At 33.8% G+C, this 62,097-nt stretch overlaps 8 protein-coding genes across 8 annotated transcripts in view; 5 read left to right on the top strand and 3 right to left on the bottom strand.

Annotated features, from left to right (window-relative positions):
• The window catches only part of LOC108779693 (THAP domain-containing protein 1), a 2,813-nt gene extending 1,589 nt beyond the window's left edge, over nt 1–1,224 (top strand). The window contains exon 5 of the mRNA XM_018547154.1: nt 613–1,224. Within this exon, the coding sequence (XP_018402656.1) occupies nt 613–893 (281 nt within the window). The 3' untranslated portion in view covers nt 894–1,224. The remainder of the gene's footprint in view (nt 1–612) is intronic.
• A 2,169-nt stretch (nt 1,225–3,393) lies between these two features.
• Nucleotides 3,394–5,289, top strand: nac (GDP-fucose transporter nac). Its single transcript, XM_018547153.1, has 4 exons — nt 3,394–3,458; nt 3,664–3,868; nt 4,486–4,624; nt 4,700–5,289. The coding sequence occupies exons 1-4, from the start codon at nt 3,394–3,396 to the stop codon at nt 5,287–5,289; spliced, it is 999 nt and encodes a 332-aa protein (XP_018402655.1).
• Nucleotides 5,290–5,639: 350 nt separating this feature from the next.
• On the bottom strand, nt 5,640–11,403 carry LOC108779690 (Dihydrouridine synthase 4). Its single transcript, XM_018547152.1, has 11 exons — nt 11,034–11,403; nt 10,477–10,674; nt 9,848–10,384; nt 8,204–8,312; nt 7,971–8,131; nt 7,832–7,911; nt 7,479–7,754; nt 7,063–7,350; nt 6,353–6,422; nt 6,039–6,272; nt 5,640–5,956 (listed from the first exon to the last, which is right to left on the bottom strand). Exons 1-11 carry the CDS (start codon nt 11,108–11,110, stop codon nt 5,746–5,748), a joined length of 2,241 nt encoding a protein of 746 aa, XP_018402654.1. The 5' UTR covers nt 11,111–11,403; the 3' UTR covers nt 5,640–5,745.
• A 1,139-nt stretch (nt 11,404–12,542) lies between these two features.
• LOC108779666 (U3 small nucleolar RNA-associated protein 14 homolog B) lies at nt 12,543–17,575 on the top strand. The gene is made up of 6 exons (XM_018547125.1): nt 12,543–13,009; nt 13,499–13,819; nt 13,923–14,174; nt 14,364–15,521; nt 15,736–16,207; nt 17,502–17,575. Exons 1-6 carry the CDS (start codon nt 12,854–12,856, stop codon nt 17,573–17,575), a joined length of 2,433 nt encoding a protein of 810 aa, XP_018402627.1. The 5' UTR covers nt 12,543–12,853.
• Nucleotides 17,576–17,898: 323 nt separating this feature from the next.
• RpII140 (RNA polymerase II subunit RpII140) lies at nt 17,899–23,888 on the top strand. The gene is made up of 7 exons (XM_018547136.1): nt 17,899–17,976; nt 19,364–21,299; nt 21,377–21,599; nt 21,694–22,155; nt 22,255–22,597; nt 22,667–22,925; nt 23,501–23,888. The coding sequence occupies exons 1-7, from the start codon at nt 17,949–17,951 to the stop codon at nt 23,784–23,786; spliced, it is 3,537 nt and encodes a 1,178-aa protein (XP_018402638.1). The 5' UTR covers nt 17,899–17,948; the 3' UTR covers nt 23,787–23,888.
• A 280-nt stretch (nt 23,889–24,168) lies between these two features.
• LOC108779701 (E3 ubiquitin-protein ligase TM129) lies at nt 24,169–26,152 on the bottom strand. The gene is made up of 7 exons (XM_018547164.1): nt 25,934–26,152; nt 25,597–25,852; nt 25,258–25,507; nt 24,967–25,156; nt 24,696–24,890; nt 24,461–24,606; nt 24,169–24,372 (listed from the first exon to the last, which is right to left on the bottom strand). The coding sequence occupies exons 2-7, from the start codon at nt 25,796–25,798 to the stop codon at nt 24,249–24,251; spliced, it is 1,107 nt and encodes a 368-aa protein (XP_018402666.1). The 5' UTR covers nt 25,799–25,852; nt 25,934–26,152; the 3' UTR covers nt 24,169–24,248.
• Nucleotides 26,153–30,818: 4,666 nt separating this feature from the next.
• On the top strand, nt 30,819–37,061 carry spz4 (Spaetzle domain-containing protein 4). The gene is made up of 6 exons (XM_018547126.1): nt 30,819–30,848; nt 32,096–32,289; nt 33,059–33,214; nt 35,292–36,197; nt 36,423–36,545; nt 36,759–37,061. The coding sequence occupies exons 1-6, from the start codon at nt 30,819–30,821 to the stop codon at nt 37,006–37,008; spliced, it is 1,659 nt and encodes a 552-aa protein (XP_018402628.1). The 3' UTR covers nt 37,009–37,061.
• Nucleotides 37,062–47,954: 10,893 nt separating this feature from the next.
• Nucleotides 47,955–57,858, bottom strand: Dlg5 (MAGUK family member discs large 5). Its single transcript, XM_018547150.1, has 12 exons — nt 57,816–57,858; nt 57,014–57,031; nt 56,533–56,680; nt 55,962–56,313; nt 55,443–55,862; nt 53,838–54,899; nt 51,620–53,690; nt 50,439–51,369; nt 50,085–50,335; nt 48,661–48,890; nt 48,281–48,500; nt 47,955–48,106 (listed from the first exon to the last, which is right to left on the bottom strand). The coding sequence occupies exons 1-12, from the start codon at nt 57,856–57,858 to the stop codon at nt 48,000–48,002; spliced, it is 5,853 nt and encodes a 1,950-aa protein (XP_018402652.1). The 3' UTR covers nt 47,955–47,999.
• Nucleotides 57,859–62,097: the final 4,239 nt, after the last annotated feature.

A 62,097-nucleotide genomic window follows, 5' to 3' on the forward strand; every position in this document is an offset into this window, starting at 1 on the left:
GTTGGAACTTAAAATGAGATGGTTTGTTTGATATTTAGCAAAAGCAAGAGAGTTGTGCATAAAAACCAGACCTTGTATCACTTTAGGTTTGTTTGTAGTGCATTTAAAGTAAATGAACTTTTTGTCTGAAATATTTTTTAGTGTATTTTTCTTCAAGTATTCAAAATAGGCAATTAAAATGCGTACTGTATGTATATGTGTGCATGCATATACATTTAGGAGAATCTATAAGGATAAATTATATACTATGTATTAATATAAATTATAAATTATAAGACTATGTGAAATCATTATCATAGGTGAAAAATTTGTTGTCTTACAAAAACTTTGTAGTTAACATGTTAAGTGTTGTGTCGGTCATTGGTCATCAACGACGACGACAAAGATACAAAATTTAATATTCTTATATTGAAAATTTTGAAAAGTTTTAGAATTAAAAAAATAAAAATATAATTGAATGGAATAAATAAAAAACTAATTCTTTCTCATTTTCGATAAGAATCAAATATAGAAAAACTTCGTCTATATTCAAAGTAATTAAAAAAAATTGTGTGAATTAGTGTAATTATTATAAAATAATCTTTTTCAATATCATTTCAATTTTTTTTACAGAAGAAAATGTAGACAAGTTATCAATGTCCAATAATACTGGATCATGGATTATAAGTTCAATAATTCATGATCATCATTATGATGCTTCTCCAGCATCTCCAGCAATACTACGTAGAAAGCTTATAAAAAATCAAGAAATGTTAAAGAATAAGAACCATATTATTAAACTTCAGAAACGACAGCTTCAACGCCTTCGAATACGCTTAATGGACTTGAAAGAAATAATAATGAGATTACGGCGTCAGCGCATGGTAAAGCCAATGCATCAGAAAATTATTTGAGCTGTAATGTAAAAGAATTTATAGAGTGTCTTAAAAAGATGATAAGTTGTTGACCAAACGCCAATGCCCACAAATTTTGCATTAACTACATTTTTATTCATCTCGTCTATATAATTGTGTGTGGAAAGATGAACAGCAAGGCTTTGCCTGCAGCAAGTGCATTAAAATCGTGATACTATTCTATAGAGAGCCAGAGTTTGTTTTGAAAAGTTTTATAACGTTAAAATGTAAATTGTTTGTAAAGTTATAAAATTAACAGAACAATCATTTATCATGCAATTACAATAAAGGTTTTTTGCTAACTGAATCTCGGTTTTAATCAATTGTGCAATCAACAACATGTACATATATACTTAGACTAAGCATTCGAGCTTGAAATTAAGTTAACAGAGGAATTGTATAATAAAGATGAGCCATTGTTATTTCTGTCTTATCGCGTAGAATATGTATATTATAAAAGTTAATTACTTCGGAGATAATATTGTTTTAAATAATTTAATATGTATTTACTGTATTATTTTATAGCAGAAAATATTTTATAGTGGAGAATTTATATTTTAAATTATAAAAGGGAAGAAAGTAAATCCCAAGTTATTAAAATGTACATTATATTGTTTGTTTAAGTTCAGTAAAAATAATTGCGTTTTTTATATATAGTAGCACTAAATATGTATTATTTCGATATTATATACAGTATAAGATTATAGATAAAATAAATATAGTTAAATGTTAAATTAATAAATATGTAATTAAAATGTAATGTATAACTTTTTGTATAAATAAAATGAAATAATAGTAAAAAGAGTAGAAAATTGTTTAAAAATAAAATTAACTTTTATAATTAATATTACCTATATTTTTATATTGCATTACATTTTACATTATAATATATTACATTATATTTAATAAATTTTAATACATAAATATATATAAATATTATTGATTGTTGAAAATAAGTTTACATTTCTAGAATAAATATATAAAAATACGGAAGAAAGGTAATAATTAAGAGAAAGTACAATATAATTAAAAAATGTTAATGGATTCCATTGACAAATTTAGTTTAGAATCTCTAAAATTGTCAATAGACATGCAATGTCTGTTAAACAAAAATATTACAAATTTCTGTAATATCTTCTAATTAATTTGTAATGATTAATTTGAAATTTAATTAACTTTTAAACTTACATCTAAAATATGATTATCTATTATGTTTATCGTCTTTATATGCAATTTGAATCTAATATTGGTCGTTATAAATACAAAATTGTATAATTTTTAATTTTACACTTTTTCTCTTTATCATAGCGCATGCTTCAGTTTTCATCCATGGTCGAAGAAATCCAGCAGGATTGCGCATGGTGTAATAAGTACTTATTACACCATGGGATTGCGTTCCAAAACTCGTCTCTGTTAACTTTAATGCGGGGTCTACCATAGAAGTCGTAAACCGACGGTTAATTCCAATGGAATTATCCAATCGCATTTGTCTTTGACCAGAATGAACCAATCACGGTTGATACTTTAATCGTCGGTTAGCTTAACCGACGTTGGTGAAATTGGTCCTTAAGTCGTAGAAAATTGATCAATCATAATCGAGTATTCTTTTCGTATTTGAATGTGATTGGTTAATTTCCTATGACTTAAGATCCTACGACCACTACGACTTCTATTGTAGACTCCGCATAACTGTTTATTTTATTCTATTGAGCATCAAATGTTGGACGAAGATAAAAGATATTCAGAGTTGACAGTCGAGTTTTGGCGCACATGACTCTTCTACCATGATTTCGGCCAAGAAGACTAGTTCTAGTCTTCTTGATTTCGACCATATGACACATTTCCTAACCTAATAATTAACTTTAACGAAAACAAAATTACCATTCGATGGCACATACCAAAACCCTCAATTTTTATTATTAATATTTCGTTTCGTGAAGTAATTACAGTGCATATTTTCAATTGTCAGATTCGTTGGTTTCACAAAAAATACACCGATTGATATATGTATATATATATGTTTTTATCAACACTGATGGGGCAAGCATAAATTCATACAAATAGCACAATTTTCCTATTAATAACAGAACACAAGCTTAATTTTATATAATTAATTAGTACACATGCTTATTGTATTTTAAGAAGTAGATATATATTTGAAATTTGTGGCGGAAGCAAAAAGGAAAATTCTTGTTTAGTTCAGCAAAAAAAAATAAACCTATTGATGTGGCAATTTAGAATACGCGTTTACATTTTATTAAATTATATCAAATTGCAGTCTCAAAACTATTTACCATCTGGTTGAAACATTGTGATTTTATGGAATTATTTATACTGTAAACAGCAATATGTAAGAGACATTATCTTGACATATCTGATTAATGTAGACTATCTATTTTACAACAGTCATAATAATTCGACTATCGTAGTAGATATTTGGCATAATTATTTCACATTTTTAGCTGAGATTAATTATTCTAAAAATTATACAAATCTCAAAATGCAATTAGAAAGAGGACTGACGTCAAAGTATACATACATCACATATGTGATTGTAGCTTATTGGTAAGTCTCAAAATGATATAAAATTATTCACATTGAGCAACTCATACATTGTTTTATCGATTATTAAATATATTTATGTGAGTTGAACTCTTAAGATACAAAGAACATACATCTATTCTTCATAAAATTATTCTTAAAATTCAAAATTATAAACAATTTTTTAGTCAAAGATATTCTTCTAAATACATTTTTTAATTCTTTTCAGGATAGTATCGATTTTGACTGTATTTATGAATAAAGCACTCCTGTCCAGTGACACTGTGAATTTGAATGCTCCTTTATTTGTAACTTGGTTTCAGTGTATAGTGAGTGTAGCTATCTGTATTACTTTACGCATAATATCTCAATGGTTTCCAGACTGCATTGAAATTGCAAATAGTAGCCCATTTAAAAAGGATACTTTGAAAAAGGTATACAATTTGATTTAAGAATATTACTGCATGATACTAATGTTCAGCCCGAGGCACAATTGAAAAGCACAAAAACCATGTACATATATGGATTTGATACATTGTTTCCAATAAATTGAATCTGTTATTCTCTGTTTTTATTTTCTGTGCTTTTCAATTGTGTCTTGGACTTTACTTTCATTATAAATAACTAGAAACAGATTATTTAAATTTGAGGGAAATCTTTGTATAAAGATTAATTGAGAAATATTTAATAAATTTAACTAAAAACATCAATTATGAATTAGAATATTTGAAAAATATACTACAGCTTTAAGTCTAGCTTTAGATACTACAACTTTAATTTCTTTCTGATAATTTTTATATGAAATTATATAAAATGTTCAATTATACCAGGTTTTGTGGGTTATTGCCTTGTTTTTCTTCATGATACTATATCAGAAGGATATATCAGTGCACTCCTCGCCCTAATGAATGGCATGGTTCACAAAACATCGGCATTAAGAATGAAGAAAAACACGGCGAAAACCCGCAAACTTCTGGAATAATTGAAGATAATACTCGTGAAAGCCTCAAATACATATATAAAATGTTTACATATTTTTTAAATTTTACAGATACTACCGTTATCAATTCTGTTTACTGCAATGATAGCAACTAATAACTTATGCTTAAAATACGTTGGTGTTGCATTTTACTATGTGGGTCGTTCGCTAACGACGGTATTCAATGTCATATTTACTTATACTTTACTGGGTGAGAATTCTACACATATCAACTAAATGCTAAAGAATATGAATTAACGGAAAAACTAATTAGTGAAAGTTGCAGGACAAACGACGTCTTTCAAATGCATAGCATGCTGCGCAGTAATTATTGTTGGGTTCTGGTTAGGGGTAGATCAGGAGCATGTAGCAGGTTCTCTATCTATTCTTGGGACACTTTTCGGCGTGCTTGGATCGTTGTCGTTATCCTTATATTCTATCCGTATGAAACAGACGCTCCCGATTGTAAATCAAGATATCTGGTTACTCTCATATTATAACAATGTGTATAGCATTGTCATCTTCATCCCGTTAATGATAATTAGCGGGGAACATACAACTGTATATAATTATGAGAAGCTTGGACATCCTCTTTTCTGGGGTGCCATGACAATAGGTGGTATATTTGGCTTTGCCATTGGATATTTCACTGCCCTTCAGATCAAAGTCACGTCTCCATTAACGCATAATGTTAGCGGTACCGCAAAAGCATGCGCTCAAACGGTTTTAGCGACTTATTGGTTTAACGAAGAGAAATCGTTTCTCTGGTGGATAAGCAATATCGTTGTCCTTACTGCCAGTGCGTTTTATGCGAGGATTAGGCAACTAGAATTGAATAAAGAGTACAGAATCGAAACGCGACAGTTTAAAGTATAACAACGGTAATAAGATTAACAATTTTATTCAAATTTTTATATTTAAAATGTTATTGTATACAAGCGTGTATATAGTTTTTTAAAAAATATTTTAAGAAAATGTGGAATATAATGTATGAAAGTGAGTTATTCTTTACATGTAAATTGATGCAAAATTTCATTCAACAATTTTGCGACATATGTATATGTATAAATATTTCTTGTGTGTCATATCAATGTAAAAGTATTATGATGTGTTAAATATTTTAAATATTAAAGCGTATGATATTCATAGTTTTTTTTTTCAACAAATTTTCTACATACAATATAAAAAAACTTCCATTAAGCATTCATATAATTCTTAAGGCTATGTCTCTAACATTATTTCCTAATATCACAGCATTATATAATCTACAAAATTCTTAGAGATTATTGATTTTTTGTATGTAGACGCTTTTAACAAGGCGTAAAACTTGGCTTAAAATCGTGATGCAATTCCATTTCCACGACTATCCGAGTGGCTTGATAGAGAATCTTTCCTTTTAACAATTGCATTCACACTTCTCATGGATGAGATATCGTCATGAGATAATGACGATATTATGGAATCTAGTTGAGCTTGCAATGCAGCCTCCATCGAATGTCTTTGATTATTTTCAATCACCATACCGTCGGAGGCAAAATAGTATCTATAAAAATAAATAAATTGATATGTTATCAATATATCTTATGCTTTTTATCTACTTATTTAAGATTAAATTTGTTATATACCTGGGATATTCTATTGCAGTAGAAACATTTAGTGCACGTACGATGAGATTGTAGAGAATTTGACCGTTAAGAAAAACATCATTCGAACCCAACACTCCACGTAATCCACATAATTTTTCATTATGATGAAAAATGATAGGAATGAACGTGGACAAGTCATCGTTATCAATATTATCTAAGAAAAAGGGGATCCCATCCATTCTATTTCCACGGCCGAAAGGTGAACTTAGACCACTGTATTATTTATAATACGTTAATGCAATGACAGTCATTATCTAATAGATGTGTAAGTATAATTGATTCCTGTTACTAACGATAAAATGCTAACGTAGTTATCTTGCCAATCCATTGCCATAACTCCGGTATATGTTTCTCTTTTTACTTCTAAAATTACGATTATGAAGTTAATAAAAAATTATACGTAGATCTGATAAAAGTTAAGCCCATTCTACAATTGCGTAAGCGTAATTGTAAATGGTTGTAGTTGTACGAATTAACTAATCATAGTCAAATACGAAAAAATGTTCGACTGTGATTTAACAACAGGGTTGTACGTTTTTACATGTAAAATTATAATAATCTATATCTCTCTACACAATATAAATACTATATAAACTGTTTCATGTGTGAATAATCTATAGATCATCTATGTTCTTTATTGTTGCACTAAACTGTGTTTAACTTTTATCTTGCTCTTATATATTTTTTATTCATCAATATTAAAGTCAGATATAAGAATAATAATAATTAAATAATAAAGGGCTCTAGATATTAAAAATTAACACAATATGTAATAATAGAGTATTTAAGAGCCAACTACTTAATAGCCTAATTATTTTCTTATAAAAAGAACTGAATTTCCTTTTTCCATATTGTAGTATTCAATTTACAATAATTTATATATTTTATATTGCTTATTGTTTACATGAAAAATTGTAAGCTTAACATAAACAATATATAAATATCTCATATAAACGTAAGCTGGAAATATACAGCATAACACCGGTTAAAAAAAATGTCTTACCATATTGCAAAGATTGAGAAGATTGCAAAGATAAATTCATCAATGTTTGAGCAACGAGAGCTTGAGATTCTATGGTAGATGCATTATCTACCAAAATTGGAAGGTTTTCCAATGCTTCAATCAGCTCTTGCATAAAAGATGCATGTAATGGATAATAAATTGTATGACGATGCAATGTTGAGCTTTTTGCCATCGTTACAATAGGTTCGTAACTTGCCAACTGTTGCAGCAATTTGTCATTGAGAGTAGTATTATATAGAATTTCATATTCAGTACCATTGTATAGTGCTAAAAAAAATGCTAAATATTAATATAATTTGATCATATAGATATAGTTCAACAAAATCAAAACGGGGTTGCATAAAAGTTATTGTCTACAATTGAAAAAGTTGCAAACACAGTGAAACAGATTATACCTTCTGCACCATAACGTGCTACAACGTCCAACATCTTTGTAAGTTCGTGCAATTGCAATTTATCACCTGGATTTAAAGGACCAGTGGAAAATATTTCATAATCTGTATTCTTTGACGCTTCATCTGCAAGATCCTTAGATATGACAAATCCTTCTCGAGCTAATTCAACAATAGGTTCGACAACATTGCGCCATGGTAAATTGCCATATGATCTTTGAGCAAACTCTAATCCTTTTAATACAGCTGGCAAACGTATTCCAGCTTCGGCAAAGAAACCTATTGTATAAGTAGAATATGACTTTCTTATTATTTACAATTATACATATTAAATCAATGAACAAAATTGTATTTACCTGTGGTTGTATTACTGGCAAAATCAATGACAATTGGATGAGTGTAATTTTTGTAATTATATATCATTATATAACCACCTCTAGAAACAAAATTAAAGTTAAAAGAATGACAAGAAAAATTAGTTAATTAATATCTTACCCTCCAAAACCAGTTTTATGAGGCGCTACTACAGCCATGCAAATAGTAGCTGCTACTGCAGCATCAATCGCATTGCCTAATCTTGTTAATATTTTTGTACCAATTTGAGAACAATTAGAATAATCTGTGGCAACTGCTCCATGAATGCTATGAAGATTACTCTAAAACAAGATAAGGGTTAAAATGTTAAAATATTTTATTACTACTTGTCTTTTTATATTTTTAATATTTACCTGTGGTATACTTTCTGTATAAAGAATTTGCAATATCAGCATAGTAGTAATGGCAAAAGTCAATGCTACAAAGCAGACGATAATAAATTTCAACCCATTGCCACAGAGTCTGTATTTGTAACTCCTCTCCTTTGTTAAAGGACATTCTTCAGTAAGACCTGTAAATATACTAAGCTAGTATTCTTTCTTCTTACTATACACACACACATATTGGATTTAGAATGACCAATTAAATTATATTTGTATTATTTTGTTTAAATGGATAAAATAACTTATCCATATTATTATTTGACACATAAAAGAGAAAGATTAAAGAGATTAAGAACCACAAATCATAAAGTTAGAAATTTTAAAACAAACAAATACATCAGTTAAATTAATTATTAATTAAGCAGTGCAAATGTAAGTAGTGAAAAATATTTAGGCCAATGCAAGACGGATGACTTACGTGTATTATAACTCATTTTCCACTGTTCGGCGTTTTGTAATAATTTTATACGATATTACAATAATTAATTTAAGTTTTTGTTAAAGGAAATATATTGAGAAAATTACAAACGTCAATAATAAAAATTAATACAATAATACATCGACAAACAGAGAAACAAACTAAAAAGAATGTTGATGAAAGAAAACTGGATCTTCTGTCCTTTTTCGAAAGTTTAATATATTCTACCGCCATCTATGTATATCCGAGGAACTAAATAATAACATGGCGGCGTAAAGCGGGCTTTTCAAAAGTTTATTATTTCATAAGACATAAACCATGTGCGAAACTTTACGTGGCTGAAGGCAGTATTCCTAATTTGTTTTAACTTTAAGACCCCATCTTAAGTAATGTCTTAAGATGCTACTGGACAGTATTTAATTCTTATTTCAAGACTGTCTTAAGCAATGCTTAAGATGTTAATATGATCCTCTGATTGGTTCGCGACATCTCTAGATTATACTTAAGACAGTCTTAAATATAAGAACTGACTTTGGTTGGTATTTGTAGTTGATTCTTATACTTGAGGTTGGCTTAAGTACAGTCTTAAAATGTCATAAGCCAATCAGAGGGTTAGCATCTTAAGAGATCATTTAAGGCTGCGGTCCACTTAGTACTTCAAATGCTACAGAGAATTTGTAGCACTAACTGATCCAATTGACGCTTCGGAACTCTTCCAGCAACTATGATACGTCATCGTTTTTGCTCCCGCTGCCTTTGGAAGGTGAATTGGCTGGAGCATTTACGTAGAGATTGTAGCATTCGGAATAATAATGGACCGTAGACTAAGACGATTTTAAAATAAGAACCAATTATGAATACCAGCCTTTGATATTGATTCACATTTTAAGACTGTAAGACGATTTTAAATATAAAATCCAATTATGAATATCGGCTTGACGTTTCCTTGAACTTTTCTTTATGAATCCGTATTAAAAATACATCCTAAAAAGTCAGTAGAATCATCCTCCCAACAATTTAAATATTTTTCTTTACGTTGCACGTGCGAAGTATTAAAATTACACCTAGTCAATTCTGTCGAATTAGATGCGTTTGGTTTTATGTTGTAATAATTCTCTAGAAACTCCAGAACAGATGATTTATTTTGCAAACTATTAAATAACACTCGATCTTTTCTTGGCAAGATCTTTTCTAGCATAAATACCAAATGATGATGAAAACATTGAAATTCAGTTGATATAGTTGACGTAATATCCAACCAATCTTGAACGCAAACGAGTGGAGTAGCAGAGTATCCCGAAAATAATGCTGGGTTAGTTAAAATACCCCTAGCAGACATTACACCCTCACATCTGGATTCTTTGAATAAGAATTCGGCACTTTCTAAGCTTTTTGCATCACCGTTTGCTATGAGAGGTAATTGTACATAATCTCTGAGAAGCTTAAGATTATCTAAATTAATTGGTTCATTACGCATCTCAGGCGTCCTTGCATGAATTGTTAAGAATGAGGCACCAGCCTTTTCCAAAGTTTGGCACAATGTTATTGTCTTATGTATATCTTTTAACAATCGTATCTTTGCAGAAACAGTGAATGGTTTTGGAATACAATTTCTAACTTGATACACTAAATCCTTAATAAGCTCTGGTTTTCTCAATAAATCAGCCCCATAACCTTCTTGCATGGCCCAACGCTGTGGACAACCACAGTTTAAATCTACGCCATTGCAATATCTGTTAATCAGAAGAATACAAAAATGTAAAAAAGACAAGAGCCATACTATCAAAATCACAGATGTATATAAACTAATTCATAATAAACTTACGGTGCAACCATCATTGAAGCATCAACAAAATCATTTACAGTTTTAGCTGCAAATTGAACAATTAGTGGCTGATCATTTTCATGCGTGATAAATTCATTATCTCTAGCCTTTGAAGATTGCACAAATGAGTCTGCTAAGATCATGGGTGTAAAGCATATGTCACATCCATATCGTCTCACAAGTGTTCTGAACTGTAACCTTACAAAAAACAAGAAGTCAATATAGTTCAACTTAGATGTTTTAGAATCGTTGGAATATTTGTGTAAGTATGTATCGTCTACAGGCATATCTATTTAACTAGATGGCATACAAATTGTAAACTAGAATCTCACTGAGTATAAAATCCAGCAGCGTAATTCTGATTGTGGATGTCTAATATTTGATGACATTTAATTGTATTGATATATATATTTTTTTAATTAAAAATATCTCCTATTTTTCGTTCACTATTTTGAAAATAAATTGTCTTCCACAAGTTGTTCGTAAATAAGAAGCGTTGACTATAGTAAGAAAAATACACTAATAATAAACTAACGAAAATATTGTTTTCTACTTACTTGCTATATCTGACCATTGGAGCACATACTTTTATCATTCTTGGCTCTTTTAATGTTGCCATTATGTCGGTAGTCATAATGGGGTAATATTTTCAGTAACCACTCAGATAAACAAATAACAGATTTATACAATTAGATATAAAAAAATAATAAGAGATTTTCTGGTAAAGATTAATGAGTATCCCGGTCACCACAAACTGCGATAAAAACACTTAATCGTGTAAGTAAAAATTTAACAAAAAAAAGCGTGGCTTTGCACTGTGAACTTCAGATATTATGATATTAATCGTTGAAGTTGATAATCATCCAGGAATCGGGTAAATTTATTAAGAATCTGTCATGCAACATTAGGTCTGTTCGCGTTGCTTGCACTTTTTGCACTTACCATCTTCGCTTTCTCTCTTTTTAACGCCGAATATATATCTATCTCATTTTAAGTGCAAAATTATTTGGAGATTTCATGCAACGCGAACAGACCTACTGACTATGTTTACACCGTCTTCTTCTTCTTGGCTCCTGTCATGTTTACACCATGATGTATATCTTACATCATGGTTTACACCAGTTTAGGGTGATTTTACATGCAGCGCGGTACGCGGTAGGCGGTAAAGTAACTAGGAACCGCGCGCGGTAAAGGTATATCCACACAAATTTGTGCATAGCCGCATAAGCATAAAAACGTGAACCAATCACAAGATTAATATAAGCGACGCCATATTGGCTCAAAGAATTTACATATGGCACGAGCATAATATTGAAATTTTTATGGTATATGAATAAAGCGGGGAGCACAGACTTTTGCATTAAGCCGCGCTAATTTTCTCCTACTTATTAATTATTTTTCCACAAGAAAATATTTAAAAATCATTAATGTATAATTTTCAATAAAAAATAAATAATAATTAATAAAAATAAATAACATTACGATTGCGTGCGTGCGTGCATGTGTGTGCGCGTGTGTCAGTTATGTTAGGTTGGGTACTAGAGATCCTATAATAAGAGTTTGGCCAAAGCGGACCAAAGATGGCGGATAAAAGGAGATGGCGGATAGAAGAACTGATCTGAACGCGCCTGTCGGAAAATACATCGAAACACATCAAACACATCGAAATGTAGTAGGTTAGAGAAAGCGAAATATATGTCACGTGACAGTCAATACTTCCAACTTTTCCCACGATGGCGCTAAAATCACATCTTGATTTTTCATGGGGTTTTCCGAAACCGTGTTTCGAGCCCATATTTAAGCGGGGAGCACAGACTTTTGCATAACGCATAAACCATATACATAAAGAATCTGATTGGTCCATTGACTCATGCATAAGAAAATGGGCCAATGAAATTCCTTATGCACATGCTTTATGCGTTATGCAAAAGTCTGTGCTCCCCGCTTTATTCTCGATCTCCTTCTTATTACTCCGTGGACCACATGGTCGGTGCTTTCCATTGTATATTTTTGAAAGTGTTGCCGACTTTGACTGTGCATTGCATCACACAGATGCGTGTCCGCGGATAAGCTCGTCTCGATTGTTCGTCATTTTGCACTTTTCGACGACTAGGGCTCTTATGACGCACGTTATTGCGTTATTGTGACGACGCCGTAGACACAGATGCCCGGAAACCGGTCGAGCAATGCCATTTTCGCGGGGATTGCATCACCCGTTCGTTTTCATATTTTTGTACGGTTCACTTTAAAGACGTGATCTGGCCGTATCGACGTCCTATTTCATTGCTTGGAGGCTTGAAGGCGAGAGCCATTATTTAAGGAAGAAGAAGAAGAGCTTTGCTTGTGTGTGCTACCAGTTGCGCCAGGCCGCCGACCGATGGCGCTACCGTCGAGTGCTGCAAGCACACTGGATGATCTGATCAAGTCATTGGAGCAAAAAGAGGATCAGAGCAACCTCATCAAGAAGCTTCGTTACATTCAGCAAAAGAACAAAGTTCTTTCTAAACCATTGGAGAAACCAGCAGCTGAAAGGGTAAATTAATCTCATTAATAAGGATTGATTGTTCCATTTTTTGGTAAAGTTTACCTGTTAGGTAAATAGCAAGATTACTCAAATCACGTGTACAGATTGTCAGATTTACCCAACAGATAAATTTTACCGAAAGATGGTACAGTCAGCCATAAATTAAAATTGATTGAACTTCTTTATGTTATTGTTATATAAAAATAATCTCAATAGATTAAAAACAATGAGGATCAATGATTCAATATAATTTTACATGATAGTTAATATATTTGTTTATAATTATACAATAATGATTCTGTGTTTTAATCCATTAATTTATTATCTGTCTTCTATAACAATTATCTCGTTTTACATTTAAAATTTTGAATTAATTGTCATCAATCTTTTTCAATATTATCTATTTTTATTCTTATTTTTTTCATGATTGGAAATTCTGCTAATGAAATTTATCCAGTCTTGAAATAAAAAGAATTACAAGAGTCCAAATCTTTATAGATAAAAAGGGCAGTTGGTTACGAGAAGGTTAAAGAAGAATTGCAAAAATGGGACAGTGTAGTAACCAGAAACAGGATAGCAGAACAATTATCTTTTCCATTGAAACGTGTAGCACCAGTAAAGGATTCTCACACTTCAAAAATTCCTAAATTTCTAAGTGGATTCAGTACAAAGTCTGATTTAATGAAGAAGTTTGAAGAGCTGGATTCAACATTGCTGTATCCTGATGACAAAGAAGAATTAAAGGACAATAAGTACAAAATGACACTGGAAGAAGTAACCTTGAAGAGAAAAGAAGCTGCCAAACTAAGGGCACAACAGGTATAAATATATTATGTAGTTATAATATTAAGTGATCTATTAGTATGACTAAAAAAGATAAACAGATTTAATAGAAATGCTTTTAATTCTTTTGCATTTTTAGTCATATAAAGAGGTGAAGGCGCATCGTCAGCGTAAGATAAAGAGCAAGAAGTTTCATCGCATTCAGCGGAAGGATAAAATCAAACAGCAGTTAAAGGATTTTGAAAAATTAAAAGATAGCAATCCAGAGGAAGCCTTGGCAAAGTTGGAACAGTTAGACAAAACTCGTGCTGAAGAGAGAATGTCATTAAGACATAAAAACACGGGTCAGTGGGCTAGGAATAAACAAATTAAAGCCAAGTATAATAAGGAAGTGAGTATTATTTTATTTTAAAACCTGAACAAAATTATAATATTTATTTTTAATAGAAATTATTTTAATAAAAATATATACTCAAATATATATATATTTTTTTAAAAATAATTATTTATCATAAACTCTTAAATGTTAGTAAAAATGTCTGATTAAGAACAAGAAAATAAAACTAATTTTTTTTGTTAGACACGACAAATACTTACTGAACAATTGGCCATTAGTAAAGAATTGACACAAAAAGTTAGGAGAACAGACAGTGATGAATCTGAGGAAGATGAAGAAAATATAGAAAATGTGGTGGATAAAGAATATGAAGAAGATAAAGAAGATGAGATATTAGTAAATGATAAGGAAAACAACATAAAAACTGAATCTGAAATTGAAGACTTTATTAAGCTTTGTCAGAAATACTATGATAAAAAGCAGCAGATGAAAGGAGGGAAAATAAAAAAAGATGAAACCATACCTTTGAATGAAATCATACTGGAAAAAGAAAAAGAGACGAGTCATATTGAAAAAAGTAGTACTTTACAAGTAAGCGATACAGAAAATGAACTTTGCGATAATCAGAAAAATAGTATTTTAAAAACTAATACATATAATACAAAGAGTGAGTTACACGGCAATGAGGAAAGCAGTTCTTTGCGAGAAAACAAACGTAATACAAAAAGCAAATTATGTGGCAATGAAAAAAGTGATACTTTAAATGCAAATATCAGTGATGTAAAAAACAAATTTTGTAGCAGTGAGAAAAGCAGTACTTCATTAGAAAATACAAATAACATCAAAGATAAAATTCATAAAAAAGAAAATAATAAAGGAAATTGCAAAAATAATAACAAATCTAAATCACACGATAAAAATAAAACAATCGAATCCAAGAAATTAGAGGAACATTTAAAACGTAAATTGAATCCAGAAAAGGAAGACGTGAAGAAGAAATTGAAGACAAGTGATAAGACAGAAAAGTATGAAGAGAAAGAGGAAGAAAATGAAGATTATTTGTCAAGTCTCGAATTTGAAGATCCCAAACGGAAACCTATTTTGGATTCTCCATTAGAGGAAACCACTTCCAGGGAAAATGTTCATGAGAACAGTAATTTGACGAAATTAAAGACAATAGCAAATACAATGCAGGAACCGGCTGGCATGAGTAACGAAATAGAGATAGATCCGAAAAAATACGTCAATATAAAACCTAAACACTTAAAGACGCAACTGCCAGATGTGGCTACAGCCGGGGATGAGGATAGCGAACAGGAAGAGGAAACGCACAGAATAATGAGCGAGGCATTTGTGGATGATGACGTTATCGAAGAATTTAGGAAGGAAAAGGAAGAGGAGGTATGTAATAATAAAATTGTATGTTTCTCTTTTGTATGTATGGTATATAGTTTGTATATGCTCATAAATTGTCATGATATTACATTCTGAAAAAAATCAATTCCCTTAAATTTGGTACATAGATATGCAATATAAGTATAATAAATATTGAATAATATTGTATTTTAAAGAACTATAAAACCTGTTATAATAATCATATCCAATAAAATTTTAGATGAAAAAGTTGCAGCCACAGAGTATTGATCTGAGTCTACCTGGATGGGGAAGCTGGGGAGGACCGAATATCAAAAAGAGTAAAGTGGCTCGTAAGAAGAGCCGATTTATACTGAATATTCCTAAACAAATGCCACGTAAGCCCGAAAATCAGGGTGATGTCATAGTATTCGAACATGAGAATGAGAAATTGAGGAAACATCTCGTCAAAGAGCTACCCTATCCGTTTACCAGAGTTAAGGACTTAGAAGCGATTATCAGAGCTCCCATCAGTAGGACCTTCGTCCCAATGAACGCTCATCTACGACTCATTCAGCCGTCAGTAAAGACCAAACTTGGACAAGTGATTGAACCAATGGATGAGAATGAATTGGTGAAAGAGCAACCAATGGTAAAAAAACCGTTAAAGCATATCAAGGCGAAGAATTATAAGAAGAAGAATATTATAAAGAACAATAGCAAAAAGAAATATAAACAGAATGTATGATACAAAAATTCTACATCTTATAATCATTTTGTGTATATAATACAAAATTATTTTAAAATTATTGATTAATAAACTAACTGTTAATAAAATTCAGTATTTAATATTTGTTTGTATTGCTGAAGTTATACCAAGAAAATTAATAAGCATCTAATATTTTCATTAAAAACATATTAATTGTTTCATTAAAAATGTCTTAATTGCGTTTCTCAAATTATGACTCTAGTGAAGAAGATTTCGTATATCTTAATTTTTAAAAATTATTACATTTTAAATTTTTTAAAATATTTGAAGAAAGCTTAAACTTTTTGCAGATTATATAAGTTTTTTTTTTTTTAGAAATTATAGAATGAGAAATTTTTAAAGTCTTAAAATATTTCAGATTTTACTTATATAAAGTACTTATTTTAGAAAAAAAATGTAGATTCGGTACTTTTTGAAGTGTCCCAATTTATGTAAAAAATTTGAAAGAAAAATTTTTTAAAAAATTATGTAATACAGAAATTCTAAACTTTTAAAATTTATATAAAATTGTAATTCTACGTGTATCGTAAAGTATACGATGGTTCGTAAATACTTACAATTTCTCGTAAATCTTAAGGTGCTTTTTCATGCGCAGCACGCTGCAGCAGCAATTCGTTACTATTGGTTAAGAATTTTATGTAAGCTAGACGACGCACTTCCGGCGCAAAATACATTTTGCCGCAGTTCGTTGAAGTTGAACCGAACGAACAGCAAACAGCAAGCGGCAAAATCGAGAAAGCGTACAATATGTCCGTCGTTTCATTATGAAAATATTATTTATTGCAATAAATATTAGGAAAATAAACGAAAAATGGCTTCGGATAAGGTACGAATGTTTGTAAATTAGATCATTTTATACTTTACACTTTACTTTTTCAAATTTGTGATAAAGTATAAAATGATCTAATTCGCGTCTGACCAATCGCGTCTGTCGTCAAAACTAAATGATAAATGCGATTGATCAATTCCAATGGACTAATCGTCGATAAAGTTAATCGGCGTTGGTGAAAGAGGCCCTTAAACACAATCGTTTTTCGTTAAAGATGGTACACTCCGAACTTCAGTGTAAATTCGACAGCTCTCGAACCATCAAGATAATGGTAGAGTGTAATAATTTTTAATAATATTAAATTATATACATGTAATCTTATTATTATAATTATATATATAATTAATATATATGTAATTTTACAATAATTTTTTTATATGCTTACTAAAAAAAGCAAATATTTTGCATTTGGAAATTGAAATCTGCGCAGAACCGTATGAGATTCGTCTCGAGATGTCTCGAGTGCTCGAGTCAGCTCGACTCCTCGAGAATGAGCTCACTTGAGGTTATGATCCGATCGCCCGAGGAAACATTTCGGTCGCTTGACCGGCTTAACGCTTGATTCACAATCAGTGAAATTACGAGCTACGGCACAACAGCGAGTCAGCGAGAAGGATTCTCTCTCTCAGATTCTCTCTCGCTGTCTCGTTCGCTCTCAGCGCGCCGAAGGTGAACAAGGAGGAACTATTAGAGAGATAAGGACAGCGCGATAATCGACGCGCTCCTGCTACAAAGTCACACGTACACGAGCTTTGCTTGTGGAATTGTGTGTGCTACCGGTTGCGCCAGGCCGCCAACCAATGACGCTACCATCGAGTGCTGCATGCTATGGCTGCAAGCGGATTGGAATTTTGGAAATCGCATCACTGCATTAAACATGAGTAATATTTTTGGTCTCGAAGATGGTAAGTAAACTGGTAATAGGATTAAATTAAGGTTATAGGATACAGAGTTTAAAGGGTGCTTTCCAGCTACGACACAAGTAGACACTGTAACACAGTGTCAAACGCGGTGCTTTCCACGACACGCCACGGCACAATTGAACACAGCAGAAAAGCATACTCTTGGTTATGGTTGCCAATTTTCGGTTGGTGTTTTGGAGTATTTACATTTTAATATATGTACGATATAAGAAATACGTTCATAATGCCTGTTTCCATCAATGCAGATTAACTTTAATCTCGGTTTAACTTACCGTTAATCTTTCTCTAATTTTTAAAATTAGAAAAAGATGAAAAACAAATTAAACCGAGATAAGTCATCTGGATCATTTTAATGTATAAAAAAATAATATCTACGCATAAAGATTATTATCCAACAAGAAACACAGAAGTGATACGGTGTGGTAATCGTTGCATCCTTGTCGTTCGCTAATGTTAAATAAAGATGAGGTGATTGCTGTGTCGTAGCTGAAAAGCACCCTATTGACTTTTCATGCATGAGAAATACAATTTTGAAATCGGGTCTGTTGTATTGCTTGCACTTTTTACATTTGGAATTTTCATTTTCTATTTTCAAAACATATATTTATTTTGTTTTAAATAAAAATATTTTGGAAGATTTCAAACAACGCGGTATAGCAAGCAACGCAAAAGGTACGATTGTCATTCTTAGTATTTGAAACACAAAATAGTTTTATACGCTTCTGTACGATATCAAATATTTTATATGCCTTGCTGAAATACAAAATACATTTGTCTTATAATGTTTTTCAAATAAAAGCATTTTAAATACTTGTCTAGACTTAGCAGGTATATAAGGAAAATAATATATAAATCTAAGACCAATTAGCAAAATGACATTATATTACATAAGGTCTATTCACTTTGCTTGTTTTTTTGCACTCGGCATCTTTTTTTTCTTTTGTTCTAACATCTGAATGAGTATTTATCTTCTTTTAAGTGCAAATATTTTTGGTGATTTCAAGCAATGCAAACAGATCTATAGGGTATATTTAATAATAATATAATCATTCACTAAGCAGTGACCTCTTATATGTTTGGTTTATATTTTTATTAGATTGATGCAAAAATAATGTCAGGTTTTTACTTATTTTATTCAATTAAAATGATAACTATTGATTAATGAAAAACTGTTACCTGATGAGTTTCTATACAATTTCTCGAGTGATTTTTAATGGATCAGCTTTAATAATTACCTTCAAGATTATTGTTAATGACTGTAGGCCATTCCTAATTTTTTTTCATTTTTAAGATTGTCATTTTAATTTCAAAATTTTTGAAACTATTATTATATTATCCGTTTGTTTGTAATTTTTTTTATCTATTCTAGATCAATATGATGAGGAAGAAGCAGACGAAATCTCGTCAAAACTTTGGCAAGAAGCCTGTTGGATCCTCATCAATGCATACTTTGATGAGAAAGGACTTGTACGACAGCAATTGGATAGTTTTGATGAATTTATTGAAATGTCTGTTCAGCGTATCGTGGAGGATTCGCCACAGATTGAACTGCAGGCGGAGGCGCAGCACACCACAGGCGAGATAGAAAAGCCTGTGAAGCACTTGTTGAAATTTGAACAGATTTATCTGTCAAAACCAACCCATTGGGAGAAAGATGGTGCACCGTCTCCTATGATGCCCAATGAAGCTAGATTGAGAAATTTAACATATTCTGCACCATTGTACGTGGATATCACTAAGACGATCGAGAAGGATGGTGAAGATCCGGTTGAGACACAACATCAAAAAACATTTATCGGTAAAATTCCGATTATGTTAAGATCAAAGTATTGTTTACTCGCCGGCTTATCAGATCGCGACTTGACGGAACTGAACGAATGTCCGTTGGATCCCGGCGGATATTTTATTATCAATGGCTCAGAGAAGGTCCTTATAGCTCAGGAAAAAATGGCGACAAATACCGTCTACGTATTCAGCATGAAAGATGGTAAATATGCTTACAAGGCAGAAATACGCTCATGCTTGGAACACAGTTCTCGTCCGACTTCGACTCTATGGATCAATATGATGGCCAAGAGTGGTGCCAGCATTAAAAAGTCTGCTATAGGCCAACGCATTATTGCCATTATTCCTTATATCAAGCAGGAAATCCCAATAATGGTGGTTTTTCGAGCACTCGGATTTGTGGCTGATCGCGATATTCTCGAACATATTATTTACGATTTTGATGACCCTGAGATGATGGAAATGGTGAAGCCATCTTTGGATGAAGCTTTCGTCATACAGGAACAGAACGTTGCTTTGAATTTTATTGGTACTAGAGGTGCCAAGCCTGGAGTAACAAAGGAGAAGCGCATTAAATACGCCCGAGAAATCTTGCAAAAGGAGATGCTGCCGCACGTCGGCATAAGCGATTTTTGTGAAACCAAGAAGGCTTATTTCCTCGGTTACATGGTTCATAGATTATTGTCGGCATCTCTAGGACGAAGGGAATTGGACGACCGTGATCATTACGGTAATAAGAGATTGGACTTGGCCGGGCCTCTGCTGGCATTTTTATTCCGAGGTTTGTTCAAGAACCTAATGAAGGAGGTACGTTTGTACGCACAGAAGTTTATAGATCGAGGGAAGGACTTTAATCTCGAGCTGGCTATCAAGACGAAAATTATAACGGACGGTTTGAGATACTCGCTTGCCACGGGTAACTGGGGCGATCAGAAGAAAGCGCATCAGGCAAGGGCAGGTGTGTCACAGGTATTGAATAGGTTGACCTTCGCGTCGACATTGTCGCATTTAAGACGAGTAAATTCGCCTATTGGAAGAGATGGTAAACTTGCCAAACCACGTCAATTGCACAACACATTATGGGGTATGCTCTGCCCTGCGGAGACTCCTGAAGGTGCCGCTGTAGGACTAGTGAAAAATCTGGCCCTGATGGCGTATATAAGCGTTGGATCGCAGCCATCTCCTATTCTGGAATTCTTGGAGGAATGGTCCATGGAGAATCTGGAAGAGATAGCACCGAGCGCAATTGCCGATGCTACAAAGATATTCGTGAACGGATGCTGGGTCGGTATCCATCGGGATCCAGATCAATTGATGGCCACTTTACGCAAATTGAGAAGGCAGATGGATATTATCGTGTCGGAGGTATCGATGGTCCGCGATATTAGAGACCGTGAGATAAGGATATACACGGACGCTGGTAGAATCAGCAGACCTTTGCTCATAGTGGAGGGTCAAAATTTATTACTGAAGAAGAGACATATTAACATGTTGAAGGAAAGAGATTACAACAATGACGGGTAAGCGCTCGACATACCTGCTTTTGAATCTTCTGTTTTTATAAATGTTACGACGTTCGATTTGTATAATATTACAGGTGGCAGGAATTGGTAGGTAGCGGAGTGGTGGAATATATAGATACCCTCGAGGAAGAAACTGTTATGATAGCTATGTCACCCGATGATCTTAGACAAGAGAAAGAATACGCATATTGTACAACGTACACACATTGCGAGATTCATCCAGCGATGATTTTGGGTGTGTGCGCTTCCATTATACCATTCCCCGATCATAATCAGAGTCCTAGGAACACCTATCAGGTATTATTGCAATAGACTTTAGTTGCTGCATTTTCTTTGAAAAACGTTTATGCTTTTTTACGAGCTGTAATACATAGAAGCTATTATTTTTCAGAGTGCTATGGGTAAACAAGCTATGGGTGTATACATTACAAACTTTCATGTGCGCATGGACACTTTGGCTCATGTACTATATTATCCTCACAAACCATTAGTTACAACGAGATCTATGGAGTACCTTAGATTTCGCGAATTACCGGCTGGCATTAACAGTATTGTTGCAATTCTGTGTTACACGGGATACAATCAAGAAGACAGCGTTATCCTGAATGCGAGTGCCGTTGAGAGGGGTTTCTTTAGATCGGTGTTTTATCGCTCTTACAAGGAATCCGAGTCGAAGAAGATCGGCGACCAAGAGGAACAATTCGAGAAACCCTCGCGCTTAACTTGTTCAGGAATGCGCAACGCTATATATGACAAATTGGACGATGACGGGATCATTGCACCTGGAATTCGAGTATCTGGCGACGACGTAATCATAGGAAAAACGATAACTTTGCCAGAAACGGACGATGAGGTAAAACCTCATTTTAATTTTTAATTTTTCAATAAATAGACTTCATTAATGTAAGAAAAAGATGATAGCAATAATTTATTTCTTTTTATTTATTTTTAGCTGGATAGTACAACAAAACGTTTTACAAAACGTGATGCGTCGACCTTCTTGCGAAACAGCGAGACCGGTATTGTTGATCAGGTAATGTTGACATTAAATAGCGAAGGATATAAATTTTGCAAGATTCGAGTGCGCAGTGTACGCATTCCGCAAATCGGTGACAAATTTGCTTCGCGTCACGGACAAAAGGGTACATGTGGAATTCAGTACAGGCAAGAAGACATGCCGTTCTCTTGCGAAGGTCTTACACCCGACATTATTATTAATCCTCACGCTATTCCTTCTCGTATGACTATTGGTCACTTGATTGAATGCATTCAAGGGAAAGTTTCTGCCAATAAAGGTAATACGATAATTTACTGAAGCGTGAATAAAAATAAAGCATGCTTATGCAAATTTGATATATTCTTAGGAGAGATTGGTGACGCTACTCCGTTTAACGACGCAGTGAACGTGCAAAAAATTTCCACGCTTTTGCAAGAATACGGATATCAATTGCGAGGAAATGAAGTAATGTATAATGGACATACGGGTCGTAAAATCAACGCGCAAGTATTTTTAGGACCGACGTATTATCAACGTTTGAAGCATATGGTAGACGACAAGATCCATAGTAGAGCAAGAGGACCTGTGCAAATTTTAGTTAGACAACCTATGGAGGGACGAGCGAGGTAATTGTTATTCTTGTTATAATTTGTTACACTATTTCATACATACACGTGTGTATACATGCACATACACAGGATGTCATAAAATTTGCGACTTAAAATACTATAGCAAGAACGTTCTTTTCTCAGAGAATTAAGTAAAAAGATTATTCATAAATTTTTGTTTTGAGCACTAATTTTTTAAATAATAATGGTTTACATATGTCAATTACAGACGTATGTTTAGACGGACACTTATTCGTGAGTTGCGCGTACGATAGTATTAGTAAACTTTGATGAATATTTACTAATATTCACAGGTGATGAGAGGGATTTATTTAACAATATTGCGATTGACCACCAACTACAGCGCTCGTATAGCAAAAAAAAAACTCTAGACACATGATTATTTAAACATAGGCTGCAATTGGCTATATTTGTGACATTTCCCTTGTAAATTAAATTTTAATGTAACTATTAATTTTAATTTAACTTATAGTTAAAAAAAAAGTTAACTTATTCAACCCTGATACGTGCGCGCGCGCGACACACACACACACACACACACACATTATATATATGCTTGTATATTTATTTAGGGATGGTGGACTTCGTTTTGGAGAGATGGAACGAGATTGTCAAATTTCTCACGGTGCAGCGCAATTTCTACGAGAACGTTTGTTCGAAGTATCAGACCCATATAGAATTCACATTTGTAATTTCTGTGGTTTAATTGCTATAGCGAATTTGCGGAATAACACTTTTGAATGTAAAGGTTGTAAAAACAAGACGCAAATTTCGCAAATTAGACTACCGTATGCAGCGAAGTTACTTTTCCAGGAATTAATGGCAATGAATATCGCACCTAGACTAATGATACATTAAGTTTTCTGTAAATAATTTATTTTATGTAAAATAAGTATTGTCCAGTTATCATTGTATGTACAAATTGCAGTGTTGTACAATGAAACTCGAGACAAATTGATAAACAGCTTTTTACAAACAGTTTAAATTACTGCCTCAGCAGATATTTATTATTATTAAAATAGTAATCTTTGTATGTATCTTTATAGTATGTCAAACTTCATGATATTTGATGTTTATCAGTTTTTGTGATATTAAAGTAAATTGGTTTTTATTTTACTAATCACTAATCTCACAAAAGTTGATTTATCCATTAACTTTTACGTAATGAGTGAACTTTTTATAAGAACAATATATGCGACTCACGTAAAAAAATATTTATCTAAATGAATCTTACATATTTTTAAAAAAATTGTATTAAAATTAATACAAATAAGAATTATTTCATAAGAACAGTTCAAAATAATGCATATCATTTTGATATCAATTACTAGGATTTCTTACAAGACATACATCTAAAACACAAAATCGTGCTCTGCAGAGAGGACAGGTACATTTGGAGGACAGCCACGTTTCTGGTGCATTCTCATCTTGTCTCGAGGCAAACCTGTTTAAGTAATAATGATTTAAAAATATCTGAATATACATGATCTAATTAAAAATAATCTAAAATAATAAAAGTAAAAGGTATCAACCATTTCGCTATACATTCTATACACCACATTGGACGGCAATAACATGTCGTGCAATCGTCAAGGTCTCTGCTATCGGCATTATTGCATAATCTATTCAATTTTATATTTGACAATGCTTGCATACATCCGATACATTGACCCAACTCCTATATAAGTATGAATTAATAATTGAAGACAAACAGACTAGAGCAAATAATTGTTGATAATTGAGATGTTAACAATGTATCATTGATACCTCAGCAGTATCGTAGAATGGGTTTTTATCGACCTCTTCTTTAAAAGTATCGATAAATCTATCGAGTAAGGTTCTATGGAACGTTATATTATGCAGTATAGCAATTGGTCTTGAAACTTTGTCCTGTAGATCCTTGAAATCCAATGCATTTAATCTTATGTCAAACTCCTGTGCCATAGCTCGCATAGGTTTCACCTAGAAAACGATACATGGATCAGTATCATTGATCCACTTAAAACAACTGGAAGTGATTTATGAATTATTGTTATACCTGTATATTGATAAACTGTATTTGATCTCTCGTAGTCGGCGACATAAAATGTATGTCACTCTTATTCACGACTAAAGTCGCATCACTTTGATGAGCCACTTGCAATTTATAAGGCGTGATTTTAATAATCCAATTGTCCGTCGCTACGACACGAGTTACGCTATTTGTGATAATAACAATTTTATCTATTCTAAAATAAAATTGTATTATTTTAGTATAAATACTAGGTGTACTTACACATGTATGCGTGTGATTTAAATTCCTAAGTATAAGCTAGCTATTTGAATGAACCTTCGATACTCTGTATTAATGTCCGAAGCAACAGCTGTCCATGGTGTATTATTATTACAATACACAGATAGATTTTGCGCTATTGGATGTGTGGCCCAATCATGTGCTGACCACTCGAGGACTTTATTCAGTATATAAAGCGGACCAATCGTGACACAAAGAACAATCAATGGTCCAAGATAATTTCCATCCACTAACAATAGTTTTCCAGGATCTATGTGATCGAAGAAAAGCAATCCTAGAACATAGCCTGTACAAAAAAAGCTATGTTATAAATGCTTGTAAAAATAATGTGAAAGTGGACGACTGGATATATTTAGAGAAAAATATATCTATTACCCAGAGGTAGTGCAGAGTGTAGAAGTAATGTGGCTACAGTCCTCCTAATATGATACTGTATGAAAAACTCATTTTCACTACCAAGCCAATTTGCGAAGACGTCCTTGACGGTCAACCCTGCTGAGACAAATTCCGTGGGCGGATAGATGATACATCCGGACATCAGAAAATAAAATAAAGTATAGAAGAGTAGAGCTGACATTTTTTCATTTAGAAAGAGATTTCTGTTTATCTGCAGTGTAATAGAAATAGCAATCTGGAATAATTTAGTAAGTTTACTTTAATCCTTTCGGCTAAGTTTTTTTTATCAAAATATAATAATAATGTGACAAATTACATTCAATATAACTACATGTGCCTCCTTATGACATGCTTGTAGACAGAACTATTACAGATCACAAAACCCAAGATCTAATCTAGGTCACAGTACAATTTCGATCTTGATGTTGATAGTGGAAGTATCCGTTTATTTATTAAAACTATCCATTAATAATCACAAATCCATCAAAATGTATATAGGTTAGAGTTACACCGTTTAATATAGAGCTTTTATGGTTGCGTTCAGCAGAATGTTTATTTTGCTACTGTTGTGTCTGTTATAAGTTTTCTTCACGCTGATTGATTTATGGTAGGTATAAAAAGGTGCGTTCCATTCGGCGCTTCATCTTTATGGAATTACGGGCGTATTATTTATCCTTATTTAACATTTGATAAAAAATAAGAAAATGATTCCATGAGCGTTGGAATGCACTCAGAATATAAGGGCTGCATTCGTTTTTCACGCTCCGAGCTGTAAACTTCATTCTATCATTATTGCTCGGTACTTGCAGAAAAAAGATAGAATAAGGCCGGGTTCAACACCTTGACGGAAAAGCGGAAGAGCAGTAGCCAATCAAAACTTGCGCTGGTAGTCAACTTTCTGTTAGTTTTGTACTACTTACTACCAACGCGAGTTCTGATTGGCTACTGCTTTTACGCTTTCCGCTTTTCTGTCAAAGTGTGAACCCGCCCTAAGGTATTTCAATTTTTATTGCGCATAATTGTCTTAAAATGCTAATGCAGTCCTCTGATTGGGTGAATCCAGAAGTATACAAGAGCTCACTGAGCGCTCAATGAGCGGTCGTGCTTCTGAATGCACCCATTGGGCGCATTTAGCGGACTTAACAGTTAATTGAGCGCTCGCTATTATTGGTGCATTCTCCTAGATCTAAAATTCTGATTGGATGATCTAAAAGAATACACCAATAACAGCGAGCGTTCACTCGACTGGTGTTAAGTATTCTGATTGGTTAGCACGCAATTATGTGACGTAGCAGCCAATTATGAAACTGATTTCTTGTTATTACAAATGGCTACTTAATAAATGATTGGTTGATTTTATAAGTCCATCTGTAAACAACACTATTTTTAATATTATTTTTAGTACTTTGGCGATCTCAGTCGCGCTTTTCTTTTGTATATCTAAGACTCTATTAAAAGCCTGTTCTACAATAGAATTGCAACTTGTAAGGCATAAGAAATTATATGGCCAACCACAGTTGAATATGAAAAAAAAAAATAAAATTGACTATAATTAATTAATTTCTTATGGCTTACGATTTGCGACCTTACGCAGAGAACAGATTCAAAACATATTCTCAAATATAAGAATCGATTATATAAATAGCTCTTAGGAATAGAACACTTTATATCATATTGGCTGTATTCAGCAGAAAAAGCAGCTTTGCAATTGTACAATTCTTCAATACGATTAGTTTATACATTTAGATAGAGAACTAAAAGCAAGAACCAATCGTATTGAAAAATGTTACAACAGTTACAAAAAGCTACTTTCTCTGCTGAACACAGCCATTCTTTGAATAGTTGCGCTTGCAGGCTTGCTGTAGGGACGTATATACAGGGCGTTCATTTGAAAACTTTCCAGCTGATTATCTCAAAAAATATAAAAGATACAAAAAAAAGTTAAAACATGTGTTCCATGATTTTGAGGGGGAAAGAGAATGGCACCCTCAATTTTTTATTTGGAGGGCGTTTTCAACGTAATTTAAAGGTCAAATTTGTTTTTTTAAATGAAAATGTATATTTTTTATTACAGAATCTTATTTCACGTAAAAAAACAAGTAACTTCTGAAGGAAACATTTTTTTGTTTGATCACTATTTTAGGAGATATTTAAGAAAATAGCAAGGCAGTAATTAACTATGCAGTAACTATGCCTTTTGCTATTACTCTGTTAGTTTAGGCTCTACAAAAATAAACGCGACATTTTTATGAACTTTGTGTAGGCGACGTATAAAAAATATGCAGTTTTTAATTGCTTATATCTTAATAGTATTGAAACGATCAATCTCATTGCATGTATTATACATATATATGTATACTTATCACAAAAGCATACGTGTCTGATATAATCCCGTTCTCTGGTACAATAATCCCGATAGGCACATTGCAAAAACATTAGAAATAATGGCATATCGTATAAATTTATGAAAAATTTCGCAATAATTGAAATGAATTAAGATATCACTCGTGTTATCGACATTTTTAATTTAGAATTAAAAAGTCTGTACCCGACATTGCGATCAAATTGTCACTTCACCATTCTCTTATTAAAGCGTATACTTTAATAATTCTGATTCCTTCAACTAATCCTGACACTATTATGGATCAAAAATTGATTTTTATTGAAATGAGTAAAAATACACTCGGCTGTTAGTATGTTCGCTATATGTATGTATTATATGTGGTACTTACTCGATTTTCGTCTTGTGCAACGTCTCAGAAAATGTTCATTATCTCAAAAATATAATGCCAACTTTTACTTCTTGTGTTAATCCACATAATACTTATAAAATATTTACAAAATATTAGATATTGCATATAAATCATAAAACATATATGATATTTATTATTATAAATACTATGAACATTTATTGTAATTGTGTCGTAAATGCTATGAAAATATTTAATAAAAATTAAGATATAAGATTAATAAAAATTATAATACAAGAAAAAAATACTTATTAGAAATATTTATTTAAATTTATTACTCTAATATTACATAAAATATATAAAAAATGTGAATAGTAATAAATTTATCATAAATATTCTATGCTGTCTGGGAATGAGCCCGGTCTTAGATGCGTCGTATAAGAAATATGTGCGTCATGCACGCATATAGCCTTTGCCCATTAACATTAATTATATAAAATTTTAAACAAATAAATGAAATTGCTATTACAAATGTCACGTTAAACGTGCTGTCGTACTAATATTATGCACGTATTACATCATTATTAATATACCTATTTATCACTTATTAACTCTTCTTTTTGTTTACATGTGTGTTTACGCGTGTTATCATCTAAACTATATTCTAAACTATATCATCGACCGAAATTACATACGCTATAAACGGTTCTATATATAAGGTGGTTTTAAAAATAACATTTAAAAGTGTCTGAAATATACAAGGTGTCTTGAAAACATCATTTATAAATTTTAAATATAAATTTTTGATCATTTTCAAAAGATATATATATCTTTGAAATTTTAAGATAATTTTAAAATAACGATTATATAAAGTTCTCTGGGTAAAACTGGAACCTCGATTCACTGAGCATCATTCGGTCAAGAGGTGTTCAAAAGCGAAACATACAGAAGGGGCGTGATCAGTAATGCGGCATCTTCAAAAGCGAGGAAATTCAGTGAAAGAGTCACTTGTCCAGTGACAGTGCTTTTGAGGTCAGTAGACCGCGTAGGTATAACTTGAGTGCGCGCGCGCGGCGGGTCCCGCCGTAAACCTTAAATCGCTATTTATGACCATCCCAGCGTATCTTTTTGTATAGATGCTCGTTCAGTGGCGTAGGCTTTTTCTCTCTGACATAGAGCAAAACACCTCGTCACCACCTAAGTGCGCATTGCGCGATGATGATACTAACGACCGACGTTGTCTCTGGGACTACAAAACTATATAATCCTATGAGTCTTCTCTTCCACGCTCCAAAAGTGCGCTGGGAAGCTTTAAACATTCTTTAAAACTTCTAAGGGTTTTAAAAGAGGGGTTTTTTTTTCGCACAAGATATAATTAGCAGTCTTGAGACATTCCTGGATTTTTAAAATATTTATCACGTGTTGCTCCGGATGATATGTAGCTATAGACGGTCTCGAGGTTCTCTGTTTCAGTACTACTCAAGTTGGCACCCAGACTACGTCACTGGCAGGGTCCTCGTGACACAGATCAGCGGCGGCAACTATAACGGTACTCACCGGTATGACCTACTCTCAACGAAGTCTCGCTCTCTCGATCCTTCCTCCTTCGTCCTCTCTTCGTTACACGTCTTTCCCGTGGACTCTCCTTTCGTCCAGGGCCGAATATTTCAGCTGGGTCTGAGTACAAAGCACTATTCTGTAATCACGTGAAGATATGGAGCTCAAAGGGCAATTCTACAATCGTAAAAAACTTGTCCATTTCCGATCGAGAAAAGATCCATTGTCTCTTTCGTAAGAAAATAAAAAAGAAACCGAAGTTGGACTACCTTTAGAGATATATAGCATTATCGCCATACGCAACGTTCGAATACTATAATCCCACTTGTTGCGCAATTGTAATTAAATAATTGAGTATAATTATTTAAGTAAGATAATTATTTGAGCAAAAGTAATTATTTAAGCAAGACCTCTCATTTTCGGGTCGCTTCTGCGAAACTAAAAGATCTCGTCTAAACGATCGCGGTCGCATTCTATTCGACCGAAAATCTGGAGAGCCAGGACTTGGGTGAGGTGAGACAGTCGGCCGCCACTGCCGCATGTATAGCATCTTCTCTCCCGTACGCTGGCGGGCTACACTTTTTCTTCCACATGAAGAGCATCGCCACACGGGTCGCCTCGTCGCATGGGCGGACGGTCGACCGGGCCGCGGCTGATTACGGGCAGTAATGAAAGCGGCCTGCTTGCACGCGGTAGGCAGGTGTACGCCGCCGCCTGTCATGTAGCCTCTCCTCCGACGTTTCTGTCGCGTGTCTTCTCTGCCGCATCCTCTCGTTGAGGCCATCAATGAGGCCGATAGCCGCTACTGCTCTGCTGTTGTTGTTGTTCTTCTCTACCTGAGTGACCACGCGTGAGTGTGGGACACGCGAGTAGTTTGAACGTTAGTTGTCGGTTGTCAAGAATTACACGCGGGTCCAGCCACTGGACCAGCGAGTTAAGATATCCCGGCGAGTTATGAAAGCAATTGTGCTCTTCGTTCTTCAGGTGAGTGATATGAATGAATAGTGAATAATATCCTCTTGTTTCTTTCGCGAATGCGAATGAAGAGAATGTCATATAATTTTTTCATGAGAAAAGAATGAATTGTGGAAGAGAAAACGACAAACATTTGATTTAGAAATTATTATGTTTAATTTTTAAGAATCTAGAATTTGGTTTTAGTGTAATTAGTTTATATCTCTTGTTTTTAGTTAATTTTTTTCCAATTATATATATATTATAGGTATCATTTAAACCTATATATTGTTGAATGTGAAACCATTTGTGTAAATTACTAATGTGTGTTTTAATTGTAATTGTATAAGCTTATGGGATTGGAGACATGTATTTGAAATACTTTTATTTAAATTTAAAACAGTATTTGCAATATAAGTATATTTTGTGTATTTTATATTTCAGCGGAGCATGTCAAATTATGTATACTTTTGTATTTAAAATCGAAAGGATTGAGAGCTTTTTGTATTTCGGAATTTAAATAATAAGATCGACACATATTAATTATTTAATTATATTTAGATTTTAAGAGAGGCACACATTGATAGTTTTCACGGACTGTTTCGTATTTCACATTTAGCAATTATTTATCAGTTATTAAGCAACATGGTATCTCGATCATTAGTCTATACAAGTATTTAAGGTATATATTTATTAAAATATGACTAAAGAGTTTAGAAAATATTTTGTATGTTATGTCGAAATATGCAAAAATAAAATATAAAATACAAAATATATCTCGTAAAAAATTATTGATTTTTCGATATCTTTACCTTAATACTTTTACATGTAGAGTAGTTAGAGAAGTTATATCATATATAAAAGAAATCATATATAATTCTATTTAAAAAATGATCATAACCATCGTATGATCACGAAAAATCGTTTTTTTGAAAATTAATTTTATCATTTTATGCCATGTAACTTTCGTCTGAAACACTTTTCTGTTTTATATTCTTTAAAAATATTTTGATGTGAAAGTTAATAAAATAGGACATCTTGTATACATATATATATACTTTTAAAATTTCCGACAATTTTATAAAAATAAAGAAATTCAACGTCAATTTTAATGTCGAGTTTTGATTGAAAGATTCAAATCCTACTTTTATTAGACAACTCAATTTTTGTCATGCACTATTCGTTCGTCCATCAATTATATTTTTTTTTCCGAGAAATTAAGGGACTGATCAAATAAGAAAAGACATTCATTACGTAGTTGATTGTTTTTATTGCAGGTGATTGCATTGCAGCTGACGAGATGTCAATGCGGCGGTGGCGGTGGTGGCGGTGGACCGAGCACGTTCGGATATGACGCCTCCTCGGCCTGCAGCAAGCCGTACTCGCGCATGAAACGCGCCCATCACGAAGCTCTACCCTGTGACTTTCGCCGACAGAACTGGTGCACGATCCCTGGTACCTCTTATCCTTGGTACTTTATCCATTTGCGCTTCATCTCTTCTGATCAAACTCTCCTCGAGACTTTCGCCGGTCCGACATTCGTACACAAGAACACTCGCGCGCATGCTTGATTTGTCCGTGGCGAAAGTTTTGACGTTGTCAGTCGTCCAATCAAACAAATCAAAGTGAGCCGAAAGTTTCCTATAAAATTTAAAATGCGAGAGCAGCTGTTAATCTTGATCCTTCTTCATTTTCTCGATTTTTTTATATCGAATATTTCATATTGTAAATGAAATTTTGTTTTGATATACCTAATTAGCTTATTAATTTTTTGCAAAGCTTTTATATCAAACAAATGTTGTCATGATGTTGACAGCTCTAGATGCCATATTAAAAACTAAGAAATGTAAAGATACAATTTCAAAAATTTCTTTTTGTTCTTGGTATAAACTCCACCTTACAGACTGCATTTTTTGTTTTTATAAAAGGAATTTTCAAATCTACGAAGAAAAAGAAAAAAGAAATTAAAAAACAAAAATTACACTGCATTTAGCCAATAAAATAGATGATTATAGGATTAAAAATAATAAAATGAATGATATATTCTTATCAATTTTTTAAATTTGTTTATTTATTAAATAAATAAGTATTAAAAACTCTTAGATGTTGCTGTCGCTTCGATTGTTGCGTTTGAAATAAAGGACATATTAGTTTTTACTGTTAAAACTTGAATCTAAAAAAAATTTACGTGGTACATTTTATCCATCTTATTAGCACAGAGTCATGCTGTTTGTTCGTAGGCACGCGGTACGTCAGTTTGTGCAACAGAATCAGGGATTGATGAAACGCATGTACGGCGACGAGAATTACATCAATATCCTCCGAACGGAACTTGAAAAGAACGATATTGAGCTAAAGTTTTACGAGTACCATCATCATTTCACCGACGATCTAAGGTAGCTTTCTCGCAGTTTCTTTTGACAATATTTTAGTATTAATAATAAATTCTTCTCACTTTGATTTTCAAAGTTTCAGATGTAATTTTAACATACACTTTAATTTTTTATTGCACAATTTTTCTAACATACTTTGTTGAATCTTAGTATATGGATCGAAGTTTCTGGGATCAATTACTTTAAAAAAATCAATATTTAAAATATCAAAATGGCAAATCTAGTGTGGTAGTTAAATAAAATAAAATTTAATTATACAGTTTTTGTATTATTGAAATTTTATAAGAGTAAGATATATCCTGGTCGAAGTAATATTATACTTTTCGCAGTAAGTTCTTTACAGGCTTTCAGTTTCTAATTAAATTTAAGGGATTATTAATATTTTAGATTAATTGTGTTGTAAGTCCGAAAATAATTATAGTTACATTTCTGATAAATTCATTTAAGATACATACAGGATGCCTATATATCTTAATTAATATTTCTAGCAGCGAAGAAGAATGAAATTTTAAACTAAAGTTTCTTTCTCAATTTTGACTCAGACTATTACCGAATCATTAACGATTAAAATGATCAATTAAATTATACCTATTTGGAGCACGCAGAAGTGTAGCATGCTATGGGGTTTCTCGTGCTTACTGTACATTCTCCCGATTAAAATTTTCTTCTAATTTTTTATATTAATTAAGAAATAAATGAATAAATATATATATATATGTATATAAGGTAAATATATGATAATAAATGAATAATACGGTCTACCTGTACACCTGCTAAAATCTTCAACATAATTGCATTGAACCGCCTTTTAAGTTTAAAAGCTTTTTGCGACTCCATATTAATTATCAGTGCATTCTTGAAAAATTTCTCAAACTTCTTCTATTCATTGTCAGTCTCTCGTATAAATCAATAAGTATCTCGTAATAAATATTTTAAGCTTCATAATGTTTGATACATTCATTTATTTGCCGAATTTGTTACTCCTGTAATGTAAGAAAACAAACGATTAGATAAAGAATTAAACGAATCAAGTATCGAAACTTAAAATATAACAAGATAGCGATTTATACAAAAGCTGAGTAAGAGAGATTTAGTAGCAGAAATCACTGACATGCATTATTCTTATGAGGTCTTTGAACTTAAAAGCGGTTCAATCATATTAAAGATTCTAGTACTACTTTCCCTTTACACTCTCCGAGACACTGTCAGTTCCAAATGACCTCCGAGTTACCTTGACCTAAACCTTGATCTTCAAGTAGGTCAAGGCCATTGACCCTTTCCGTCGCTCATCAAGTTCCTGTTCATCAAGTAGTTATTAACCAAACAATTTTTATAAATATTATACAATATTACAATGCAATTTTTTAATACAAGGTACATATTTCAACACTATATGGGTTGAATCTATTTCACGTGATGTTTCATATGATTTGATGTTTATAATATATACATATATGTGTGTATGTGTGTGTGTGTGTGTGTGTGTGTGTGTGTTAGGATTCTCGAGATAATAATTTAGAAAGAAAATACATTGTTATATTCAAGCAGTATAACAATTTTTTGTTTGATTTAACAGAGCGAATATGTTTTTACATGATTTCTTGTTTATTTCACTTACAAATAAAAATTTTATTAACTATTAAGCGATATCCACCTCACTTCCTCTCTATCTTTTGGGACAAGGTAAAATATCACGTGGAACGAGACTCGTCTTATACTACTGAAATACGTACCTTTTATTAAAAAAAATTGCATAGCATTTATAAAAATTGTTTTGTTAATAATTTTTTGATGATCGTTAATGATTTTTTAAGCTACGAAGAAGTCCGACCTTGAGATTGCGGATAAATTAAAAGGAGCTATCCTTTTTATAATAAATTTTGGTATAAGGATATATATTAAATAAATAAAAAATAGTCATTTTGTTACTTGCTGCATATTATTTTTTTCGAATTTTATTTTTATAATGAAGAATGGTAGATTTGTTGTACAAAACACCATGCAAATCTTTTTTGCTAGCCAGTTTGCGTTTCATTCTTTTATAAATCAAAACAAATTTATTATGTGTAATAATTTTCAGACAATTCCAATATGACAATGATTACGAATTCATTGATGACAATTGGGCGAATGTTAACGAAGGCGAGTACGAAGGTCGCAGTTTTAGCAGTCGCTCTTTCAATGATCCCATCGTCAAGCAAATGACCAAGTTCTCGAAGCTCAGCGAATACACCAGGCCACATTTCAGGCCTACCGAACGAACTACTAGCTCGACCACCCCGAGCACGACTACTACCTCTACAACTTTGTCTTCGACATCAACTAGCGCTACAACTTTCGTTACGCATACATCGTCTTCGACAATGCCCTCGTTTACTGCCGCTACCGTTACGAGCACGGAGGAGATCAAGACTGAAACTTCAATAGTATCAACTTCTCCCAAATTTTCAAACGTCACTGCCAAGGTTACTGATAGTAATCTTGCGGTGAATAGCACGACGATGGCAGCATCGCCGAGCATTACAGTGGTCCAGATTGTCAAAGAACAAAATTTCAGCATTAATGAGATTCCAGGGCAGAACGACAGAACCTCCTCCAATAATGATCTGGAAGCACCAGAAATAGAAGCGTATTTACAGAAAATGATCGAAGAGAACATAACACACATCATGGAACCAGTCGAAACGACAACGGGTGACCCCATGGAATCACTGGTCAATCAAGAGCTGGTCAAAGAAGAGGAGAAGAAGGAGAAAGAAGAGGAGGAGGAGGAAGAGGAAGAGGAAGATGTATCTGACCTTGCTACGAAGATGACAATGCATGAAGATTTAATAACCGCAGCGAGTTATGAGCAACAGCAACAATTCAGACCACGTCCTGAATATCGGCCATTGGGCGTGGTCGAGGCATCGACAAGTGCTGGGGGACAGCTTTATCAGGACGTAGAGAAAGATCAGAAGGAGCAAGTACTAAAGCGTATAGGAACGTGAGTACAATAATTCATTTCGTAATGTTTTGTAATAATCTGAGTTATTAAATCGAAATACCAAACTAAAATAGAAAAAAATTTTAATTAAACATATAAAAACAAATTATATAAAATTGAAAGATTATACAAAATTAGTAATTAATTTAAAAATGAGAGAAAAATCATATAAAGTACAATATATACAATATAAGAAAAAAGAATTCATCGAATCATTTTGTGCAGGAACGCCTGTGAGGTCAAGGAAGAGGTCGTAGCACCTTATTGGGCCACCAATACTCGTGGTGAAATCTTAGCTCTCCTGAATCTGTATCCCTTTGAGCAATATGTTCATTGGGAAAAATGCACGTAAGTATCGTGTCATTCCTAAAAAAGAAATATCAATGTAATAAGTGATAAAAAAAATAAAAAATAAAAAGAAATAAATGTTTATAATTTAATTTGTATCTTTAGTCGAAAAAAGAATCTAAACACACAAAATTAAAACGTTTGTGTTAAATGGTTTTCTTCGTCTCGTATTATGTTTTTATTCCATTTAAAAAATTTCCGATTTTGTCGCAGATTCGAGAACAAGCAAATGCATTGCCGGGATGGATGCAGATGCGAGCAACAGTATCGGCTGCATCGGCTATTGGCTTATGATCCCAACAATGAGTGCCGCGGCATTTTCAGTGACTGGTTCAAGTTTCCTAGTTGTTGTACCTGCCGCTGTTACGATTTACCATTAGAATTTCGGGTGGCGTCGCGTTCACCACGCACGTACAAACGACGAATCAAGGTGCAATTACCAACGCGAAACCGTTACCCGTGATCCAATTGTCTGCTGGCTGGTGGCCAATCGCCAAATGCAGCATGTATGTTGAAGACGACCTGTTAAATAAGATCGTTACACGAAATTTTAACGAGTGCAGTACAAATCAGCCTTTTTTAATGAAAAATCTTCTATTTATAATTCAGATTCTAGATTTATTGTTCAAGTTTTTTATACGTTTTCTAATATTTTTTGTTTATTATACTGAATTTATATATAAAGTTACGTAGATATAAATTTTTATAAAAGAATAGATATACGTATATATATCAATATTTATAAAACATATTTATGTATGAAGTTACTTAATATTTTTCATTAAGTTTGAGTAGTCACCATAGCCATATTGAATAATGATGTCAGAAGAAGAAATGACACATTAATTTTTATTACGTGCCATTTGTAAATAAAGTAATTTGTAAAAAAATTTTGGATAAAATAAAATAAAATTGTAAAAATAGATGAAAGCTATCCTTATCCTCCTTAACAGTAATTAATCAGCAAATAATCGTAAAAAATGATAAAAGGCACATTTAAATGAAATAGACTATATATTGAATAAAAGCACTTTATACGCCTTTCATCACTTTTTATAATTAACTACTGATTGTCAATGAGAATAAGGATACAGTTTTTGTTCATTTCTGCAATTATTTTAAAGGGATTTTATCATTTTTTATTTATCCAAATTGTCTTTATTTACAAATAGTAAGTAGTAAAAATTAGCGTGTCATTTCTCGCTTTTGATATCACGATTCTATATGTGGTGACTATTCAAGAGAGATGTGGTGACAAAGCAACAATAATTATAAACGAAAAAACATCCCTCCGATATTACTTACTTTCCGAGGAAAGTTAAATTTTAACAATAGTTTGTACTTGTGTATATATATATACACACATATATATATATATATAGATGGTAAATAAAAAACTTTTTTTAGGAATTTTTTTATCAGCCATATTCTATCGAAACAACTTATACAAAATTTTTCAACTCAATATGTTACTTTTAATATATAAGTGAATTTACAATGAAATAATAAACTAAAATAATTAAATTCTCGCGTTTAAAGAAAATACTACTTAATACACAAAATTAAGTACAGATCATGTAATCGTTTATGTAATGATCTGTATTTAATTTTGTATTATGATGGCGATATACATTTAAATTTATTTTAACTGAAATGTTATCGATTTAAATGATGAGCTTTCTTGATACGATTAATGTATATTTAAGATAATAACAAATAAGAAAACGTAAATTAAGAAATAATGAAATTATTAAATATTTCTGTTATGCTAATCTATACATTTTTTCAAGAGATTTTAAAAGATTATGTATATGTATATATATTTAAATTATACATATACCTATGTTGCGCGTATCAGTAAATTATGAATATTATGACATATGTATTTGAACGAAAAATATATACATATATTTGATATAATATTCTGCACAAAGGTAAAGGCTCGTGAATAAAATATACGCCATTTTTGTACTACTAATACTCTTTTTTTTTTTCAATTTTTAAATTCATTCCGGACACATCCTAATTAAGTTATTAATGACTAACGGAACTCGTTAGGTTTACGTCAAAATAGCATGTTTATTTTCGTTATATCCGACTTTATTTTTCTTGCTTCCTTTACAAGTCTCCAACAATGTTATATGTTCTTACAAGGAAGAAGATTCACAAACAGTAATGATCCTTAAAACGTTAATACTTGATCTGTTATTTTTTTCTGTTTTATTTTTGGGCATTCGCATAGCTCTGAATATAACTCAACAATAATACCGATTATACTTGTCATACATTCATTACATAGTGTTACAAACGTTATAGTTTTCAGTATTCCGTCGTAATATGTATGTACATATTATATAAATACAGGATGTGTATATGATGTATTTTCGGATCCAGTTCGATACGCAACCTTTTATATTCACGCATATCTTGGAATATACGCATTTTTACGTATATGCATTTATGTCATAACGTTACATATGTAGAAATGTAAGTATATTTATTAATACCAGCTAAAACATTTGGTATCAAAACCATTGCAGGAAGAAGAAAATAAAACACTTCCAAAAAATACCTCGTACTTTGCTAAGTCGGAGCCCCATTTGTTACAATTTAACGGTATCATATTAATTATTAAACACTACTTATCGTGCATAATAAAAGAAAGTGATCAACTTCCTATTTTCGTATATAAATCGATAAGACTCAGGAAAATAATTTAAAGCGAGAAAGTGAAAAAATAGAATACAATTGGTAATTGGATTTATAAAATGTGTATTATAGAGTTTGAAAAATACTTATGAAACGATTCTAATAAACACTTTGATCCTTACGAACGAGGATAAATTTACTTATTTTCTTATATAAGTACGGTAGAAAAGGAGCAAAGAGGAAGACGCGATCCTACATCTCTAATAACAGAAAGATGTTTAATTTTCTGGGCATAAAAATTGTTCGGGAAAAGTACGATATCCCGAGTACGTCCAATTCGCTGTTGCATCGGCGAAATAGTTTATTTTTAACCAGATTGTCTACGCTACTTTCGTTCCATCGAGAGTTAAATACCATTTTTCGGCTATACACACCAATTCGTATAAAAAAATATCTTTATTTCTTGGCACGATTGTAATCTCCGTTCACACGATGCTTGTATAGAACGTTATATATGTCATTGCACTTTGTCAATAACTTCTAAATTGCCTATACCTTACTTACAAATTTATTCAACACTTCCCCTTATTCACTTATTCGAAACTTATTTTAAGATCGTCTTAAGTAATATCTAATGGGCTTTCTGCAATGAGCTATTATCTAAGCTTGTTTTAAGAAAAATTAACTAATCTTGTATATTTTTCTCACATTCAACTGCAATTGGTCAATTTCTTACGCTTAAGACGGTTTCTATGGTTTAAGAAGATTTAGGTAATATCTTATTGTAGAAAACTTATTAAGATAATAAAAGCATTACACATACAAAAATTTTAGTCATAATCGTAAGGTCTCAAGTAAATCGACCAATCACAATCAAAATTGCGATCTCACGAGGTCTGTTTCTGTTTAACTAGTGCAAAAGTTCAGTCAAAATGAACAGGCTTACATTTTAAAATGCTCGACTGTGATTAGTTGATTTGCTTACGGCCTTACGATTACGATTAAAATTTTTGTACATATAATGACCTTCTAATTGGCTTATGACAGCTTAACATTATACTTAAGACAATCTCAAATGTAACACTATGAATAGTAATTCATACCACCCATAGTAAAAATTTTTACGAGTATTATTAAAATGAATATTCAAAATACAATAAAAATGTTTTAAATATATTAATAATACATTTTTTAATAACTTGATATTTTGTTTCTTTTTTAAACGGTTTGCCACACAGCACACTTTATCCTAGAAATTTCCAACGGACGTTATTTTGGAATATCGCGATATTGTGATATCCGTGGATGATCTCAGTTATCCAATGCATGTCCAGGAGATGTATAAGTATTTGCGTATGTGAGAAATCCCACGGAAGTCTTAGACGGCATCTGTGAGATATCACAAATATATTATTGTAAAACACTTAATATTGCAATCTGCATAATTTCAGCTATCTTATATATTGCTCAGACAGTGTAAAATTTCCAAAGGACTGTCCTGGAACTGTTGCAGCTACCAACATTAATAAATAATTAATTTGAAATAACATATGTCACACATCTTTATAATTTATAGTCTTAGTATAACATTTAATATAGTAAAAATCTTTGTAAGCTTCATATGAGATATATTTTAATTGGCACGTAATCATATCGTTTGTGTTCAAAATATATTTTTTATTTCTAATCTTTTAGTTCTGACACTTTCCAATTGTACATCTTTGCTGTACTCTGGGCATCCTTAAAACATTTCTATGTTGTGTGATGAAAGGATTTCAATATGATAGGATATCCTATGAAATTTTACGATGTTTTACGATACTCTCTTGGAATATCCGTGGGATCGCTTTGGTCAATATGGGATAATTTGGGATATCCTCAGGATAAAGTTATGCTGTATGGGTTACTATACTCTTAAATGTACTACTTATTCTCAAAAAAAGTAATTTTTTCAGAGTAAACGTTATAATTGCATGTCTTTTCTTAGAAATATCTGATTTTGTTAAATTTTACCACTCATCGTGTGAAAATGTGAAATTTCTTATACATCGATTACATTATTAAATTATAATGTTACTTACGTATAAATTGATTATGTGTGGTATAAAATTTTGTAATCGCGAATAAACCGTGCTATTAACTACGCTATACGCCTGAGAAATACATAATATTGATCATCGAATAACAATTTGTAAATGTTAACAGGAACGATGAGCCCGTCATGAGCAGTTTTTCAAAATTTTATTTTACACGTGATTTTTGTCTATTTAATAATAAAATTGGCAAAAAATGTGACATCTCGTTACCGAGATTCTTTTCATGGCAGCATTCTTACTTTTATTGCTATCAACGTGTCTCAAATTACCGATGAACATTGTTAGTCGCCAATAACGCGAGTCTATAATGCGATGATGCTTTACGTAGCACGAGAACCGCCTCTTATACCGGATTAATTAGAGCGAAATATTTTTGCAAAAAAGTGCACTCCGGAGTTAATCGACTGTACATCATTTCTTTCATAACTCGTGATAATATTAAGAGATTAACGTATGCATGCAAAGAAAAGTTAAATCTGACTTTCTTCTGTGTATAAAAAGACAATACGACAACAAACATTTTAAAATCGTCAAAGAAAAATGTTATAAAAATTCGAATATTTTTCCACAACATTAGATATTCTCCCACGAATATCTTTGATTCGAGTTTTTTGCAAATTTTTTTCTTCAACAATCTCTTGTTCGCATTTTTTATTCTTCGTATACGCAATCAGAAAGACATTTCTGTTTCATCTCTTATTACTTTCGCCTGCAAAAGTAATGATATATCTATATAATTACAGTGTCTGTTTCTTAACTACACGAGTATCTCGTGTTATCGGTTCATGATTTATTTCTACGTTCAAAGATAGCTATGTCGACGAGAAATGAACGCACCCTGCATATCCGATGAATAATCGAGTTAGTGTAATCGTGAAATTCCTCGTATAAACGGACAATAACTTCATACGGGAATTACGAGCATGCTTAATACGTGTCAACCTTCGGATTATGCATTGATTAATATCACACTTTAAACTATAGACAAATATCTTTCGCTTAGTCTAAGAAAACCCGTTAACCGGCAAAACAATACACCGCTTTTGTATTAAGACAGTATTTCCCTATATTATTCCTCTAATATAAAATATTAATTGAGAAATAATACTATCAAACTTCCTTTCTTTTGTTTTATGTTTGTCAGAATTTCGACAATTATTACAATTTAATAAAAGCATTTATTGAGCAAATGCACGTTTAGAAAAATTTAATTATGATAATATATAATTTTATTATTAATGTAAACATCTTATAATTTTAATTTTAAGATAAAAATCAGTGATATTAATAATTACTAATTACAATAACCAAGAAATATCATTAAAAAGACTGAATACTTATAAAATATTTTTTACGCTTATCAACATTTTTAATTATCACAATTTAATAAGAGCACTTATTAAACTAAAAGCGAATGCACGTTTAAGAAGAATATTAATTACAATAGCAACTATAGATATAAAAATTCTACAGTTTCTAATTTCTTCAAGCATAAAAATCAGCAATATTAATATTAAACATTGATTACGATCCAAGATATATCATTAAAATAATTGAATACTTTTTGTGTGGTGTGTGTCTATTCTTCGTAAAACACAAGGCAAAGAAAAAGAAAGTTACGTATATTATTTTGCTCGGTTTACGGTCATATGTAGATACAAAGTTAATATAAACCGACAGGACGATATAAATACGACGAGGAGACAATTGATGCTCTAAGAACGGCGATAGAACTGATTAGTTATCATGTATCAGACGATTAATGCATTGAGACAAGTGGCACAGGCAAGTTGTCTGTTACAAAAAACAGCGGAGAATGGGAACCAGTCGTAATCTGCACGTTGATATAACTCGCGTGATCGTCTCTCGTTAGAGAACAAGACAAATTTATTTTATGAAGTAATTTAGAATTATTATTAAATAATTTGAAAGCGATTTTGCAATTCTCACTGTAATAAATTATTAAACGACTGTTCTGAAAAGCTCGATTTTATTAAGCAAGATGCAATCAAGAGACTTGCTTAATTTGATTATTGCAATTTAAGAGGACTGGAAGGTAATTGCATTTTTCGAAAGTACTAACATTTTATGTCTAATTCTAAAATTTTACATTAAAATTCCAAAAATTACAGAAATTACAGCCGATAATATAGAACGACGAATCGAGACAAAATGAGATACGCGTTTTACCTGATTTCGATCTATTAAACGCGTTTATATACATTCTGACTGGTAGTAACTGTCATTTCTTTTTTTAATTTTGTATATAAGACAATATTTTTTATCTTTTTTTTATTACTAATACAGAATGTCCCCCAATCTCTCGTTCTTTTAAGAACGGATTCTTTAGAGCGTTCTAAAACAAAAATCTTAATATGAAAATGTCGAGGCTACAATAGTTTTTAAATGAATAGCGATTAAAGTTTACTAATCACGAAGCTGATATTTTGCGTGCTCGAGCATGACAATGTGACAAGTGATACAAATGCTTCATAAGAGCCCTCTCAGGGATTCAAGATCATAGAAATATGTAATATTTTTATTATGAAATTATTTTTGCTTCTATACGGTATCCATTTGTACATTGCATATACATAATTAATATCGGGGCATATCATAAAATATCAATTTAATTGCAAGATATTACGACATACTTCAAAGTAAAATAAAGTAGCACTCTAAGACAGTAACAATTTTGATCGTAGTAATTGATCTTTGGCAAGATAGTAGGATCTTTAACAGGAGAATCGTAGATCTCCATACTTATCGAAAGGTGGCAATCGTGTTTGCAACACAGACAATGCACAGAAACGTTCAAAAAACAACATCAAAAAGAAACAATAAAATTGAAGAGAGGGAATATAGCTTTAAAAACTTGCTTTTACAGTCTAATGTCTAAATATTATTAATATAAATAAATAATATGAAAATTATATTAAAATTTTAAATGCATTTGACTATAAACTTGATTTTTCAACTTTTCGCAATATCTCAAAATCTAAGCCTTAACTTAAAATTTTAAAATAACATTATTTATATATATCTGTTTCTCATATGAATTCAGAGACAATCCTATAAACTTTCTATTCTATATTAATTTTTCTTAAAACATTTAAAGATCAATTTCTTGTTAATAATATGCACTGTATTGTTTATTTCTATTCTTTTTTATTCTAATTCATGCAATAGCTGCAAATATCCTGCACATTTCGTAATAAAGTTTGTATTGACTGGATAAAAGGAAGTCTAGTTGCAAAATGATCATGTATCACTGCAAAATGACAATATATTTAAGAAATAGATTATACTCTGCCTATATGTTTCATACATTTATATCAATAATTTTGTAGTAAAAAAATATTTTTTGTCCGCTGTAATACACAAATATCACTTAAAATTTTACTTCAATATACATTTATCTGGTTTGAAAAGGATTAAATGAATTAAAGTTATTTGTTATATTTACAAACAGAAGCATGAAATTCAAGCAATTTGATCTTCCAGTCTCCTTAAAATACGTTTTACTTAACCGTAGTAACGTTCACAAATATCATTTCATTTTTGTTGTCATCAAATGTTAAACAAGGATGAAATGATGAATACGAGCATTAAGTGTGACGCATCTTTATGGCATGGTCGCAATCAGATTTGACTTGTCCCCAAAATCGCTGATATCCTTTTACATCTTTATACATACATATTCGCATACATTAATTTAATTATTGCATCAAAAGCACGTGCTTACGATGAAAAATATTGAAAGTGTATTATTATACACTTGTCTGTAACGTACATATTTATGTATAAATATTGCCCAAAATATGTATTACACACACATATATATATATATATGTAATATGTGTGTGTGTGTGTGTGTGTAAAAGGATTGTTATAAGTTGATATGTCATTGAAGTAATATACTATATGTATCACAGTGCTGTGATTGAGAGAATAATCAGCTTTAATTTTCCTATTTCTCTTTCTCTCCTCGTTTTCCGTCTTTATTCTCGGTTTTCTCGGAACTATCAAGTTTATTTACTGAAATTTTGTTTTCGCCATACGACAAACATCGTTCGAAACAGTTTGGAAGGAGAGCAATATCCGAGGATTGAAGCCTCCGATTAAAAATAACAAATTTCACTCGCAATATACATGTATGTTACATATTTTTCTCGTACCAGTAAGTGTTTTTCTCAGATAACTAGAAATCATTTATTTTTTTATGTTGTCCATTTTTTTAAAAGCTTCTGTATAAACTATAATTTATTTTTTTTTTTCATATTTTTATGGTTTCGAAAACATCAATCAATGTTTTTGGTCCCTATGTATACAATTAAATACAAGCGCGTGTTCTGTAGTGTGCGGATCATTTGAGAAAATATTTAACTACGCACAAATCAAACTCTCTCCGAATATATCAAAAAGTATATCTACGTGTTCTCTCTATGTGTTAAACATATTTATTACCGAAGGACGCATAAGTTTAATCACAATCCTTAGGAATTAGCGTTAGTAATCCTTTAGTTTTTGGTCTCACTTCTAACTTACGTCTAGATATATTGTCTCGCAGAAAACAAAATTTCGCGTGAAACCAACAAGTTTGTTTGACATTTCTCTGTATCCCTTTGTTCTCACTCTTTTCTATGTGATACGCGACGGATACTTCTAAATCGTCGACTTGTTCGCATAGATGATTATTATTCGTATTATCACAAGTACCGAACTGCATTTAATTGCATCGTAAGATGATTCGTAATGAAAAATTGATTTCTTGTAATATCGAAGATATTTCTAGCAAAGAAGAAAATGTTTCCTTTCGCTCTTGTCGTAATGTAGATAATACCAATATTTATAAATGTATTATATGTACACGAGAAAAAAATAATATATCGCATTAGCAACATTAGCCAATTTAATTATAAATAATCTTGTTAATTTAATAACAGTATTACTGAAACAAATAACATTTTATTAAAACAAGAGTATAATACATTTGTTTCATAAATATTTTAAATTAACAAGATTATTTTCAATTAAATGCTATTGCTATAAATATATCATTTCCGTGTATCCTTATTCATCACGTAAAAAGACATATTCAAATTATTATCCTTAAAACACGTCTACCAAATTACGAAGAAATCAAGGTTCAGGTACAGATACATTAACTCATACGTATTAAACGATCGTATTATAAAATTAATTACATTTCTTAAATCAAATATATCTCTCGGTATTGTAGAAAAGTCATATTTACAAATAATATTATTAGAACGTACAAAGATACATGTATCCACTTTCGGATACTCTTGTATCTCTTGCGATCTACGACGTACTTTTAAAAGTATATATGTGTGTGTGTAGCTCGAACTCGTGTAACCGCATCGTATGAAACACTTATATATAAGCTCGTGTAAGAATAGCTCGCTTAAAAATAGAAATGGTATAAATCCGCAGAAACTCCGATCTTAGACGATAAGAAAGTCGATCATGCGTACTATTATATTTAAATCGCGAATGTTATTTTCGATCTCGTCGACTATGTTTGACTGGTAGATACTGTACTTCGATATTAGTATTTACAATTCGACAAAAACGAAGTACTGTTTACGTCAATTTTATCCTTCCCACTGACATCCTCTTGTCAATTCCCTAATATTAATATTTTCTTAACCCCTCAAACTTTACATCGTGTGGGAGATGAATTGTTTAACTCTCAATAATTACACAGTTAAAAAGCTATATAAAATAATACATAAAGGAATCATACAAACTAAATTAGTACATATGTAAATTTACGTAAATAAATTATATACAAATAGCCTTCTTTTTCTTTCACTTATATATATAGTACATCAATTTGGTCTGAGGGGTTAATTAGCAATGTAATAGCCGTTAAAACGACTATAACTTATTTTTCTAATCAACAACATCAATTCGTCAATATTAATCCACCAATTTTGTAACGGGCCATAATACGACGAGTATTTTTTTTAATAACAACCCATTTATGGTCTCATACGAATTATTAATCATATCAACTTTAGCTGCATTTCCCGTTGCATCGCTTGTTCATACGCGATCGGAGATCAAAGCAATCTGACTATTGAACACGAATTGTTCGTTATTTTTAGCCAATTAATAATGAGCAAGTAGATACTTGAAATAGCAGGCACCAATTTTATGATATTTCTATTAATATCATTTACTTGCAATATTCGTCAAAAAAGTCAATTCCAATAACACGTTATAATTCTTCAAAAATAAATTTAGTTTGTAGCTTCTATAGATTAGTCAATAGATTTATAGTGATCACAGATGAGCTATATATTGACACACTGATGCGGATAAATGTAAAAAGAACTTTGTATAGTTAAAAGTCAGCAAAATAATAATTTTTAAATAATAACTGAAAAAAACTGACAAAAATTGAAATATTGTATGTACCTGTTTTATATTGATAATTCAACGAGTTAAATGCGCTAAAACAAAATAGTTTGCAAGAATTCGTCTTATCACAACCAAATTGAGCGATACTTTGTTAAGCAAAAAAATCTGTGAAGCGCGTGATAGTCTTCCGAAATCAAGAGACCATAAATTAAAAAACTGATTTTGCATAGCAATTGTCGCAAATATGCACGACGTAAGGGCCCCCTGGTGGAATTTAGATTGACTTCCACTGCGGCTTGTGGGGACCCCCCCTTTTGTGTCAGGGACCTCCTCTAGGAATCCACAGTGCTTTGCTCTGTTCCTCTTCTACTGAGGCTTTCACCTGTGTGCATATGTATGCCACACTCACGCCTGCTGGAATCACGGCTGAAATAATTGTTAAAACATAAGTAAATATTCGTAATATATTGTTTACATTAAATTAATTTACAGCGTAATTTACTTTTCCTAATTTTATGCTACAAGTTGATAATAGATTCCAAATGAAAATAAGAAAGAAAAAAAATATTATGAATACTTGACTATAAAATAGTTGCTTACCAGAAATATAATGCTTGTACTCTGCTTCTATTTTAAGCGCTTGCTCGAACATCTCTTTTGCAGCCTTTGTACTGATTTTATCGCTTGGATATCTGGAATCCTTGACCTCTTTAATTTGCGTCCTATCCTTGAATTTGATTAAAAGGACGATAGGATAAATTTGATGTCTATGAAGCCTTTCAATGGAAGCCATTGATACATCCAAAATACAGTATGTATTCTACAATGGATATAACACAAATAAATATTAGTATAAATATTTAATTAAATAAGATTAGTTACTTCCTGCTACTATCATCTAATATCCATAACAATATTATTATACATTATTCTTGTTATCCTATTGATCGTTATTCAATAATAATATATTTGTTGATTACCTTTTCACATATATCTTTAACGGCTTGCACTGTTGTGCATTCAAAGTAGCTGCCCTTTTTCCTATAATCAACATAGAGCGAATCGCGTAATCCTTGCTCCAAAGTTGATTGCGAACAATGCATTGCTTCCGCCAGACATCTAGTAAACTGTCCCGGGTATTCTTGCAAAAGTTTTGTTACCACGCATTCGCTGAGCGGACCAGCGATCAGCAAGGGTCTCAGAGTAGGATCTGTTATCAGAGATAAACAAATCGTTATACTTTAAATTAAAATTGTAAGACATATTGTAATAATATTGAGAAGCTATCATTTTTTTTAACTTTTAAGACCTAAACTAGACTTGATATAAAATTATTACACACGTTTTTCTGTATTTTTTAAATTAAAAAATACTTTTTATAGTTTTTTTTTTATATTGTATAATTTATTGTCAAATCAATATTACACTTTGTGTAATCTTCTTTTTTACTATGTTATGTCATTAAACAAATTTTTAAGCGTCTAAATTTAATGTAAAAACTTTCCTGCGAAAGAAAACCTAAATTTCATCTAAGTAAATACTTTAAACAATATCACACGTTATTAAAAAAACAAAATGTAATAAATTATTTTTTAAATATATTCATAATTATAAAAAATATCCTTAATATATCAAATAACAAGAATAGTAAGGCTAATGAGAGATGTTATTAGTGCGATCATATATAAGATATGTTAAAGTGTGAATATTATATACTACGTAAGTAGTTCCCCCCCCTTGCGCGCCGAACATCCGTCGAACTTTAAAACGCAAATCTAATTAACTACCGTAGTAATATCACAATTTTAATTCCTTAATATATTCTGAATATTTAAAATCTTTATAAAATTTAATATTTTAATTTTTATTTGGAGCTAGTGGAATTAAATGTTAAATTAGTTTGAGAACGCAGAAGATTAAAAATTATATAAAATATATATAAAAGTAATTATAAGGCTCTCAATATGTATAAAATAGTATAAATATAAAGAGGGCAACGAGCCAACCAAATTAACGAATAATTTAATTTAAACAATCATATAAACATATCTTTTCGTTTCGAAAACAAATATTTCGACTCCGATCATTTTCAATGTTACATTAAATATATGAAGTATTATAAATTAAAATATATTATATATATTCTTCATTAAGTCAAAAAATATTCTCAATTCTATGCAAGTTTTAGTCAATATTGGTCTCGTAAGCATGATTAATCTTTGTCAATAATAAAAAAAAGAACATGTCCATAAATAAAAATTCCAAGTCACAATAGTGTAAAAGATATTATAATTAAAAATTAAATAAAATAATTTGCAGCGCAAACCAAAATGAGAATAGCACTGATCTTTGTAATGACAAATAAGGTAATAAAAAATAAAAAATTATAGTTAATAATACGTACAATCAAGTCTCTCGACGCGCTGATAACTCGCTGGAAGAGTGTCTTCGTTTAATGTACCACTGTCACTGTACCATCCCAAATTGACTCCCGTAAGATGCGATATTTCTTTACAACTATCTCTACTACTGGATGACCGTTGTTGCTGTTTTTTTCGACGGAAGAAACTTCTTCTCGCACTAGTATTGCTGCGTTTGCCAGTATCTTGTTCCAAGTCGCCTAAAGATCGACGTAGGAGCAATTCTTCTTCGACCCTGAAGATATCACAGTTTAAATAACGTTAATAAAAATATTGTATTATTAATCGTATTTTTTCTCCACTTGAAATATTCTATTATTCACGCAAACGTAACTTACTTAAATTTACTTGGAATTATCCCGCAAGTTTGCCTACGACCGGTCTGATCAACTATCCAGGCGCGCCAGTGGCCTGGTGTGCCATTGAACATAGTATTATCCACGTAAAGAATGTCATCTTTACTAAATCGTAGCTGCAGACTATCACCCACTTCGCCGGTTCTATCAAACAATGCCTTCACGTAGAAACTGTCGCCTGGTTTGTCTTTCACTTCGTTATATCGCTCTGGCATGTACTGAGAGACTAACGTCACTTTGTCGGCCGGTCGAGCCAGTTCAAGCGCGGCTTGCTCGGCGGTTGCCTGTCTCAGATCTACGCCGTTGTATTCTAGAATCCTATCTCCAGCAAACAAACCGGCCTCTTCAGCGAGACAGCCTGGCTGAACAGAATGCACAAAAATACCGACACCGTTTCCACCCACTAACGATATACCAAGGTTCGAGCATTTCCTGGTCTCAATCAATAGATATCGGGGCTCACCACTCGGTGGTGGCTTTCGATTCTGTTCCTCCTGTGTAGGACTTCTCATCGCGTTTTGCCGTTGCATCTGTGCACGACTCAATCGATCTAACGTGGCAGCGCTGCGAAGTTCTGGTTTGCGAATATTGATGTCCAACGACGCAGAGGGCCTCATCTCGCGTTCCCGCTCTTGTGTGCTTCTTACCTCTAGCGAGGCGGATGGCCGCATGTGTTCGACGCGCAGTGTACTCATTGTAGGTGCGGCAGTAGTGGTAACGGTAGGAGCGGTGGTGGTGATAGTGATGGTTGCGTCACGTTCGGGTTCAGCAGGTTCCAGTGTTTCCACTGTACTCTTTCGAGGTGCTTCTGGACTATTGCACGGAGTTGGCGAGCCGCTACGACTTCCGGTCGCAGCTCCATCGCCGGCTTCCGACGAACTCGAGGATGCCGAGCCTTCTAACTCGGTGTATTCTTGCAAAGAAAAATGTAAGTTTTTAAAAACTTACGCCATTAACGTGAATGCTATAAGAAACAAAATATCCTGAAAAATTACAATGAAAAACTTTTCAGACTTAAGTCGGAAGATATTGTTAGGGAAGGAAGAAGATGGAGAAAGGACGCGTTAAATCATGCTATTTGAATAAAGAACATGCTACAGATTGCGTTACAAAAGTGCGTTTTCAGAAACTGCATTATTTTTGTGCAAAAAGACTTTACTTACTATCCGGGCTGTATTGCACCAGCATTGTAATCGAGTTACCACACTGACGTAGAACATTAGCAGCCAGTTGGTAGGTCGCACTTCGCATATTTATACCGCAAACCTCCAACAATTGGTCACCAATTTGTAGGCCGACCTGCGATGCCAGACTGTGCTCATATACGGTGGAGACAAACACACCACCACTCTCCAGGCATGAGATTTGAATTCCCAGCGGTTCCACGGACTTGTCTATGTGGACCCTGCGTAGTTCTCCAGGTGCCGGTCGTGGTTGCGAGTAACAGTAATCTGGCATGCTGGCCCGCTTGTTGCTGCTACTGCTTCCTCTGACAGTGCCACCACTACTTCCAATCCCGCTAGTGCTACCAGTGCCTGGGCTCAACACTTCTACGTGGAACGTCGGCATCGGGCTGCCACGCTCGGAGGTTCTTTCTATGCTGCCAGTAGACAATTTGCCAACACTACTCTTGGACGTGACACTAGTGTTGGACGGTATACGGATGCGCTGGTCTTCCTTCCGGCCTGGCAATGTGCCACCTTCGTATCCGTGCCCGTAGATAGACGTGTCGCAGGGTATACCGAGCGGAAGTGCACGTGACTTGTGATAGTGCAGATCTATGGAGGGCGTGTGCAGATGGCCGAAAGTGGTCGGGGTCGTCTGCGAAGGTCCAGGGCTATACGGAGGCTCGAAACAGTAGGTACGTGCGTCAGGCAGGCCTATGGACTCGCCTGATTGCGCGGACGGCAACGACGGTGGCGAGGGATAACGCAAGGGCAAGGAATTCTGGTGCTGCGTGGGATGCGGATGCAGATGATGCAGGTGCGACGACGCGGCGTACGGATGATGCGAGGGAAACGGAAAGTTACCAGGTGCCAATTGCTGTCGCGACGTCGGCCCGCTGGTGGTCGACGCGGCAGACGTGGATGAACCACCGATGCCCGACGAGTAGAGTTGTGAGTGAACGCGATTGTGCTGTAGCGTATCCGTGGTCACCTGCGTATCGCTACTGCTGCCCGTAGTATACTTTTGCGGCCGTTTGTTCGCGAAGTACGAGTCAACGTCGCGGCTGGCACCGCCGGACTTGACCGAGAAATCGATGCTAGTCTCGGATGGCGCCAGCGCGGAGCCAAGTCGCCCGGTCTCCGACGTGCTGCTCTCGAACTCCGTCGACGGCGGCTTCTTACTGCCACCGTCGATCGGGATGTCCTTGAACTGCACCGCCGGCGTGAACGATGGCTTCTGGTTAAAGAGCTGTCCGGTCTTGAAGCTCGGTAGCGGGGTCTCCACTGCTTTGTAAACGGTATGACGATTATTGACATTGGAAAAATTGGTCAAGGGGATGGGGTTGGAGATACGATTATAACTATAGTTATCGTATTTTGGTGGATGCAGGAGTACACTGAGAGGAAAACGTTCTTTCGATTTGCGCGGGTGCAATATAGTACCGGTCCCATTTTGTATGAGGGGTCCGCCGCGTGCCTTTGGCCACGTGCCGCCGTTCTTCTCGATCTTCTCAGCACCGCGGCGTTTGCTGCGCTTTAACACGCCGTTGTTGCTATTGCTCGCCTTCTTGTGGTAGCTGTCGATCACCGAATCCAGTTCTGCTATCGCGTCTTGCTCCTGCTCGAACGTATTCGGACTAGAGTTGCGATGGCTCTTTTTCTTGCTCTCGTCGCGCTCCTTGCTATGTTTACGACCACGTACTATATCAATCTTCTCCCGGAAATTGTCCCAAGCATTGCTGATTCCGCTCGATTTTTCGCCGCTTACAGATTTCGCAGCCTTGTAGACGTTACGGTCAGCGAAATTCGTTGACAGATATCGTCTCTCGTAGTCATCTGATGAGGCTTTCAGCATCATTCTTTCTTGCTCAGTCTGCGAACAGCTATTTACCATCTTTTGTTTCTCTGCAACGAAACTGCCGTCTATCGTCACCGTTTCCGAGCTGGCAGCGGAGGGTACTGGAATACCTTTCAATGTAGTGATGGTTAGTACGTCTACAGTATCATCGTTTAGAATAGCCATCGCTTCATGCGCTGTAGTTATAGTGTCCATGGGTTTACTATTAATCTGAAAATGAACATAGAAAGTAAATACAATGTTAAATAAAATTTTTAACTTGAAAATAAAAAATGGCATACACTTGTCGTATAATACAAGTATTTATTAATCTATACAAATTACAAGTGATGTGATAAAGTGCTTCATATAACTTACGTTTAATACTCTGTCTCCCACGGCAAGGTTTCCATCTTTAGCCGCTAAGCTGCCGGGCGATATTTTCGAAATGTAGATGCCAAGTTCTAGAGTAATACCGTGTGGCACTGTGCCGACCGACAGCTGTGTAGTTCTCAATGATCGTCTGGTTATCCGACGTCGCTTTACGATTAGTGTTGCCGGATTCACGGTGGACGAGCGCAGAGTCTCTAAGATTACACGGGTCGATACAGACGTACAGTCGACATTATTCACTCGCACAATACAATCGTTCACCCGTAGTTTACCATCGAGGGCGCTACCCTGGGTCACTTGCGCGACGTAGACGCCAGTGTCATTCGGATAATATGGACTGTCGCGACCGCCGACGAGAATCAGTCCCAAGTCACCGCGATCTGAATCCAAGCAGATCCTGCCGGGTTCCACGTGAATTGGAATCATATCCCAGTCGTTACTATCATCAATCTGCGCCAACTGACTAGTTCGCAATGCATGGTCACCAAACTCAATTTTCTCCTTCAGATCCTTCAATTCCTTCGACGCTTCGTTTCGTTGCTTCTTAATATCGTCGGAATCGCGTAGGGCGCCGGCCAATTCGGAGACCGCGCGATCGCGCTCCTTCCGTAATCTATCACACAGAGTTCTTATGCTCTCACGTTCCAGCACTATTTTGTCACGCTCGCTGAAGGCCCAATCTCTCCTTCTCTTAGACACCTCGGCCTCTTGAAGGGCCTCCTCCAGCTCCCCATGAAGCTTCTCCACGGATTTCCTGAGTTTATCCAACTCTAAATTAGCTTGCTCCAAATTATCCATGCGTTGCTTGTCTCGCGTCGCGTAATCTCTCGTATTAGTCTCCTTTTCTGCCTCCTTACTGACACTGTCGCGTTCATGACTGAGCGAATTCAATTCCAAACGATGTTTATAGTCTCTGCTAGAACCTTCGGAGTAATCGCCAAATTTCTGCCGTAATTCATTGCACAGCTTCAAGGCGTCGTCTCTATCTTGTAAAGCAGAAGAGATCTCTCTCTTTAAAGTCTCAATTTGATATGACAATGTTTTCTTCTGCAAATAAAAGGCATCAATGTAACAAATTGTATCAACAGCATAACAAATAATTTATTTTAATAAAATTACACAGATAATATCGGCAATTTCCAATGTCTTTATATTATGTTTCCAAGAATAAGGTCGTTACCTTCGAAAAATAAATACGTGTGATACATGCAATAGTTATAACATTATCTTTAATCTTGACACTTCCCTTTTAACATTACGTTAAGCGCGACTTATATATAGGTATCGACAGCGACAGACTCAACTGGAAACAAAAGCGTACTGATAATCGTAAACTGACAGGCGTAAACTGAAAGTTTCCTACTTGTACAATAATTTGTTTCTGGACCTCGTTTCGCAATCGTTCGTGACACGAGCTAAATGCTTCTATGACATCGGAAGAGTATGTCACTGTCGATACCACTGAAATGCCATTATATGTACTTAGTTGTTACGATGAAGACAAGATTGTAACAACATGAAAATCATTACGCCAGGAGCAAAAATATCCAACACCTATTACTTTTCTTACTCGATTACTCGTTTCATTACCTCCTCAACAAGCTGCTTATTCTGCGTTTCCAAATGCGTGACTTTCGTGTATGCTTGCGTGAGATCGTCACCCAACTTCTCAATTTCCTTGTGTACTGTGTCTCGTTCTCCCATGATCAGGCTGTATTCCTGCAAGGCGGCATTTCGTTCTTCTGTGAGACGTTTCATATCCTTGCTGGCCTTCATACGGAGCATCATCGCCTGATTGATCTCCTTGACCGCCTCCTCGTGCTGTTGCTGTACCTTTGCGAGCGCTTCACGATATTCGTTTCTTTCTCTCAATGCAATATCCCACTGGCGAATCGCGGCGGTGCACTGCTGTTTCAAACCGTTGCGCTCGCGGAGTACGCTGTTACGTTCCTCTAGAACGCTCTCGTACTGCTTCTTTAGTCTCTTTGCTTCCTCTTGCGATAACTCTAGCTGTATTGATCACACGAGTAATTTTGCATAAGTTTTCATTGCGCAGAAAAATATGCGCGTTAACGTTGCGTACAAGAATAACGCCTATCGACTACTTGCCTTATTAACGGCGGAAGAATGAGATGATATAAGATCGTCGTATCGTTTCCTGAGGGAATCGTATTCGTCCTTAACGGCTTCGTATTTTCGTAACGCGGAGAGATAGTGCTGATTCATAGCATCGTTCCCCGTGGCATCAGCGACGAGAACCTCTTGATTCTGTATGCGCTGCAATTCTGAAAGTTCTTTCTGCAGTGACTGGACTTCTCGGTCCAACCGTTGTTTGTCGTTTGCTAGATCACTATATTTTGCTCGTAACGAAGAGCTTTCTTGCGATGTGGCTTCCAGTTGATTCATGACTGCTATATGTTGCCCCCGATAATACTCCAATTCTTTCATAGTAATCTCACACCTGTGCATTAGAGACTTCTTTTTACATGCCCTTATTGGCCTGAAAGTGTCAAGTTTCAAGCATCAAGCATATAAAAAAAGAACTGTGAGATGTGCGAATATGTACATACGTGATTGAAAGTATGTTAAAATAAAAAAATGTGATGAGAAAGGGATGCCAAGAGAAAAAGAGAGATAGATGCAAATAGCAAGACAAAGGTAAAACAAAATCAAAACAAACCGTCTTATGGTATCGGAGTGCTTATGTCTAAGTAGCTGAAGCTGATGAATCGCCTGATCACATTGAGCCTGCACACTGTCATAGTCGCTACGACATTCAGGACCACCAACTGGGCTTCCAACACTGCCATAGCTTCCACTATCCCCCTCTGGTTTTATGCCACAAGTGTCAATTCCAATAGCAAACATATCAGGGAAATAATCGGTGTAACTTAATATAAAATGTACATATGAAAATGAAACATGTTTGATTTTATGTAACTAGTGATAAGTATAAACTAAATATGGAAAACATTTTAAAGAAAAAAGTACTACATTGGTGCATACGAACAGATTTAATTGTTCTCAAGCATTATACACAAATATTAAAAATGCAACAAGAGGTATCACATAGAGATTCTATTAAAAATGTGACGTATATTGACGGTCTATACATATATGCACATGTATTTTTGTAACACTTGTTTAAAAATAATTCTTACCCATATTAAGCGCACCATCTGGAAAATTAATTATAAACACCTGTATTACTTCAAGCTGCAAATACTAATCATGTATAAAGGAACATGGAGTGGAATGCAAATAAAGAAAAAAAAAAAACGAATAAAACAAGTAAAAGTAGGAACATCACCCGACTAGCGCGTTGAATTTCACAATAAAATTTAAAAGTCTGATATGCTTGTTACAGTAGAGGGAACAACATAATCAGAGGTCTCGCTAGCTTTCACCAGGAAAGAAACTCTAGGTCACGCATGTAAGCATAGTTTGATTCATTGTTTTCCTCAGCTAATAAAATTATCAGTGATATTTTATCATAACAAGCAGTATGTGACACCACGATATCTGTTGTGTCTCTTTCAAATCTACATATCCAATGTTTTACTTATTAAGAACGCTACTTTCTTTAGTGTAAAAAGTAATTATTCTATAGGAGCAATTATCTTATGAAATTATATTTTAACTCTTGAAAATAAATAAGAATCACAACCGAATTCAATATCTAGTTCCGGGTTCTAAAATTAATATATTAAAGACCTACATTTCGTCCTAAAGGAGACTTCTGGAACGCGCTGCGGAGTTTAATTCTCCGATAAAAGATATTTCTGTGGCGGCGGCAGCAGCGGCTTGCGGCGATGTCGAGGACGACGACGTATCGTCCTGACGTCGCAATTAAAAATACAATGACGCGCTGACGTTAGCCGTACCACGGCGGAAAGACGTTATCGAGCGAGCGGCCGTTCTCTCCGCCACAAAAAGGAGTTGAAAATAAAAACTGTCACTCACCGCTGCTCCCAGCACTGTCCAAGGAGGATGCACCAGAAGCCATGCTGCTCAGTGGTGAGTCTCAGGGCACCGCAAGAAGAAAAGAGACGGAGAGAGAGAGAGAGAGAGAAATAGAGACACACGCACACAACAGAGCAAGCACCGTGTGTACGTATGTGTGTGTGTGTGTGTGTGTGGACTGCCGTCTACCAACACAGGCACCTGTCCTCACACGCCAACAGCAAAGTCCGAAGCGGCAGGTATCGCCTGGAAAAGCGTGCCGTACACTATCCGTACTTCACGGAAGAGCGAACCCTTTGTAAATTACTAAGGAGCAGCCTTCGGGATGACATTATGGCCACTGTACACGATCGTGTGTATGTGTGTGTTAGAGCGATTGCGTGCGCATGTGTGTATGTGTCACGTCGTCGTCACGTTGCAACGGTGTATATATCGGGGCCACATATTATCGGGAAAAGATACTATCAGGGGAGATAAATATTGCATCTGACAATGCGCGCGCGCGCGCACGCACAGGTGTATGTGTGCACGCCACCTCCTGCTCCTCCGCCGCCACCTCGACCTGTCGTCGTCGTCGTCGACGTCTATACCGTCCAATACACACAGACACGTGTCGCGTGTACCATCCAAGAGATTTTCTATGCATCAATTCTCTCTCCCGTGCGAGTGAGTGCATGCACCAGGGAGAACGTGGGAGCGAGGAAGGGAGGGAGGCAGAGGATCCGCGGCTAAGCTAACCGCGAGCGGCCAACACGCACGTTGCAGGGGGAGGTGACGGGAGAGAGGCGACGTGTGTTCCCGAGCGGCATGTAATAAAATTGATTTACAACAGCAAAAGCGTGTGGTTCCGGTCGCGACGGATTCGCGGATGATTTCGACGCTTTGTTGTCCTTTCTTTTTTCCTTTCCCTCGTCAACACTCCTGACTCCGGTGAGTCCGACATTCGAGAAAATACTCCGCTCGCCGAAATTATTGTCCATCGGCGGCGCCGATGAGAAAAATCTCAAAAACAATCGATCCGATGATCGACGGCGATCGTCGATGACGACGACGATGACGACGGCGAACCACAATGATGAATTTCAAAACACGTCTTGGCTACGGATGGCACCGCGCGTCCTCGGGCAGTACCCTACTCGTTGACGACGGCGACAACGACACGAAGACGAAGAAGACGATGACGAGGCCACACGCACACGACGAGAAATCACACAGTCTGCTCGCTCACCTGCTGCACCAACCAGTCTGACAATTAGCCATTTTAGTTCGCTGGCTGCGCGCGCGCGCGCGCGCGTATGCCTTTCCGACGCGTATATCACTACTTTGATCTCTCGTGTCGATGAACACAACACGCAGCATGAACGGCGGGCGCCGACTGTGATCCGCCGCTACTCTCGCGGAAGTCGACAAGTTCACTGCATACGCGCGCCGCAATCGCAAATCCTTGCAATCGTTGTTGAGGAGAGAGCCATACGTTGCGCATGCGGACTTGGATGGAATTCACGGTACGTTCGGTCGAATTCTCACCTGTTATTGGAGAATTCTGTTGGACTCGCCGATAATTTGCAACTGACTTGTGAAACCGACTTTAGAAGCGTGCTGCGATGGTCAAATCAGTTTCCATAAAACAAGAGGGAATAATGTTGGTAGCAACGAAAATCTCTAGCTTCTCAATTTAATTTTCTACGGATTGGTGACAATGTGCGAGTTCATGACGGCAAAGCGGCTAGGTATGATTGGTTATTATAGATCTAAAAGTAACAATCAATTACGTTCATTTGCTCGGTGAGCAGGCTAGCCGCTTTGTCAACTTAAACGCTCAACAGTTTTGCAACCGTTTTATGGTTTGTCTCGCTGATTGGATTATAATTTTAGATCTAAAGGAATAGTCCTATCTCAGCAAAGAATCATAAAACAGTTGTAAAACTGTCGATATCCAATTGGAAAATTTGTTTTCTGAAGACAAAAATGTTGCCGAAAAACCTGTTCTGTAATAGGGTCGTAAACCGTAAACCATAAAAAATTGACCAATCATAGTTGAATATGACAAAAATAATTAATTATGATTGGTTATTTATCTTTTTCTGAATATAGGTCTACAAGTTTGCTCCCGCCGTTTTCATATAGATAGTTTTATACCTGTAAAAACGGCGGGAGCAAACTTGTATTACAATACATTCCTTAAACATACACATACACACACTGCATTTAAACAGTATGAATGTGTATATTCAATTATTTTTTATATTAAATTATAAACATTTTTTTAATTATTTTGTTTAAAGGGATTTATATAATGATTAGACGATATATATAATGATTTAACGAAAGTTTTAAATTATTTTTGATTAGAATAATATTTATTTTATCAGGAATTTTGTATTTTATGATAATAATATACAATAAAGTGTAATTTTCGATAGTATTTACTTAAAATTGTAAAAAATAAACTAGCTATATTATTTCATAAAAAAATTAAATTATTAAGAAAAATAATTTAAAACTTTCGTCCAAATCATCATGAAGATCTTCTAAAACAAAATAGTTTTTATTTAAAAAAATTGTTTATATGATTCCATTAATTATTTTTAAAATTATTGAGTGTATTAAATTAAACATGATATATACGTATATTTTTCTGAGAGCAATGAAGTATTCGAGTTAATAGTAGAAATGGATGATTAATATTAGATACAAAATATATTTATGTATCTGATAATAATATTTTCAATCTTTCCTTCTTTTCTTTCAATCCGTTTTCTTGTTTTTGGAAATATAATAATGAAATATTTTTCTATATATATATATAGATCATCTTTTCAGAAGGCGAGCATAGAAATCACACTAGACAGTAGTGAAACTTTTCGGAAATGTCGAATAACAATTTCCGTAATTGAACGCAAATTTTTGACGTTATGTACATACGTACATACATCGATAAAAATAAGGAGGCTCATTTAAATTCGTGAGTATTAAATAGTCAATATAAATCCTCTAAATCTTCTATAGATATCTAACAGTAGGTATAAGTATAGTATAAGACGTTTCCGAAAATACTCAAATTCACATGTTCCACGATCAAAACGTCCGTCACTTCTTTGATAATATGCAGATAATATGTATGCCAATTTTTGGACTCAATAGACGCGTCGATCTTTCCAGTATTCTTTGGTTTATCATTGACCATTTCTCTCTTTTGGATTATCTCTTACAAGTCCAATTGAATCATCGATACAAATTTGACCGTCTCTATTGCGAATTTGTATTTGACACAACATTAACGATTAATGAAAAACAGTCCGTCACTATTTTAGAATTTAAACGAGATTTCAATTTTATATACATTATTTTCAACATATTTAGAACTCGTATATATTTTTCTTTCCCCAGAATAATTTTAACGTATTCATATATAATATATAATTTGTATATCTTTTCTTTTTTCTAGAATAATATATCTCATTACACTGGAAAATGTCCACAAGCCTTTGAATCTTTGTACAATGACATATACAAAAGCTTAGATACTTAAATAGTGCTACATGTATTAGTCGCCGTTCCGAGTAATTTATGAATAACGCAAAAGCATAAAAATAGATTTAGAATATATTATTCTTATATCCAGTTTTCTAATACCACAAGAGATTGAAAAATACAATTTTATTTTAACAAATTTATTTGAAATACTGTAACTTTAGTGTTTGAAATTATGTATCAGTTATGTTATTTTCCTTATTTTGGTAGAAATATTTTTTTCATTCATGAAAAAACCAATAGTTAAATTATCGATACTACAGCAACAGTACCTCTCTCTCTCTCTCCCTCCCTCTTTCTCGAACGTTCTTTTCAGTAGTATATATAGTGTGTTGTTAGTATAATCAATCACGTTATATAAGCAGTAGACTTCACATATTCTCAAAAGAGTAATTCGAGGCGACATCGCATAGGCAGTGATAAATGTGATGTTTTATCAAAGTAACTGTGAAAATGATGGTTCTATTTTTTTCCTGATGAAAATATTTGACGAAACAAAATTGCAATTTCCTTTCAACCTCTAAAAATAATGGAAAACGGGAAAATAAGGAAAGCGAGGGAAATAAAAAAAGAAAAATTGTAAATTTTACTACATTAAACTTTGGTATTATATGTGAGTGAACGTTGTTGTTCCTCCTCTTTGTGCCAGTTTGCTTAACGCCTTCAAGTGTCTGTCCTATATTGACGATTATTTACAAACATTATACAAAGTATAACGTAATTTATGTTAATAAAAATATTAATAATA

Source organism: Cyphomyrmex costatus, unplaced genomic scaffold (assembly GCF_001594065.2).
Source record: "Cyphomyrmex costatus isolate MS0001 unplaced genomic scaffold, Ccosl1.0 scaffold61, whole genome shotgun sequence".
Classification (NCBI taxonomy): Eukaryota; Metazoa; Arthropoda; class Insecta; order Hymenoptera; family Formicidae; genus Cyphomyrmex; species Cyphomyrmex costatus.

What these genes read in the sequence shown, in the direction of transcription:
- nac (XM_018547153.1), top strand. Translation starts at nt 3,394, where the DNA reads ATGCAATTAGAAAGAGGACTGACGTCAAAGTATACATACATCACATAT. An exon ending in TATGTGATTGTAGCTTATTG is followed by an intron (nt 3,459 to 3,663) that starts GTAAGTCTCAAA and finishes AATTCTTTTCAG; the next exon opens with GATAGTATCGATTTTGACTG. An exon ending in AAAAGGATACTTTGAAAAAG is followed by an intron (nt 3,869 to 4,485) that starts GTATACAATTTG and finishes TAAATTTTACAG; the next exon opens with ATACTACCGTTATCAATTCT.
- LOC108779690 (XM_018547152.1), bottom strand. Translation starts at nt 11,110, where the DNA reads ATGACTACCGACATAATGGCAACATTAAAAGAGCCAAGAATGATAAAA. An exon ending in GCTTCAATGATGGTTGCACC is followed by an intron (nt 10,385 to 10,476) that starts GTAAGTTTATTA and finishes TCTGATTAACAG; the next exon opens with ATATTGCAATGGCGTAGATT. An exon ending in CATCATCATTTGGTATTTAT is followed by an intron (nt 8,313 to 9,847) that starts GCTAGAAAAGAT and finishes TTACAAATACAG; the next exon opens with ACTCTGTGGCAATGGGTTGA.
- LOC108779666 (XM_018547125.1), top strand. Translation starts at nt 12,854, where the DNA reads ATGGCGCTACCGTCGAGTGCTGCAAGCACACTGGATGATCTGATCAAG. An exon ending in CCAAACTAAGGGCACAACAG is followed by an intron (nt 13,820 to 13,922) that starts GTATAAATATAT and finishes TTGCATTTTTAG; the next exon opens with TCATATAAAGAGGTGAAGGC. An exon ending in GGAAGGAAAAGGAAGAGGAG is followed by an intron (nt 15,522 to 15,735) that starts GTATGTAATAAT and finishes ATAAAATTTTAG; the next exon opens with ATGAAAAAGTTGCAGCCACA.
- RpII140 (XM_018547136.1), top strand. Translation starts at nt 17,949, where the DNA reads ATGAGTAATATTTTTGGTCTCGAAGATG. An exon ending in GAAAGTTTCTGCCAATAAAG is followed by an intron (nt 22,598 to 22,666) that starts GTAATACGATAA and finishes ATATATTCTTAG; the next exon opens with GAGAGATTGGTGACGCTACT. An exon ending in CCTATGGAGGGACGAGCGAG is followed by an intron (nt 22,926 to 23,500) that starts GTAATTGTTATT and finishes ATATTTATTTAG; the next exon opens with GGATGGTGGACTTCGTTTTG.
- LOC108779701 (XM_018547164.1), bottom strand. Translation starts at nt 25,798, where the DNA reads ATGTCAGCTCTACTCTTCTATACTTTATTTTATTTTCTGATGTCCGGA. An exon ending in ACACTCTGCACTACCTCTGG is followed by an intron (nt 25,508 to 25,596) that starts GTAATAGATATA and finishes TTTTTTGTACAG; the next exon opens with GCTATGTTCTAGGATTGCTT. An exon ending in TACAGTTTATCAATATACAG is followed by an intron (nt 24,891 to 24,966) that starts GTATAACAATAA and finishes ATCGTTTTCTAG; the next exon opens with GTGAAACCTATGCGAGCTAT.
- spz4 (XM_018547126.1), top strand. Translation starts at nt 30,819, where the DNA reads ATGAAAGCAATTGTGCTCTTCGTTCTTCAG. An exon ending in TTGTGCTCTTCGTTCTTCAG is followed by an intron (nt 30,849 to 32,095) that starts GTGAGTGATATG and finishes TTTTTATTGCAG; the next exon opens with GTGATTGCATTGCAGCTGAC. An exon ending in GTACTAAAGCGTATAGGAAC is followed by an intron (nt 36,198 to 36,422) that starts GTGAGTACAATA and finishes CATTTTGTGCAG; the next exon opens with GAACGCCTGTGAGGTCAAGG.
- Dlg5 (XM_018547150.1), bottom strand. Translation starts at nt 57,858, where the DNA reads ATGGCTTCTGGTGCATCCTCCTTGGACAGTGCTGGGAGCAGCG. An exon ending in CACTCCGATACCATAAGACG is followed by an intron (nt 56,314 to 56,532) that starts GTTTGTTTTGAT and finishes TCTAATGCACAG; the next exon opens with GTGTGAGATTACTATGAAAG. An exon ending in ATAATTCCAAGTAAATTTAA is followed by an intron (nt 50,336 to 50,438) that starts GTAAGTTACGTT and finishes TGATATCTTCAG; the next exon opens with GGTCGAAGAAGAATTGCTCC.